At 40.2% G+C, this 72,089-nt stretch overlaps 1 protein-coding gene and 2 long non-coding RNA genes across 3 annotated transcripts; 2 read left to right on the forward strand and 1 right to left on the reverse strand.

Moving 5' to 3' along the window:
• Positions 1-29,896: 29,896 nt before the first annotated feature.
• Positions 29,897-40,322, reverse strand: LOC120437365. Its single transcript, XR_005611056.1, has 3 exons — positions 37,887-40,322; positions 35,803-36,993; positions 29,897-30,083 (listed from the first exon to the last, which is right to left on the reverse strand). It is a non-coding gene; the product is annotated as an uncharacterized LOC120437365 (long non-coding RNA).
• An 18,803-nt stretch (positions 40,323-59,125) lies between these two features.
• On the forward strand, positions 59,126-62,462 carry LOC120437373. The gene is made up of 4 exons (XR_005611065.1): positions 59,126-59,160; positions 61,398-61,507; positions 61,929-61,994; positions 62,406-62,462. It is a non-coding gene; the product is annotated as an uncharacterized LOC120437373 (long non-coding RNA).
• Positions 62,463-65,126: 2,664 nt separating this feature from the next.
• On the forward strand, positions 65,127-69,633 carry LOC120437357 (serine protease FAM111A-like). Its single transcript, XM_039607904.1, has 3 exons — positions 65,127-65,283; positions 66,436-66,510; positions 67,630-69,633. Exon 3 carries the CDS (start codon positions 68,096-68,098, stop codon positions 69,203-69,205), a length of 1,110 nt encoding a protein of 369 aa, XP_039463838.1. The 5' UTR covers positions 65,127-65,283; positions 66,436-66,510; positions 67,630-68,095; the 3' UTR covers positions 69,206-69,633.
• Positions 69,634-72,089: the final 2,456 nt, after the last annotated feature.

A 72,089-nucleotide genomic window follows, 5' to 3' on the forward strand; every position in this document is an offset into this window, starting at 1 on the left:
ACCTGCCAGCGTTTATTGATTTTGTTACAGCCAACTTCTGTATTTTATCATTTGAGATGTGAGCAGAACAGTATTCATTATAACGTTGATTTGTTTAAGTCTGGAAAATGATCCTAGTCAGGGTTACTGTGGGAATCAGTGTGTGGGAGAACCCTGAGGTCTGTGTCTGTGTGGGGGAAAGACTCACAGTAACTTCTAATCTGAGCACCAGTAGATTTTTAATAGCAGCTCATTCAGCTGACCTGCTGATGTCTGTTTATTTACACAATTGAATTCAACAAGATGAAAGCAGATGTTTCACAAGCTTTCTTGCCTGATGTTCAACCCTACACTGACAGCATAGTGTACAGTGCCTTCTAGTTCTTAGGTTTTGGTTCTGTGTTTGTCCTCTGTGTATATTGCTGTGTGAGTTCTTGTGCCGTGTTTCCCCTAGTGTTTGTGCTGTTATGTTTATGCCTCTGTTCGTTGCCACATCATTAACGTTCTTGCCCTCAGACTTGCCTGTCTGTTTTGGTTCTAGTTCAGTTTCTAGCCCTCCTATTACAGACTAATACAGACTTATCTGACTTATGCCTGCAATAAAGCAGTGGTCCTTGAGTTTAAGTTCTGCCTCCACGAGTCTGCGTGTTAGGTCCTTTTGCTCAAAGCCATGAAAGCCATGGCACTTTCATTTCTCTCCCTGTCAAATACAGCAGCTGGACCTTTAGCTACAACACACTGTGAGACAAACTGTTTGTGTTTGCTGATCTTTGGCGTTCTTGGAGCGTTTGTTAAAGTCTTACATTTGAGTGGTTAGTTGCCTGGATCCAGCCACTCTTACTAGATTGTATCATGTCATCTCAACAAGAACAAATTAAGTTGCTGAATTTATGCAGATGCTACATGATTTAATTACATTCACCATAGAAACATGGAATTATTTAGTTCAAATTACAAGTTTGGATCTTATGCATGTAACAACCATTTCATTCATTTCAAATTTCATTATTGTGAGTCGACTCACGAAATTCACAAGATCACATTAGATGTTAAACCACAGAAAAATCAGTGGGGTTACAAAGGGCGAACAACCACACCACGTGTATGCTGTTACTATTTCTTATGGTTTAACTTGTCAAGGACAACAACATAAAGCATCATCAAGCATACACTGAAAAAAATGGACTGGCCAACTCTTGGATTTACGTAAGCATCTTGCGTGTATTTAACATAAGTGCCTCATGCTTTAAAGTTAAGTGTAACTATATGGTGTAGAAACTACATGATATGCAGAGGCGAGATTAAATTGTTCATATCAGGTTCGAGTGAAGTAAGTCAATAACTTTCAGTCTAAATGCGCTTTGGATCGTGGTTTAAGGAAGGCATCCATCTCAGTCAAATCGAGCAGCCGCCTCTACTTTTTCTGGTATACCAAAAGAAGTAAATTGGGTGGTTGTTACATTAAAAAAGTCTAACTTGTAATTTAAACACAATAATTTCATGTTTCTATGAACGTAATTAAATCATGAAGGATCTGTATGACATTCAACAACTTAATTTGTTCTTGTTGAGATGACATGATACAATCTAGTAAGAGTGGTTAGTTGCTGAACTCATGAAATTCACAAGATACATGCGAGATGTCAAACTGCAGGAAAATCACTGAAGTTATAAGAGGCAGACAACTACACACACACAACGTGTATCAAGGTCAAGGTCAAGGTAACTTTATTTATACCCAAAGGCAAGGTAAATTTAAATAAATAAATAATAAAATGCTGTCGCTATTTATTGTGGTTTAACCTGTCAAGGACAAAAACGTACAAAAAAATTCTGCATCAAGCCTTGAAATCATAGCTTTCCTACTTTTGCTAAGTCTGGATTGGTGGCATGGTGGTTAGTGCTGCTGCTTCACAGTAAGAAGATCCTGGGTTCAAATCCACAGTCTGGCTAGTTTGCACTGGTTTCTCTCTGGGTATTCTAGTTTCTTCCCACAGTTAAAAGTCATGCAGTTGTTAGGTTAGGTTAATTGGTGATTCTAAATTACCTGTCAATGTAAGTGCAAATGGTTGTTTGTGATAGACTTGTGAGTTGTCCAGGGTGTACCCTGCCTTGTAACCTATCACTTCAGGGTTATTTCCCAGCCCCCCTGCTACCAGGATAAAGATAGGAGGATGGTAGTTGTTGTAGATACATTCAATTTTATGTTAACCAGACTCTAGACTTTGTTGAACGTTATGTAATATGAAGACAACATGTAGTATTTAAGTGACCAAGTAGTATTGGGGTAAAAGTTATTGAATAGTGTTGAAATAAAATGACGAAATTTTGAAGGATTAAAATATTCCAATAATTCCAACATGGCCTTTTTTTCAGTGCACTGAAAAAAAGGCCATGTTGGATTTACTTGATTCAATAGTGGACATCGGTTGCACACAAATGATTTGCTTTGGCAAAAACTTAAACAATTGAGTTCAATCAACACAACTTGTTCATATTCAATAAACCTGTGCATTTTGTGTTCATAAAACACAATTGAAACTTGTTTAGATGAAGTAAGTTGAGCTCTTGGAATATTTTAATCCTTCAAAATTTCGTCATTTTATTTCAACACTATTCAATAACTTTTACCCCAATACTACTTGGTCACTTAAATACTACATGTTGTCTTCATATTACATAACGTTCAACAAAGTCTAGAGTCTGGTTAACATAAAAATTGAATGTATCTACAACAACTACCATCCTCCTATCTTTATCCTGGTAGCAGGGGGGCTGGGAAATAACCCTGAAGTGATAGGTTACAAGGCAGGGTACACCCTGGACAACTCACAAGTCTATCACAAGCAACCATTTGCACTTACATTGACAGGTAATTTAGAATCACCAATTAACCTAACCTAACAACTGCATGACTTTTAACTGTGGGAAGAAACTAGAATACCCAGAGAGAAACCAGTGCAAACTAGCCAGACTGTGGATTTGAACCCAGGATCTTCTTACTGTGAAGCAGCAGCACTAACCACCATGCCACCAATCCAGACTTAGCAAAAGTAGGAAAGCTATGATTTCAAGGCTTGATGCAGAATTTTTTTTGTAACGTTTTTTGTCCTTGACAGGTTAAACCACAATAAATAGTTTATAGCATTTTATTATTTATTTATTTAAATTTACCTTGCCTTTGGGTATAAATAAAGTTACCTTGACCTTGACCTTGATACACGTTGTGTGTGTGTAGTTGTCTGCCTCTTATAACTTCAGTGATTTTCCTGCAGTTTGACATCTCGTGCGATCTTGTGAATTTCATGAGTTCAGCAACTAACCACTCTTACTAGATTGTATCATGTCATCTCAACAAGAACAAATTAAGTTGTTGAATGTCATACAGATCCTTCATGATTTAATTACGTTCATAGAAACATGAAATTATTGTGTTTAAATTACAAGTTAGACTTTTTTAATGTAACAACCACCCAATTTACTTCTTTTGGTATACCAGAAAAAGTAGAGGCGGCTGCTCGATTTGACTGAGATGGATGCCTTCCTTAAACCACGATCCAAAGCGTACGAGACTGAAAGTTATTGACTTACTTCACTCGAACCTGATATGAACAATTTAATCTCGCCTCTCTGCATATCATGTAGTTTCTACACCATATAGTTACACTTAACTTTAAAGCATGAGGCACTTATGTTAAATACACGCAAGATGCTTACGTAAATCCAAGAGTTGGCCAGTCCATTTTTTTCAGTGTATGCTTGATGATGCTTTATGTTGTTGTCCTTGACAAGTTAAACCATAAGAAATAGTAACAGCATACACGTGGTGTGGTTGTCTGCCTCTTGTAACCCCACTGATTTTTCTGTGGTTTAACATCTAATGTGATCTTGTGAATTTCGTGAGTCGACTCACAATAATGAAATTTGAAATGAATGAAATGGTTGTTACATGCATAAGATCCAAACTTGTAATTTGAACTAAATAATTCCATGTTTCTATGGTGAATGTAATTAAATCATGTAGCATCTGCATAAATTCAGCAACTTAATTTGTTCTTGTTGAGATGACATGATACAATCTAGTAAGAGTGGCTGGATCCAGGCAACTAACCACTCAAATGTAAGACTTTAACAAACGTTCCAAGAACGCTCAAAGATCAGCAAACACAAACAGTTTGTCTCACAGTGTGTTGTAGCTAAAGGTCCAGCTGCTGTATTTGACAGGGAGAGAAATGAAAGTGCCATGGCTTTCATGGCTTTGAGCAAAAGGACCTAACACGCAGACTCGTGGAGGCAGAACTTAAACTCAAGGACCACTGCTTTATTGCAGGCATAAGTCAGATAAGTCTGTATTAGTCTGTAATAGGAGGGCTAGAAACTGAACTAGAACCAAAACAGACAGGCAAGTCTGAGGGCAAGAACGTTAATGATGCGGCAACGAACAGAGGCATAAACATAACAGCACAAACACTAGGGGAAACACGGCACAAGAACTCACACAGCAATATACACAGAGGACAAACACAGAACCAAAACCTAAGAACTAGAAGGCACTGTACACTATGCTGTCAGTGTAGGGTTGAACATCAGGCAAGAAAGCTTGTGAAACATCTGCTTTCATCTTGTTGAATTCAATTGTGTAAATAAACAGACATCAGCAGGTCAGCTGAATGAGCTGCTATTAAAAATCTACTGGTGCTCAGATTAGAAGTTACTGTGAGTCTTTTCCCCACACAGACACAGACCTCAGGGTTCTCCCACACACTGATTCCCACTGTAACCCTGACTAGGATCATTTTCCAGACTTAAACAAATCAACGTTATAATGAATACTGTTCTGCTCACATCTCAAATGATAAAATACAGAAGTTGGCTGTAACAAAATCAATAAACACTGGTAGGTGTCAATGCTACCCCTTCGCTTCCTGGCAGTGGACTCGTTAGTTGTCACAAAACTCTAGATAAACAAGTTAAACAAGACAGAACTATCATGAACTATATGATATCCTTCTTGAGTTAATACACCTATGGCATTGGTTTAATAAATCCTTTAAGACTTCCTTCTTGAGCTATCATGTTCATAAAGTTTCTGCAACAACTATATCCCAAGACTTTCAGGCTGAGGGGTTAAAACTAAAAATAAATAGCTGATTTAACTTTAAAATCAGGCTCTGAAGTGAGTTTGTCTGATTGTGTTAAAGTCTAACATCTCAGGTCTTCTCTCCTTGTGTTTCTTCTTTACATCCTGTGCGTGTGTCTCTGGTGGGAGGAACTAAGACATAAGGAGGGTAGACAAGGAAGAAATTGAGAATGGACAGACTGAAAAAAACCAAAACTCCACAGTGGAAATAAAAAAAAAAAACACAAACCAGTGCAGGCAAGTAAGAAGTAAGATGATCTGCCTGTTAAAGTGTAAACTTGGCATCCCATTCATGTTGCTCTGGATCATAAACTGTTAAATGTAAATGAATGAATTTAACTTAGATGTCTCTTAGATTTTTCTCAGATGTTTCTACAGTTTGTGGGGGGGAGGGGCAGAATAAAAGTAATGTATTTAAATTTTTTTTAATGAAAAGCTGTGTGTGAGGGCAAGTGTTTGGGGCTGGCACTAAACCAATTCAAAGAGTTATTCTTCAACCTTTAACAAGCGCAAAATTGGACAAAAGTAATTCTATTTGTGTTTAAAACATTAGTTTAAGATCAGTGAGTTCACAGAGTTCATTTAACCAAGTTTTCCTTTGACGATCAACATGAACGCTCAACACAACAGCACATTAAAAACTACCTCTGCTTCCTCTGATTGGCTGTTGTTGACTTCAGCTTTTGCTATCACTGAACATGATGTCATCATCTCCACCTTCTCTCCTGTCAGATCAAAGGAACCAGAATGAACAGAAAAGTAATTTAGTGTGTGGACTGTGAGTGGCGAACTTTTAAACAGCGGTTTATGCTATACTTGCAAGCTGTCGGCCCAGATAGTAAGCCTGATACACGGAAGATTGCACTGCTTACCGTAGCAGGTCCACAAGCGGTGGAAGTATATAACACGTTTGTGTTCGCAACTGCAGAAGACAAAGAAAAGTTTGACGAAGTAGTGAGAAAGTTTGATGAACACTGTTCGCCCAAAAAGAATGAAACATTTGAGAGGTACGTCTTTCGGTCACGTATACAACAACCTTCAGACAGTTTTGATACGTTTCTGACCGACCTCAAGTTAAAGGCAAGAACATGCAATTTTGGACAGCTGCAAGAATCTATGATAAGAGATCAGATCGTATTTGGAATAAAAGATACAAAGATAAGAGAGAGGCTTCTGAGAGAGGCGGATCTCACTCTAGCAAGTGCTGTGAAAGTAAGTCATGCCAGCGAGCTCGCAATACAACATGCAAAAACCTTCAGTGGGTCGCCGAGGGAAACAGACACGGAAAGCACAGCTGTAGCTGCAGTTAATACACGGCAGGCAGGGCGCACGTACAAAAAAGAACAGAAAGAATCAAAAGACACGTTCTTGTGCAAAAGATGTGGCACAAAACATGGAAGGAAACAATGCCCAGCTTATGGTAAAATATGCAAAAAATGCAATGGACAAAACCATTTTGCCAAGCAATGTTTTTCAAAGAATAAACAAAAAGAAAGAGTAGGGGAGACCGGGGATAGTTGTAACGTGGGTCAGTTGTAACACTTCCAATTTCTCCAATCAGGGCTAAGTTTCAAATGATGTGATTCATCCTGTGCATGCCCAATTCACTTCTGCTATCACATGTGAAAAATCAGCACATTTTGTCAAACACAGACAATTTAACATGAAAAAAAGTCATTTGTATGCCAAAAAGTAAGTTTTTCTACTTTATTTCAATTTCTAATAGCATTATCGGCTTTGCAGTTAAACTCATCAAACTTAAATTATGTTATTTGTATGTCTATGGGGATATATTCTGTGTAGGTCTTTAGTGCTAATGTTTTAGCCGTTGGCTGTAATCTTAGCTAGTTCATGGCTATAGGAGTCTGGGTCAGTTGTAACAGCAACAGTCTGGGTTAGTTGTAACAATAATGCAGATGTTACAACTTACCACACTATTACTTTAACTTATATTAAACAAGTTGGGGCAACGACATCAGCAGAGAGAGGTTCACTGGTCGCCTTTGTATATGCGGTTAATGCCATTGGCAACACAATTCCTACACTGTTTGTGTTCCCACACATACATTATGCAGACCACTGTGTCAGAGATGGACCAGTAGGAAGTATTGGTAGTGGAAATAAATCAGGATGGGTGCAAGAAACAGATTTCCTCATCTTTCTGAAGCACTTTGCAAACCACACCAAGGTAAGCCATGATAAAAAGTAATGGAATTGCGATGCTGGTGCACAACTACATTTTTTCAGCTTCATTGTTATGTTCAAAAGTTGGTGCAAGAGTTGTAGGTTATAATGCCCACTGAGCCAATGAGGCCAAACTCAAGGAAGACCAACCAAAATTAATGAAATATTCAGTTGCAGAAAATTCCATAATTTGTCTTTTTTGGGGGGTTGGAATATGTTCAAAAGCTAGATTTCTGCATTCTGTCACACAAACACACACAGCTACATAAATGGCTCTAAGTGCATTCCTGTGTTGAATAAAAAAGATTACATGTTAATGTTTTGTCAGTACCCTTATTTCATTGTGTTACATTTCACCCCAGGATATGTTACAACTAACCCAGACTATGGGGTTAATTGTAACATTTCACTCTTTGTGTTTGAGACCATACCATGCAATGGGTAATTGTGCTGCAGAGAAAATAGCTGCACTATTTAATAGCAGAGACATGTAAATACTTTGCATTAAATTTTGAATCCACTACCTTAAAAGAGCTCCAAGCTACAGACAGAAATGTCAAAAATGTTACAACTATTCCCGGTCTCCTCTACATACAGTAGAAGAAACTGCTCTCAGTGACACATTTTTTTGTGGGGATGGTAATGCAGCAAGATACACCCATGGACCAACCTGCAGTCAGTACAGTGAAGCAGGACAAATGGACAGAGACGTTACCAGTGAATGGAGCCCTGGTAACTTTCAAACTGGACACAGGAGCCAAGGCTAATCTGGTGAATGAGCTGGATGTGAAAGCAATGAAAACGAAACCACACATATTCCAAAATAACAGTTTACTCCAAGCATATAATGGAGAACCAATCAGAACCAAAGCTAAATGCAGGCTCAGGGTTCAAGTAAAAGGAAAATATCACAGTCTGATGTTTATCATTGTGCTGGAGGGACATGAATCTCTGTTGGGAGATAAAGCATGTGAGAGACTCGGCCTAGTCAGACGGGTATACAGCATAAACAGCTCTGAACCCAAAAGTGTGAAAGAAATAGTGGATCTGTACTAGGGCTGGGTATCGTCACTGATTTCTAGAATCGATTCGTTTCCGATTCACAAGGTCCCGAATCGATTCGATCCACGATTCGATTCGATTTGATTCAATTAGATTAGATTAGATTCGATTCAATTAAATTCAATTTGAATCTGGGAAATTTTGACAGTCAGAAATATTATAATTCAGATCAGTACATTTACATATTTTTATATCTATAAAAAGGAAGCTGACACACGCAAGACTTTATCAAAGGTGTGAGCGTCACATCAGATGCCTTTGTGTCAAAGTAGCTGAAGATAAAACACAGAAAAACATGAAGGTGGTTTTCCTGGCCTGGGATTTTATAAAAATATTCTGTAGTACATCAAAAACTGAAAGAAAACCATTAATGAACATATGAACGTTACCTCTGATGTTACAGTGGTTTTATTAGAGACACGGCTGAGTGTTTTGCATTTTGCATAATTTTAAAAAGTTTAAATTTGTTCAGTATTGAACGGCAGAAATTAGGTTTTCTTTTGGAAGTATGTAAAAAAAAAAACAGCAGCGGCCGACAGCGCTGTAAACAACATTAGACTTGTGCGTAACAAGCAAGTTTAATAATGCAGAAAACGGATTTTTAGACGGGAAACTGTTCTTGAAGTACAGAGAGAGAGAGAGAGAGAGAGAGAGAGAGAGAGCTGTGCATGAAGTGTGATTTTTATCGTGGTGGAAGCAAAACAGTAAAAGTCAGAGTGATTTCATGACGATGTTTATGTGAAGCGTAGTTTGGATCTTCTTTTGCTGCTGGTTCGGTCAATATTGTTTGGAGAGAGATCAAACTAACAGCTTTAGAATCAGCGCAAAAAGGGCGTGAACACATAGCGCGGACCCGCTGAAACATCAGAATCAGCGAGCTGTTGGCTTTCAGCCCCTACCGTGTCCGTGCAGTTGTGCCAAAAAGTGATTGTCTGCCAGAAAGTGATTGCCGTCCGTGGGAGCGCGCGTAGCCGCTTAAAGCGGCAGCGCCCGTTGGGTGAGAAAGGCGACATTCTGATCCGCGGGCCGTGTGTTTACGTCCTTGTACAGAATCCGTGTACCTGCTCTCATTTACTGTCTTAGCTGTTTGGTGGTTGTTGAAATTGACTGACCACAAGCCGTTGATAGCCATAATCAAGAAAAACTTAAGTGAAATGTCTCCACGCATTCAAAGATTGATGATGAAGCTACAGCGCTATGATTTCAACTTGATCTACACACCAGGTAAACACATTGTGTTAGTAGATGCGCTCTCTAGGGCCACAACCCCAAACAAAGAGCAAAGCTCCACAGAGATGGATGTAAATATACATGTAAACCTGGTAGCAGAGTCACTTCCTATGTCAGACAGAAAATCACATCAGATCAAGGCTGAAACACAAAAGGACTTTAGTCTGCAAAGAGTTATAACACTGTTGAATGGGAAATGGCCAAGAGGTGAATGCAAAACATACTACAACATAAGAGCAGAACTAAGTGTTGTGAATGGACTTCTGCTAAAACAAAACAGAGCAGTAATTCCACACTCAGTTAGAGGAGACATCCTGAAAAGACTGCATGAGGGACATCTAGGCATAGAGAAATGCAAACGGAGAGCCAGAACAGCAGTCTATTGGCCAGGTATGAATGCAGACATTGAGAAAATGGTTTCAACTTGTGATACGTGTATCAAACACCAGGCCAAACAACCTCTGACCATAACAGACATACCGGAGGAGCCATGGTAGAAAGTCGGACATTTTCCACCTTGGAGAAAAAAAAACTACCTGCTGGTTATTGATTACTTGTCAAACTATCCAGAGATGGCATTATTGTCCAACATGTCAGCTACTTGTGTCATAACGCACATGAAATCAATATTTGCTAGACATGGGATACCACAGATTGTTCATAGTGACAATGGACCTTGCTATAGTTGTAGAGAATTCCAACTATTTGCTCAGGAATATGACTTTAAACATGTGACCTCAAGCCCCCTGCATCCACAGTCCAATGGGAAAGCAGAGAAAGGTGTGCACATTGTGGAACAATTACTAAAGAAAGCACAACATAGTAATGCAGATCCTTATTTGGCACTACTGAGCTACAGAGCATCACCACTGGAGCATGGCAAGTCACCAGCAGAAATATTAATGGGAAGAAAACTACGGACCACTCTTCCTTACACAGCAACCAGGAAACACAAACAAGTGAGAGACAAAATGAAACAGTTGCAGAAGAGACAAAAGGTCAACTTTGACAAGTCCTCAAAAAGTCTAAAACCACTCGCACCCAATGAAGCAGTCAGAGTGGGAGATGCAATCACCTGGACAAAGAGAGCAACTGTACTGGAGGAGGTAAACCCAAGAAAATCGGAGGAGTTTACTGTACACTCAAAAGACAATGGGACCATCGGAAGGACAGTGTGATGACAACAACACACCACCTGAACCAACAACACCTGTGAAGGACAGTGTGGAGCAAAGAGACCAGTCACCCATTGTCAGAAGATCAGCACGCTCTATCAAGCCACCTGATAGACTAAACCTTTAGGTATATATATAAACATATATATAAAAAAAGGAACTTTATTGTGTGTTCAGTAGTTTACACTGTCACAAATGTTTGTGATGTAATTCAAGCTATGCAATGTTAGGTATGTTTCCACAGTGTTGTTCAGTAGTTAACATCTAAAGAAAAGGGGATGTGTTGATAGGAGTTATGTCGGTTAGTTTAGCTTCACCACTAGGGGGCTGTCTAAACCAAATTGTGATTTATACTGTGTTGTAGAAGCAGCGGCAGGTTATGTTTACATGCATGGATGTGAGCCACGTTAAAATAAAGAAGCTTGCTCACAACTACCGATGTTTTATTAAAAAACACAATAACCAGTAGAACCACAACACAGACTGATTTAAGAAATAACACAATTAGAACAAGAGAGAAGAGTGATGGAGGGACACAGATAGAACCAGGAGGAGAGGTGGATGACATCGTGATATATATTTGTGCGTCATCTGCAGTGTTGGGACTAACGCGTTATTAAGTAACGCGTTACAGTAACTACGTTATTATTGTGGTAACGAGCACGGTAACTAGTTATTATGCCAAAACCAGGAACGCGTTACTCGTTACTGGGATTGAGATAGGCTCGTTACTCGTTACTTCGTGTGGTGGATATCGCGGAGCTTCCACAGATTCAGTAACATTAGCAAGTGGTGGAGGCCAGCAGGTGGATGAAGGAAAAGGGAGGCAAGAGGAGAGACCCGAAGCGGCCGCCGGTCCGCGTGTCAGGTGAACTGAACTTCAGGTAAGAAGTTATGACCTGCAGTCTATCTGGGTCAGATATAAACCAAGTTTAGGTGGAGTTTATTTTCGTTATACTGACTTTTTCGTACTGCGTACTAGCTAGCATGACAGAGTTTCAATACAGCTGGGTGGGTGCTATGTTACTGATGTTGAACTTTATTTTGTTCATACGGTTAATTATTAGAGTTGCCAACCGTCCCGTAAAAAACAGAATCGTCTCATATTCAGAGAAAATATTACGCGTTTCGTATTGAAGTGAAAAGGAACACAGTTTGTCCCGGACTTCAGCTACAATGAAAAAGACACAAAGGAGCTGCACAGCTGCCTCTTCTTCTCTCATTCTAGCCCCCTCCCTCTCCTGTTTCTACTTTAATTATGAAACTGATCAACGATCAGCTGATCGGCTTTTCTCTCTTTGCGCCAGAAAGAGGAAACCAGCGGATGTCGCGCTAAACAGCAGCACGTTTAAGCTTGATCAGCTGTTGTTAGAATTTATTTAATATTAATTTCTAGTATCAGCTGATGTTTGCTGGAGCCACAGCTGTAAATGCTGCTGGTCATGGTATCGGTTTGGTTATCTGGTGAGAGGGAAACATGAAGATGAAACCAGGAGATGTCCTTACTGAATCATCAGAGCTGAACAGGTGATGGAGAAACAGGTTTACCTTTTAGGTGACATGAATGAGTTGAAGGGAAGTTATAAACTGTTTCTGAGAGACAAATAACACCAGCATCCTTTTCTATGTAGCTGACAGCTGGTAACTGTGCAGGGGCGGATCTAGCAAAGTGTTGCCAGGGGTCCATGTGGGGCATTAACAGAGAAAGGGGGGCACAAGGAAATACTTTTCTTTATTATTCTCATTTAAAATGTCTCGCTTTTAAAAATTAATTATCTGAGTCTTACAACAAACGATTGATAGATTGATACATATATACCATCAGAACAGTGTACATCACTGTCACAACAGTGTTTATTTTCATTCAAAGGCTTTATGATTTTTCCTATAATGGTGGGCCGGTGTCTAGTCAAAATGCCCGGGACAATTTTTTTTGTCCCAGTCCAGCTCTGTATGCAGCTCATCTGCAGTCTGGTGTTACCTACATCTTCCTATTCAGAAGGCAGAATTTCCGAGTTCTGAGTACAATCGAAAGCACCACGACTGCAGTTTTTGTGTTGGATGTAAAAAGCAGGCTAGAATCATGCGGCGGTCAACGACGGTCCAGGCGTGGGATTTCTCTCGTGGAAATGTGCACATTATTTTTTTCCTTTCTATTGGTAGGTGGCACAGTGCACTTGTGGCAAGTAAGCAAGCTAGAAGACTGGCAATCTTGCTGGGTATCCAGTTACGGAAGCAACACAATGATATGAACACAGTAAGAATTCTGAGTAAAACCAAAGTTACTTTCCCTAGTAACTAGTTACTCTGAAAGTAACGAGTAACTTGAAGTAACTGAGTTACTTTTCATAGAAGTAACTAGTAATGTAACTAAGTTACTAATTTAAAGTAACTTACCCAACACTGGTCATCTGCATAGCTATGATAGTTTATTTTGTTGTTCTTTGTAATCTGTGCCAGTGGGAGCATGTAAGGGGTCCCAAGATGGAACCTTGGGGAACTCCGCATGTGATACTTGTCTGCTCAGATGTGAAGTTACCTATTGATACAAAGTATTTCCTGTTTTCTTATTATGTTTTGTTTGAGTGATATGTTGTGGTCGACTGTATCAAATGCTGCACTGAGATCCAGTAAAACTAAGATGAGATTGCGGGCACTCTAGTATAAACAGGTGTGAGTCACAGAGTGAAGAGACAGTTTCAGGAATTTTACATATGAGAAAATCCTCAGACTGTACATGAAGGCAGCTCACTGATTTAAATTTAATCTAGTGTTGAGGTTTGATTTGATTAAGATTCATTAGAAACCCCAAATAGAAAAGCTGTGAACAGAAAAAGTACCTGTTTAGGATTAAAACTAATTCAACATTAGTCTTGGTGAAGTAAAATCTTACCAATTTGATTGACTTTACACAAATTGATACTCAACTCTTCAGACAAACAATTTCTTCGGAGTCATTTCAGCCACTGAATGATGTTCCTGCTGTTTTTAATCTGTGGTTGAGGTTAAGTTGTGTGTCTGTTCTTTCTTATCTGCTCTGAATAGAGGTGTGTATCAGTTAGAAACACAACTCACATTTTCCATCAGCAGTACTTCTGAAACCCACAGAACCACACGACAGGAACAACACGTGACAGCAAAGTTTATTGATGCTGCAGAGAAGGCAGGACACTGCTGTGCAGATGACATTTATATTTTAGTTATACTATATACACTCATACAAACACTGAGAGTGTATATTATAATGAGAAGACACTACAGAATATATGCAAATCAACATTGTGTGGCTGTGTGGACCAGTTAGAGACCAGCAGCTGGACGTCAGTGGTTGGACTGGTGGACTAGTTCAGTGAGGAGTAGACGACGTCTGGCTCTGGTTTAAAGTCTGAACACAAACACACACAGTTCAACATACGAAGAATAAACAGCTCTGCAAACAAATCTGCTATATTTATGTAAAGTAAATGAACACAACAGGAGAATCTTAGTGAAAGTATCAGAGCATCACAGTTAAAGTCTGAATAAGAATGAAATCAAATCTTTATGTTAAGGAGAAGTTTATGTATCTGACATCTTCCAGACATAAACTCAGTTTCATGCTTTGCTGTTTCCTGAATCAATAATTGATCAGAAGAGCCACGTCAGCTGTCCCACTGCTCCCTGAAAACATCAAACAGCGAACAGTTTGATGTTGTTCAGAACAACATTCAAATTAAAAGTGTTTAGTTTGGTAGTTTGTATCACAGAGAGTGTCAGCAGAATGAATTACAGTGACTTGGTAATAGAAAGAAACTTGTTGTTGAGTGTTTAGACAGTGAGACGGAGACATAAAATATAAGTATTTAGTTAGTGTTCAGGATGTGTGTTAAAAGAACAGTTATTGTTCTCATGTAGCACAAAGATGATGTGATCATCATCTTTTTTCTCACCCACTAGTTATATTTGGTCACTGCTTATTAACACTAGAAGAGGAAAAAAAAACTAATTTTACCACAAGGTACAAAACAGCCCCACACTTTGAAACACACGATCATCAGCACTGTGATGAGAGATCCCAGTTTAGCTTCAGTCCAGGTCTGAGGGCATGAATGTTAATGATTCGGCAAAGCACAGAGGCAAGCACAGACAATAAATACAGAAGGTCAACAGGGCAAAGAGGGAAAAGCAGGGAGACACAGCTGAGGATAATTACACATGATGAGAAAGGAGGACGCAAAACTGAGCACACTGATTATTAAGACTAGTGCACAGAGGAGCTGAGGGGGCAGATAAACATAACGGCACAAACATGAGGGTAAACACAGCACAAGAACTCACACAACAATGTACACACATGGAACCAAAACCTAAGAACTAGAACAGGAATACTTAAGACAGAAACCAAAACCAAGAGACTCACAATGAGACATGAAATCAAGGAATAATAATACAAACAGAAAACACTGGGTCACTGAGCCTGGACCATGACACAAAGAGCTCACTTCACTTGGAAAAAAAGAAAGAATGAAAGAAAGAGAGGGAGAGAAAGAAAAATAGAGGGGAGAAGAGATGGTGAGAAAGGGGGGAAGAAAGAAAGAAAAACTAACAAAACACCTGGATCATCTGTATGGAGAAAAAAAACAGAAGAGAAAACAAACAAACAAAAACAGCAACATAATAAATACAGCACCATCACAATAAACTAGCTAGCAGTAGATAACAGTAGATACTAAATATTAAATGTTATTGTGCAGCACGCAAGAGGTAGCAGCCAAGAAAGGTGTAGTTTGTGTGTGTGAACACCCGTGTGTATACCTGTGTGGATCAGCACGCTTGTATTCCAAAGGTTTCTCCATGTAACGGTCTGCTAGGGAGTGTGGGGAGCCATAGCCCCGTCCCCCAGGGCATGAAGCAGGCATGGAGGAGATCCAGGCCCCAGACATCCAGAGGCTCCAGAGTACGAGGACCCAAGGAGGACCACCAAAGGGGGGGAACCGTGCCACCCTCCTGGGAAGAGCTGAGTAGAGCCCTAAACGAGATGTCACCCAGCAGCCACAGAGCAGAGGCCAGAGGGGGTTGCAGTGGCGTGCCCGCGGGCTCTGCCGGCAGCCGGCTGTGCCAGAGAGGACCGAGCTTCAGGCCCAGAGGCCTGAGGGCACCCCAACCCCCGGAAGGGGCCCAGCCGGGCCACAGGCGCCAGGCCCCGCCAATCGGCCACTAGGAGTGAGCCGGTACATACATGAGCGCCCAGCCCCAGTCGACAAGAACCCCCAGCACACCAACGTCTGAGGGGATCAGCCACCGGCAGGGAGCGTGGTGAGGGGAGATAGGCCTCCGTACTTTGGAGGGCCTGAGATGTTCCCAGAGAGGTCGAGTCTAAGACCCAACCTGACATATAGACACAGACAAACAGGCGCACGCAGACTCAAACGTGCATTCCCACCCCCATATACACAACCAAATACTCAGCACTTACCCAACGTGTAGACAGACACAAATAGACACTGCACAGACAATCACACTCCCCAAACATACTCTGTATCCCAGGTCCAGGTACCCCCGCCCCCACATGGGCAAGCCGCACCTAGACCTAGGAAGTGTAACCCTTCTCTCTGGGGTGGAGGCAAGCGGACCGCCTCCTTATCTGCAGTAGCAGGGAGGCCCCGCATCCCAGATCCCAATCTGACGGCCAGCACCTCCTCCCAGCCCCCCAGCCCTGACGGCTAACAGAACCGGGGTGAGTGAAGACCCCAAACCTCCCTCCGCCCGCTCATATGTAGTGTTGCTGTGTGCTGTTCTAAAGTGCATTTAAAACACAGGAGGGCATGGTGCTTCCTGCCAGAGAGCAGCACGGCTCCTCCCGAAAACCCTCAGTGTCTATATGCATTAAAATTGAGGGTAGGGCACCAGCGCCAGAGGTGGGTTGGAATACACCGACCATCCTCTGGATGCTGTAAAACGTGCCCATCCCCAAGGCCCTATATGTATGTGTTATGTGAGAGTGTGAGTAATGTGGATGTCTAGGTTGCAGAATAAAATTGAGGCACAGGTGGCCATCCCTCTGCATTTCTATATCACCTTCCTACTAAGCTACACACATACAAAAATATACTGGAAGCTGCTCAGAGACAGCTTTGAATGCACAACAGCTCCTGCGTCTCTGCCTCATCTGACTCTTTGCAAAATTTACAGTGACTCTAGACCAGAGAGCAACTGGAAGGTTGGTTCACATATTTTCAGATTAGGTCCTCTCATGTTCAGTGCTGCATCCCAGTAATTTGCCAGTGAATTTGTCTTTCACAGATATATAGCCATGAGTAATATTTCTTATGTACGAAAGGCATGTAAAGAGATTTTATGTGTTTAAGTTTCTTATTTCCTATTCCCTTTCCACAGGAACATTTACTCAAATCAAAGGCAATTTTAATGACCGCTTTCTAATTCCAGTGCTGATTCACACACATTATATTGAGTCTGTTTTTTGATCAGGTGGAGAGCTGAGAACCAAAACATCAGCTTTCGCCTTCAGTAAGGAGATGGAAGAGCTTTTTCTCTTGCCTTGCCATCGCAACCAAATTCATTTCCAAAGCAGATTAGGGGGGCTTTGCCTGTGACACTGATATCTGTATTTGTAATTGTTAAGTTATGCAAATGTGTAATTTTCACATGTTCAGACTTGTGAAAATCTAAAACAAAGAGTGAAGGAGAATCTTAAAAATCCTTCATCAGATCTGTGGCAGCACACAGACACAGCACATGCTCAGATCTGGGCTCAGAGATGCTCATTTTGTGCCCATGTGGTCTGTGTTTAACACGCTTTAAGGATCAAGAAGTCACGGCTTACTGCTGGTTTTCCAGACAAGAAAGAATAAATTTGTGTGTTGTACTCTTTCTTTGTGTAGTGTTCCCAGTGTTTAGAGGTCAGTGTCTGTCAAAAGTGGTTCGAGAAGCAACAGTGATGAATCAGCAACAGGGTCATCAAGGCCAGGGCCGTTGCTAGCCATTTGGGTGCCCTAAGCACAAATGCTTTATGGTGCCCCCGCCACCAAAAAAAAAAAAAAAAAACATTAATACTTTTGAATTTCTCAGTGGAATTTGTTTAATTAAATAACAACAAACATGACAGTTAAACAAATAAATAAGGTTAAAGGAGGTTAAAAATACTGTTACAAATAAATACTCAGGCCTCTTTGGAAAATTAAAATCAGAGCTGACATTAAAAGGACCTCTCTCCGCACAATTTCAACACGATCAGCATCTACAATGTGAGCTGGCCAAAGAGCAGGATCGGTTGAAGGGGCACACATGTCTCCACAGTGTCACTTTCTGATAGTCTCTCAGTGACAGGACTCTCAGTGGTACTTGTGTATGGAACTGTACCTGAACTGGTGGTTGATGGTTCTTGTTCTTCTTGGCTAGGGATTGTTGCAGGGTCTACAATGGCTGGTGGTTGATGTCCAGGGATGGCACTACTACTGGATGGTTCATCCTGTCCTTGAGATCCTCCTTGAACATATTTAAGCATTGACCCTGCATACAAGAGAAAATATTCAGGGATTTTACAGAAATACAATTTTGAATCTACAGTAGGCCTACGAAAAATTGCATTATAAGACTAATAAATTAAGTAAGTCACTGGTACATTTAAAATTACTAACTATATTTTACATGTATAGATTTTCATAATGGCAAATGGCAATATAAACATGCTGTACATAATTTGATATAAATGCGCAAGTAGGAAATCTATATTACTGGAAGATATAGGTTTCATATTACACTGTAATATGAAACCTATATCTTATTTATGCCGCATAAATAAGATATGCGTCTTTATAGATATCCTGAAATGCAGCAACATACAAAGTAATCTTGTCTAATCTGATAATAATACTTGACTGCATCACTGACCTATCCCAAAGTTAAGGTTAATCAGTAGCATGCATGACGTTAGCCAGCTAGCAACCTGAGGAGGGAAATGCTAGTCTCACGATTGCTAACGTTATCTGAAAACCGTCAATTGAGTGACCATGATGAGTTGCTTTTAGTAGTCCATTCTATATTCATATCCACAACGTAAACAAACTACCCAACATCAATCATTTGCAACATTTGTTAACACAGTATGAACACTGCTAACAGGAGCTATCACAGAGTTGACGGACATGAGCGTGCAAGCAAGGGCTACAATAATGAACTTTTTTATTGTTATTATTTAAACATTGCCTTACCGGCAAGCGACGCCTGAGTTTCATCACGCTTCCTCTTCTTCTTTCTTTTCTCCGCTCCCGACTCCTGTTGCCGTTTCGAGGCCATGTTCAAACAGGTGTTTACCAATACCGAATTGAGGCATTATAGAACAGACCACTGGGAGTGGGGGGGCACCAGGAGGAGACTGGAGACAGGGCACAAAGCAGATTCACCCCTTTTCTCGGGAAAATTGTTTTATGTTGCTTTTGTATTGTTTAACCATATTAATGCATATGATATTTATAGTATTAATATGGTTTACTTTTTTTTTTTTTACGACCCTGATTTTTTTGGTGCCCTACCGGCCATTTGGTGCCCTACGCAGTGTGCGTTATGTGCGTTTGCGGAGCTACGGCGCTGGTTAAGACTAAAACACCATAAAACACAAATAACCAATCAATGACACACACATTGCCGCTTTTTGCATGCACCACGGTGAGCTTGAGGGGAGACGACACTGAAGATTTACCTTTTTAAAGTCTTTTGACAAGCTGGGGTTTAATTGTGAGTTGCCGTTCCTTTTAACGCTGCGTGTCACATGTTGATTTGTTTTATCAGGTTCACCGCACGCTTATCCTCTCTCTCGCATCCCGTGATACAGTTTTATAGTTTTAACCGTATTTAATAATGTAAAGCTTTTAATTGTTTTAGGTACTACTGGTACATGTTTAATTTTATTTTGTATTAACATGAAACCCTTTTTAACTGACTGTGTGCCTACAGCTCTGTACTATTGAAATAGGTACCTCCTGCGGGTCACAAACGCCTTTTAGATTTCTTAATTCACACACTGATTTTCATAATGAAAACTACTTTTGAGGAATCATTGCAGTATTTTGACTGTGTGCCGTGTAGTGTTGTCTAACAAACTGTAACTAAAGGCCTGATTTTCTCTAAAAATGCTTCTTGAAAGATCATATCCCACAAACTTAGTTTAGAGAGACCACACTGTCTACACTGTATATAGTGAAGTCTGCAGGTGTTTGAACATTGAAATTTGTTTTGTACCTAAATTATTCTGCAGATCATCAGAATGAAAAGTTATTGGCCATGATTGCATAGCCCCTTTTAAAAAAAAAGATTCCACGACATTATTGTACGTCAGGTGGTGGTCAGGGCTATCCAGACTGACAAGTGGGACATTCAAGGTCACCTCTCCGGTGGGGAGGGAGCCTGAGATTGTCTAAATTGGAGTCTGTTCTATAGCAAATGCAGAAAAAAAGGTTTTAAGACAGCAAATAAGTTGGTGCTCTAAAAAATAAGATTGTTTGCTTGCAGGACAGCAGCAGGAGATGAGTCCTCTGTCACAGATGGTTGGTCAGTGAAGATGGTCACCTGCAGGTTCAAGCTCATTGCATCTCCAACCCACATCCACTGCCACTGTACTTAAGGGAAGTTATTGTTGGGTTTATCTAAGTACAAACCCTGCTGGAACAATTAGACAATCAACTGCAGCAGCAAAACAAAACAGAGCTCTTTGTGTGATCACGCTCGAGGGAGGCCAACTGAGGTCAAGCGCTGTTCCTTCCACTCGAACCACATCAGACTCTCGGCCGGACTCCCCTTAGTGCTCCTTTTATTGCAATTACATGAATATGTGTAACACACCCCAAGCAAGAGGGCGGTTGACAGATTATGTCTGGTTCTGAAAAAAACAGATAAATCATGAGATGGACGACAGGTAGTGTGTTTCCTCTCTCGCTTCTGCCAGATCTTTATTTAAACATATTCATGTGTTCACAACAGGTTGCAAAAACTTCTTAACATCTCTGTCTCACATTCCCAAAGCCCCAAATCAGAAAAAACTAAAATAGTATAAACAAAAATCTAAACAGTCATCTCTGTTGTTTGTTACTAAGAGCTATAAATTACACTTTTTTTCACACACAGTTTGATAAAGCAAACATTCCAGTACTGTACCATGTACTAATGGCGTATCTGTATAGTGGAAATCTCCACATCAACATTGCAGAGTGATCAGAATTATTACAGGTTATTACACTAACTTTAGACAATAACAGTGACAACACATCAAACTGTCTCTGCGAACACATTAACTCAAATATACAGGAGCCGTGGTGTACTTTTCTTACAAGAGGGTGCCTTAAGTTTAGAAAACAACAAAGCCGACGGCTACTCCAGCCTGCAGCGAGCTAAGCTAGCTCCGACTCTCGATCTTAACACATTTCGGTGAGCAAAACAAACAAATACAGATCTCAGCAAAACAAACTGCTGGTCGGGTTTTACCCATATTTGGCATGTAAATTATGTGGACCACATGTGTGGCCTTATTACTTACTAACCTGAAAAAAACAGATAAATCATGAGATGGACGACAGGTAGTGTGTTTCCTCTCTCGCTTCTGCCAGATCTGAAGACGAGCAGTAGCGTCACACTAAACCATCTCACTAGGGCGGAAGTGCCCCCTTGTGGCGTAACTAGGGTTCACACCACATGTTGGATCTCCAACAAAAATCACAAGATTAAGGCCCTTCCTTAACAAAACTACACCTAAAAGCTTATACAATATACAAAAATTAAATCACATAATGTGACCACACATTACAGTGTGTCACATATGCATAATCTCATTAACATGTGACAGTTTCAAACGGGCATGTGTGTGTAAACAGAGTATATGCCTGTATGTGTGAGTCAAAATATGACCCTGTGAAACCTGCTCAGACAGGCCTAAACATATTTTACTATGTTGTCTGCAAAGAAATGCAACTCCCAATATGCCCGGTGCCAGGAGCCTCCCTTGCAGCAGCCCAACTAAGACAAAAGACTGTTGTAACTAGACAGATATAGAGTGTGTGTTCCGCCATACCATGTATGACAAAACAAGATGCGACCTTCCGTGAACTTTGAACTTCCCATGAATGTGTATGAGCTATGTCAGAACAACAGAAGGGAGTGAACGTCCTCCCCTCATGGTGCACCCAGACCCTTAGCAGACCTAAATAAGGATGAGACATTTTATCAACATACAAACGATTATATATCTCTAAGCATAAATGATTATATGTTTCCAAATACAAATGACAATCCTAAATTATGACTCTGACAGTTATGTTCTGTTAAAGACTTTCTTCTGCACTTACATTTGGATCACCTAAATCCATGACAGTCATTTGACCAGTAATGCCACGACTGGAAACAAGCAATCCCTGAAATATTACAATATACCAAGCTTCTGTGTTTGAATACAAAACAAATGTGTTGTTTGATCTGGAGACTGCACTTGTGGCTGAACCGTAAATACATTTTATTTTGATTTTATAAGTAATGTAACTTGCAAAACAAAGTTGTGGAAAGCCTTAACTTAGTTTCAGGATAATTAAATCTGAGTTGTTTGTTTCGTTGTAAGATTCTAACAATGATGGCAATATAACTGTTAGTTGTTCAGCAGAACAGTGTCCAGTATGTTGGCTGGTAGACTTTTTACTTAAAAGTTGGGCTGATTTTAACAACACTACAAGCTTTCTTAGTTTTTGAGGCATAATTTAAGTTCTGGTAACTAATGAGGTTGTACAGTGTAGTGACCATTTTGAAGCAAATGGTGAGCCGCAGGTCATTTTGACATTTGATGATCTTCTAGCCTCTTCTAGTGATCATTTTGAATCAGTTGACAATGCTGATAATGTGATTGAAGTTGACACTGTGCAGAGGAGTGGTGGGGTTAGGACTAAGGATAAACCTGATTATAATTCCAGAGAACTGCAGCAGCGTGTTGATTTTAGAACGATTGCTGTAGATAATCTAGACCATATTCCTGCCAGGGTAAGAGGGAGTTTGGGTAATTTAATTGATGAAGCCTTAGATAATGGATTGCATTTATATAGCGCTTTTCTAGGTACCCAAAGCGCTTTACAATTCCACTATTCATTCACTCTCACATTCACACACTGATGCAGGCAAACCACAGTTGTAGCCACAGCTGCCCTGGGGCAGACTGACAGAAGCGAGGCTGCCATATCGCGCCATCGGCCCCTCTGGCCAACACCAGTAGGCGGTAGGTGAAGTGTCTTACCCAAGGACACAACGACCAGGACAGAGAGCAGGGATTGAACCTCATCTGTAACCTCCCGTTTACAGATGAGCTTTTCAACTCACCTGAACCACGGTCGCCACAGTCGCCCCGTGGTTCAGGTGGGTGAAGATGATGCTTTACCCAATACTTTGTTGAATGTTGTGTTGAGAGGACCGTCTCTAGCCAGTGATGTACAGAATGTGTTACAAGCAGATGATGATTATAATACAGATTTATTTCTGGAGGACATCATGTAAGTGCTTCAGAGTAATGATGCATCAATATCTTGGGATGAGTTGAAATTTATTGTCACAGTTGCTCATAACAGGAGTGGAGGAGGCATTTGTTTGAGACTGGGCAACATGTTGTATGATGACATTTTGTCAAGAAAAGGGAAACATCTATATAATCTCCAAAGTAACGATAGTAACTTGTGCTTTTGTGCCTTGCACACTCTGTCAATGGTAGCTTGTCTGAGGATTATAAACTACTCTATGCAAAACAGCTACACAGCAATGCAGGACTCGAACTGACCTTATGTCCCATTGTTAATCAGTGGTGCTGGTTTCAGTCATTATGTAAGTGTGCTGTTTATTATGTCGCCAAACCTTCATCAGCTGAGACTGAAAAATTCACTAGGATGAGTGAAAAAATGTTTCTCCCACTGAAAACACTACGTCCAGATGAGCAGAATCATTGTTTTGAGATTTTACCAGAAAGGCTTTAGGACCCATCACAGAGGCGTCGCTGTCAGCAGATGTGGAGTGTGGATCTTTAGACGTTGTTGGTAAGCAATATGGAAACTGAAAAATAGAACTTGTATCATCCTATGAGAATATAGCACGAGTGTGGCTCATACTGTGTGTACTTATGGAAGGAGTGCTAAAATATAAGATTTAGATAAGGCTGGTTGGCATTCAGGACCACGCTCACAGTAAAAGAAAGACGAGGAACAAAGCAAATGTTTTGATGTTGTGGATCATGAAACTTTTACTGAAAGATTTGAAATGAACTGTGTGTTGTATTTTTTGTATTTAGTTTTTGTCAGTACTGACTAACAAGAAACTAACCATGCTGTGTGGCAGGTGTATCATTCAGCTTAAGGTGTGAAATGTCCTGTAAAAACTGTGAACTGTAAATATACACTGGTACAGTTATGCAGCCTAAACTGTAGGATGATCTCTGTGTGATATTGTCATTTCCCCCCCCCACTTTTCTCTCTTCTTGCACCTTTCCATTGTACTTATTTCAGTCAGGTCAATGGTCTCGGGTTTACAGTCGTGTTTTCAGTTATTTTGTTTGGCATGGTGCAATACGACAGCCGGGCAAAGTACAATCCCTGAGTGGAGGCTTAATACCTCATTGAAGTTTGCCCCTGTGTTCATGAAATGATGACAGGATGCTCTGAGTTTCTCCTGTTTCCAGATGTTTAGTGCATGTAATACTTGCCTGTGTGTGACTGTGTTCATGCTATTGTGTGTTTGTGACTAAAAAGGTTAAAGGAGTCCTGTTGGTACCATTACTCTTTAATTTCATATGAGGGTCATTTTAATTACAATTTAATTACAAAGTGCTAATGGTGCTTCTTCTTTTCTTCATGTCACCTTCTCTCTTTCACCACCACAGAGAACTCTGCTGTGTCCTCCAATGTTTTCAGCTTAAATAACTGAAGCTATTAATCTTTAATGAGTCCTCCCACTATAGTTTGTATATTCCAGCTGCACCACAGTGTTTAGAAGCAGTGACTAAATGTCATCTTACATGTCTCGTAGGTTTCTTAATTCACACGCTGATTTTCATAGATTTAATCTAAGTAAAGATGATGAAAACGATGAAACAAAGATAAAGTAAAGCAGCTGCTGGAAACATTTCTGCTCATTTATTAGTTCACACTTTGACAGAAATATTTGTTAAGAAATGTAAATTATTTTTTGCAAATTATTCATAGCGCTTTAACAGTCTTGTGTTCACATATATATACAATACAAAACAATTTTACTATATAACATGTTTAAAACCAGGGGGTACACCAAATTGCTTCACAGTAAGGAATAAACAGTAAAATTATTACACTGAACAGTAAGTCATTAAAAGAATGTAAAATAGAGAAACAAACAAAGGCATTTGTAAGTAGGGATTGGGAGAATTCATGATAATCCAGAGAAATGAGTAAAGATACGCCAGCTAGTGATTGGTGAGAATTAGCAAATATACTACAAATGTCATTAAATATGAATGTTATTCTGTCTTCAAGCTGAGAACAAAGACAAATCAATAAAAGCTTCTGAAATCAGATTTTTTTAATGGTCTGTGTGATTAATTACCATTTGCTGTGGGTGTTATAACAGACAAGAAAATACTTATTGCTGTGATCATTTCATGATGATGTCATGATCACAGGACATCAGGAGGCAAGCATTTAACCGATATGGCAGAAGTAAAAGTGAACATTCAGAAATCACTTGAAAAGTTATTCACAAATACATATTTTATTCATACTTTCATTAATGTTGGGTTGCAGGAGCAGCAGACTGAGCACAGACACTCATACGTCCCTCTCCTCAGCCTCCTACTCCAGCTCCTTTAGGGAAACACTGAGGCGTTCCCAAGTCTGCCAAGAAACATACGTCTTTGTCATTCGTTAGATTGCACATAATTAACTCTATTCCTCACATCTTAGTCCCTCCCACTACAGATGACAGCAGAGGAGGTGAAGACGAGGCATGAGACAAGATTTAACAGGTCTATTATGGAGGGTGTGGTCCCTGGCTCAGCTGCAAGGGAGAGGTGGTGCAGTGAGCTCAAGGGGGGCGGTGCTGGAGAGGCAGGTGGGGCCACAGCTGGTAGCGTTTGAACTGATGACAATCTCTTTTACCTTTATAGTGAAGCGAGAGACTGGCATGAGAATGGAGAGCTGAGATCAGTGCCGAACAGACTGTGGGTCATTATATGTGCGTGTAATTATAAAAACTGATATCCAATAGCACAAACATTGCGTGTGTGGAAGTCCATCTTACAAGGACATTAACAGACATCATGGAAACCTTGTTTTAAAGTGGTGTCAGTGTAAAAAAGAATAATGTGATGTCAAACCTATTTGTTTGAGTCACAGGCACAGAAAGAGTGAGAAGTCTGATCAGCTTAAATAACTGAAGCGATCGATCTTTAAAGAGTCCTCCTCCTATTGTCGTTTGTATATCCAGCTGTGCCACAGTGTTTAGAAACTCTGTTCACCACATCAGACTGACTTCACTTTGATTTAAATCCTTTCTGTCTGGTTTGCTCTCTCTGAATAATGATTTTGTGCATTTTGAGGCTTAAACTGGTTTTTAGAAGCTGTGATTCTGTCCTCTTAGATGCCTTATAGATGTCTTAGTTGACAGACAGCTACTTTTGAGGAATCAGCGCAGTCCTTCGACTGTGTGTGGTTTATTGTCGTCTCACAAATTGTAGCTGAAGGCCTGATTTTCTTTAAAATACTTTTAAAAAGTTAATATTCAAGGATGTTTTATAGAGAAAGAGAAACTCAAAAAAGCAAAGTGCTTTCACAAAGACTTGAAAATAGTCAAAGATGGAGGCACACACCAGGATTTTGGTGGCTCTCAGTCTACTGAGAATGGTATCCTAACTGTCCCATTTTTGTAGGTTTGTAGTCTTTCACCTCCTTTGGCAGATGTTTTCTTCTGTTTGCATAACCAACAGGTCCCTTTGACCTGTGCGACTCCCACATCTCCTCCCTATTAGCCATGAGTCACTGCCAATAGGGCGCAGATGGATGCAGATACCAGAACTGAGGTTTTAGATTTTCTTCAAAGCATATTTGTACATCTTTACATTTTCTTCAATACAATTGTTATTCATTTATTATAATGTAATCATTTTTGTTCACATCACATTTTAAATGATCTTAAGTTGTGTTCTGTGTAGTTTATACATGTGGTTTTATAACTACAGCATATTTATGGTAGGTTTGAAAAAAAACTTGTGCATTAAAACAACATAATAGGAAACCACCAGGAATCTCAAATATTTACTAGTAATGGTTATTGGAAGTATGACTAATGTTCTCTGAGTTCCTTCCATTTTTATAATGTTGCTGACTAACATAGAAGCTAACCATGATGAGCAATCACATTGCTGACCTCTTCTTTTCTCTCTTTGTGACCAGCTGTGCAGCCTGTTCCTTCACTCATAGTTTGGGTTTGACCTGCTGTCATAAGGTCATCACCCAGGAAATAAAGACAATCAGACGTTACTTTGAACAAAAAACACATTATGAGTGCAGGCAGCACAATTTCCTGTGAGCAAGCTGCAATTTAAAGGGAAGTCAAAGATTTTCCATGTGTAACGGCGACTCCCTCTCTTTGTGGCCTTTGCAGTGGAATTATGTCTTCACAGATGATTTATTACCACATCATCTGAAACCATAGAGGTGGTGAATGACTCTTAGCTGTTATTTGATAACAACAAGGGGGGGAACTTAATATCTCAGGATAAGATAAATACCATGTCCTAATATTTTAGTATTTATATGATAAAATGTATTGTGTCTCTGCTTTTAGGATAACAAACAGGTATGATTCAGTGATTTTGAATCACTGAGAGACAAAATATAAAAATGTGATTACTGCAATTACCTCCATCATCTTTTCCTTTAGCTGCCTCAAATCTCTCGTCTCCTGCTTGAACGGACTCAAACTCCATCATCTTGACCTAGGGCCACTCTAACCACTGTGCTCATGCAGCTGCAGACTGCCACCAACTGTAGTCCAGGACAGTGGATGTGAGGCAGCACACTCTAGAATTATTCCATATATATATATACATATATATATATGGAATATAAATACTGAATAAAACAGAGTAACGTGGGAGGGAACACAGACGTAGCGATGCTGAACACGAGGAGACTGAGGACTTAAATACACACATGAGGTGATCAGGAGAAGTGCAGACACATGAGGACACAGCTGACTCCAATGAAACATAATGACAACACAGGGGAGAGTAACACTCGACACACTAACATGAGACACGGACCTTCAAAGTAAAACAGGAAATATGACAGGCACAGACTAGACACTAAAGTAAACCTAAGAACAAAACTCTTAACCAGAATAACAATGAAACTTAGGAGTATAATATTCTAAACAGGACAACGAAAGAATCAGAAAAAACACCAAAATACAAGAAACTGAAAATGCCTGATCAAAATGACCAGAACTGTGACACCACGATATGGTTACTGGTTAACGACTTCACCCATCGAAACACCGCGATGGCTGTAATGATGACACTTGATAATGAAAGTCAAAACCAGTGGATGACATCATGGTCATGGCTTCCTCTATCTTCCTCTCTTTATGACCCTTCCACCTGCTTTTTAAACAAACATTTTCCCCTGAGTTCAAATGATTTATTAATAAAGTTTGGAAATGGAACATCATGTATTTTGTATGTGATCAGTGGAGTATTAAAGATGACTAAAAAACAGTAATCTTAAGCATCTAATACAGGTGGTTTTTGTGGTGACCATTCATTAAAAGCTGTTAAAAACAAAAGTCATAGAGGAAAGTACTTTCAGATTTGACCACAGAACTGGGTCACCCATTAATTGCAGACAGCTGTTGAAAGGAAACCCCCATAAAGTTACATGTAGGAGGTGCAAACCACCAATAAAATCAACACCCGCAGGTTAACATGAACGAAACTGATCACGTCACAGAGAGTCCCTGTGCTCTTGGTCTGTGGAAGGGCTTTCCACAGACCAGGGAATCTCTCTCTCTCTCTCTCTCTCAGGTGAATTAAAATGCTTGAACATATCACATGGTTAAGTGTCAATATTTACATGAGGGATTAAAAATATGAATGAAAAATGAATGTGTTGTGCTGGAAAAACAGCTGATTGAATTTATTGCATAGATACTAATTTTCATAATTAATGTGCAGGCTGGACTCAAACACAGGGCTCAGGAAGGCCAGTTTAAGTTATTTTACTTACAGTGAACTAATCATCTTGAGTTTATCAGTTAGTGAAGATCTGAGCTCAAACGCTAACAGGAGCGGGTCAGATAGCTCCTCCACAGATTCTATTTCAGATTACTGCCTCTCAGGGAAAACAAAACAGGACTTCTGCACAGAGGAGAAAACAAGGAAGCTACAGGCAACGTTTCATAGATGTGAGGTGACAACTTAAAAATCATGTGTTTAAAAATATTACTAAACATTTAAATACATCATCCAGCAGCTGGGACTTATTTGACCAGAGGTGGAAAGAGTACTCAAAATTTGTACTCAAGTACAAGTACTGTTACACTGGTTAAATAGTACTCAATTACAAGTAAAAGTACTGGTGTAAAAAAAAATACTTGAGTAAAAGTACAAAGTACTCTTCTTAAAAACTACTCAGAGTATTAATTACTTTTTAACAGACTGATGTTTTATTCTGTCGTCAATACCAGGCATTCAACTCGATTCACCAGTATAAATATTTATGTTCAAAGCACATTTTTCAGATGAACAAGGTATAGAAAGGTAACTTGTTTTGTAAATAAATGTAGATATAAAAGAAGGAATTTTGTTTGTTAAAACAATGACAAAAATGTTTCTGAACATGCGTAGAACCATTTAAACTTTTCCCCATACACTGAACAACAGGCAGGTAAGTGTCTTAAACTCTTAGCATTTCTGTCACACTTTACTTTCTGAACCTTTTGTTCAGTTTCAGCAAGAGCTGGTTTTCTAAATTAACAGAGGCTATCCGACTTCGTTTGGCTGTGAAGAGTAAACCAGCACAGCTAAAAAGTCGTTCACACGCAGCAGAAGCAGGTAGAGTTGTGTTCAGTTTAAGAGAGGGTTTTGATGGCTGAGAAGGAGTGCAGCAGCTCCATGGTGTCTGTGGCACAAGCAAGATAACCATCAAGCTCAGCTGCACTTTGCAGCCTTCTGGAGATTGGTCTGGAGAAGAATTCATCTTCATCAGATGACTCTCTTTGCTGATCCTCACTCTCATGCTCCGTCGTTTCAAGATGTTGTTTAATGTATGCCAAGGCTGTAATTGCAAGTAGATAACACAATTTTGTTATTTACAGGGATCATACGCCTTTTTCAGGGTCAAATTCAAGCACTTTTTAAGCACTTTCAAGGTCCCTTTTCAAGCTTTTCCAGCACACATATACAAATACACATATAAATGTGTGTACTGTCTGAGTGGCAGATAGTGCCCCACAGGTCTCAGTGTGAGCGTGAAGACATTTACAATGTTTAAGTAGTTTAATGCATAGGTGCTGACGATAAACACATTTTGAATGAAAGCCGGGGAACTTTGGTAGCACAGAAACACGTGGCTATTCTTTGTGACCATATGGCTCGGTCCCTCATATTACCATTATTTCACCCAAAGGCACCAAGTTAATAGTTAAAAAAGCTGCAGCAATACACACAAATATAAACAGTACTTGGTGACAACTTTGCTTTTAGCCTTTAACCCTCTGGTGTCCAGGGTATAATTGGCCGTTTTTGACTACTTTTGATTTGGCCTCTATATTTCACCTTTAAAAACTGTTTATCTAAATTAGAACAACAATTAAGAGATTTAGAAAAAAACAACATACAGATATGAGTGCCAACTTGGCTGAAAGCATTAAAGATGTAAGAAAACAACTAAGCGATCTGTCTATGGAGGAAATAGAAAAGAAACTGAGATTCACAAAACAAACATTTTATGAGTCTGGTTCCAAAGCAACCAAAATACTGGCTAAACGATTAAAATCAATACAAATAAGTAATGCAGTTAATAAGATTAGAGATCCAAATACTAAGGAACTACTATATGAACCAACACAGATAAAAAATGCCTTTCAACAATACTATAAAACATTGTGTAATCAACCCGACCAGAAAAATGGACAAGAAATTGAAGAGTACTTGGCTCAGTTAGACCTTCCTTCTATTGGGATAACTCAAAATGAATTTTTAACTAAACCAATCACTAAGGAAGAACTGGATAGGGCAATAAGGAGATTGAAATCTAACAAAAGTCCAGGGAGTGATGGGTATCCCAATGAGTGGTATAAGACTTTTAAAGAGGACTTGGCTACTATTTTGATAGATTCTTTTAACTGAACACTAAAACACGCTAAAACTCCACCCTCTTGGAAAGAGGCCATTATATCAGTCTTACCAAAAGAAGGTGCGGAATTACAGGGATTATTTTACATAACCATTATCTTATCATTGCATTAATTATCATTTCATCAAAGTGTTTATTGAAGCTGTTGACATCATGTTATAATTTGTATTATAGGGGTTATCATAGTCAAATATTAACATGTTTATTACAGGTGCAGTTATAACTACTTTAAAATGATTGAGTTAAATATATATGTATCATAACTGATATGCTGAGTATATTGTTACAGTAAAATAGTAGCTGAGCAAAGGCCTGAATGTATTCAGCTTCTTGTGGTATTTGAGTTTGCCGAGTTACAGGTGACGGAAGGATGTCCAGTCCATGGTGACCTCAAAGGCCTTAGATCATCACCATATTCGGAAGAGTATGCCACAAGGAGGAACCTCTGTTTAATTCTTAAAATACATGAATGTTCTGTACATGCAAATTATGTGCTTGTAAACGCAAGAAGGGGCGTTACAATACCCTGATGTTATAAAAGCAATCTAGAGTGTATTTTGGGTAGAGATGTACAACTGTTTTGCAGTTTGCACCTCTCCACGCGGCGTGCACTCATTAAAATCAATTGTTTGACCGACCTCTTCTGGACTATCATTGTTTTACTCTCATCCTCAATTTCGAACCCGTAACAAAGGTAAAAACAAGGAAAACTGTGAGTCTTATCGCCCAATCTCCATCTTAAATGTGGATTATAAATTATTTACATCCATAATCACAAGACGCTTAGACTGTTTCTCCCGGATTTGGTGGATGAAGACCAGACAGGATTCATTAAGGGGCGACAGACACAAGATAATATACGACGCACATTGCATATAATTAACGAAGTTAATAAAGAGAAAATCCCAACAGCTTTAGTGAGCTTAGATGCTGAAAAGGCCTTTGATAGAGTTTCTTGGACGTTTCTTTTTGCTGTTTTGAAAAGAATGGGCTTTAACAGTATCTTCATCGAGTATATACAATCCTTGTACCACAGGCCATTGGCTAGAGTTAAAATAAATGGGGACCTGACAGACAGTTTTGAGCTCTTCAGAGGAACCAGGCAGGGTTGCTGCCTGAGTCCAGCCCTTTTTGCTCTGTATATCGAGCCTTTGGCCCAGTATATACGGCAAAGTGCAGACCTAAAAGGGGTTTCAGTTTCTAAAATTGAACAATAGGTCTCTTCGCTGATGATATAATTATATACCTACAGGATCCTGATACGACTTCGATTGATTAAAGCATTAAAATATTTTGGCAAAAATTCAGGGTATAAACTAAATATCTTAAAGACTCAAGTACTCTGTCTGAATTATTTCCCCAAAGATTCAATTCAATATAAATTAAAATGGGACTCAAATAAGATCAAATATTTAGGTGTCTATCTAACTAGTGAAATAAGTACACTATACGAGGCAAATTATGTAAAGATTAGTAATACAATTCAAAAAGATTTGATTAAATGGGCTCCACTTGTCATGGATCTTAGTTCAAGAATAGAGGCAATAAAAATGAATGTGCTTCCTCGACTACTGTATCTATTCACTTCATTGCCATATACCAGATGCACAATTTGTTAGATGGGATAAATTAGTTAGTAGACTTATTTGGAAAGGGGCAAAGCCAAGAATAAGATTTAAAATACTCCAATTAAGAAAAGAAAAAGGAGGACTTGCCCTCCCGAATTTCAAGGAATATTTCTATGCAGCCCAGCTGAGATATATTGTTTACTGGTGTTCCCCGGATTATATCTCAAAATGGAAGCATATTGAGATAAATTACTGCTCATCATGTCATCCACAAGCAAGATTGGGAGAGGAAACTATACAGTCTATGAACGCAAATTTTATTACTGAATTCACTATTAAACTCTGGTGGATTATAGTGAAGAAATATAGAATTATAGAAGACTGTAAATTGTTGATTTGGCCTGCATTTTCTCGAAAAGTGGACAATGGGACAGTACATTTTTAAGATGAGTCGATAAACGAATTACAGCAATGTGCACATTAATAGACGGGAAAACATTCAAATCCTTCCAGAATCTACAGAGACAATTTGGACTGGATAAATCAGATTTATTTAGGTACTTTCAATTAAGACATTTTTACAATACAGAAATTAGTAAGAAGCTCTTGAGAGAAGGAAGCCAGATAATAGAAATAATAACAGGTGCATATAAAAATCCTCCATCAAGAATTTTATCGAAATTATATAATGGTCTGCAAAATTTGAATAGGAATGAAACATTATATATCAAACAAAAGTGGGAATCTGAATTACATCTTGAATTGTCAGAGGATGACTGGCGATCCGTATGTCTCACACAGCATAATTCCACCAGCTCTAGACGATGGAGAGAATATGGCTGGAAAAATGTGATTAGGTTCTTTATTACTCCTTATATTAAAAGCAAGCAGCTGAAAACATCCCAACGTTGCTGGAGATTATGTGGAGACTGGGACGCCAATCATTCTCATGTGTTTTGGAACTGTAAACATATCAAACCTTACTGGGAAAGCATTGCAGTAACAATGAAGAGAGTGCTGGGGTACGAAGTGCCGTGTGAGGCACAAGTAATGTATTTTGGAATATGGGGAAATGTAAGAAAGGAGGACCAATACTTGTTCAAAATTATGTTGTTGTCAAGCAAAAAGGTAATAACAAAAAACTGGCTGAAAAGTGACCCTTTAAAATTGGAAGAATGGACTGATGTAATCGAGGAAATATATATAATGGAGAAAATGACCTACACTCTGAGACTGAAATCTGACAAACATCGAAAACAGTGGGCAAAATGGATAGCCTATAAGACTCATTCAGTTCCATAAGGCAGGGACCTTTCCTCGTTTTTTGTTTTGTTTTGTTTTATGTTTGTTTGTTTGTTTGTTTTTTTCTCTTCCTTTTCATATTTTTGTCTGCGTGAACTATAAATTTGGAAAAGTACAAAATAAAAAGTTAAAAAAACAAACAAACTGTTTATCTTGCCAATCTGTTATTTACTCATTTTGACATAATGTGTCAGCACAATTTATCTAAATTCAGACAAAATTTAAAATACGAGTAGAAAGTGACATTTTTGACTGTAAAAACCACAAGCATGTTTAACGAATCATTTTCATAACTTGAAATGCGAATAGAAACTGTACATTTTTAAAAAATATCCACAAGTTTTGCAAACAACAAAGTTATATGGTATGGTAAATCCTGCAGGTCTGACAGTAGGTGTGTCACTCCTGTTTTCCATGTGGGGACAGCGTTTACACTGCAATCTGCCTTTGGTGGCTTTTTTGCAGGAACTGTGACATTCACTTGTAGAACTGACACACAAAACAAAACAACGACTACACTACACACTAACTACACAAGACAACACACTAACTTGAGACTCCAAACACAGTAAACGTCACAAATCTCTCACGTATCAAAACTCTCTCTCTCTTTGGCTAATTCGCTCTCTCTCGCCGGTCACTCTAAAACTTCCCTCTCTTCCCAAACAACCAAATGCCACATGTTGCCATATCATTTTTTGATTGGTCGACATGGTACATTTTTCCACCAGTAGGGAAGGAGTGATTTTTCCTTTTCTTTTTTCACTCACAAGCAAAGCGTGTTTGCTAGCGCTCTCACTAGAAAACACCGTTTTTACCGTTTCTTCCAGGAGTAAACGCCACTATTGTATTCCGAAAAAAACCCAAACAACACAAATTAAAAACTGGTATTTAGGTTGAAGTCCGCACGTTCGACCCAAATTGAAATGGAGACTCAGGGTCCGTCGACCCCAGAGGGTTAATCAGAAAGCCTTAAGTTGGCTAGTTATGTATCAGGCTAATGTTTAAAGCTTTCACTTGAGCAAATTAACTCATATTACTGCTAAGTAATGTTAGCTAAGTTCACAGCATATTCCAAAATAGAGCTGCCATACTGCATCACACTTAGTGCATTTCAATCATTTCTCCAGCGAGTTTGATAGCTAGCAAAATAATAATCATAGTTTTAAAAAATAGCATGTAACGCACACGCACTGGAAAATTATTTACTAGCACTCACCTTTTTCATGCGACTAGAGAGCGCAAACTCCGCCATTGTTGTTTTCCATCAAACACTCATTAAAACAGCAACCTACAGGTATGTTAGCACACTCATCACCGACTGGCAGAGGGAGGGGCGGGGTCACAAGTTGAAATAGACACATGGCAGCCCAGGCGGGGAAATTTTGCTTTTACATTTTGCGACTCATTTTATTTCTCTATCCGATAAGAAAACTATTCAGTCAGATAGTTATTTGTGGTGAATGAAATACAGTTACACTTTCAAGCACTTTTAAGCACCACATCTAAAATTCAAGCACTTTCCAAACCTTGAAAAGACAACATTAAAATTCAAGCATTTTCAAGGATTTCAAGCACCCTTACGGACCCTTTATTTAAATTTCAGTGATTATTCCTGAACACAAATTTAAAATCGGCAAATTCTCCAAAAGGATTGTTTAGTATTCAGGACAGACCATCAATAACTTACAACGTATTAGGGGAAATACTCACTTAAGCATGTGTTCAAATGTAAAAATACACAAAAATGGGATCACATGAGTCCTTACCAGCCTCTATTACATCTGCTCTGTCAGTCCAGGAAGTCTTGAACTTGGGTAAGAGGACTGCAGCTGCAGCCAACTCTGGATCCTCTATCATCAGTCCAAAACGCTTTTGAAGGCCATTTTGCGTATTATCCTTTCGATGGCAAGGTAGGTTGAATTCCACCGTGTTGCATTGGGACGAATGATCTGTAGCTCACACTTGTTGTTAGAATGAATTGTTAAATGTTTGTCATTTTTATGCTTACCATCCATTTCTACATTGTTTAACTGTAGGATGAAAGGAATTCCACTGTCCCCCTCCCTAGATTCTCGAGGTTCTGGGTGGGGGGCTGTAGTCTTTTATTACAGGCAACATCCATGTGAAGGTCTTTTTGATGTAAGCTTCCTGCCCAGCAGGAGGTCACACACACACACACACACACACACACACACACACACATATGCATACAGTGCCTTGTCTTTGTAACCAAGGGGGTTTATGAGGGGAGGTACTATTGTTTTGTGTGAACTGTCTCTCAATAAAAGGCAGCGAGAGGAGGCCATCGTCGGGGTCATTCGTGATGAGCTAAGATACCAATGAGGCCTCCCTTGCGCAAGTAATCAATCGCTGTTGCCTTGTTTTTCTTTCATGGGAATAAGTCCTGGATACAGCGGGGTCTGAGTTTAGACACAACACTTGTCCTCTACCACTTCATTAGCCAAATGAGACCGGCCAGTTTTGTTCCAAATGGCCTGGCATTTTGCAAAGGTTGCACGGGAGAGCCTCTTGTAGGTGTCATTCATGCTGTAACTTTTCTGATGAGCTGACCAACAATCAGTAGTGGTAGCAACAAATTTGACTTTATCCAATGCTGCAACCAAAGTCATCTTCATGTGATCAGCAGCTTCACAGATTCTGGCACGGACAGTGGGTCTGGAGATGACTTTGGCTTGAGGTTGTAATGTGGTAACCAATTCTTTGAAAGATGGCTGTTCTACCACTGCAAATGGCTGTAGACCCTCACATATGAAATTGATATCAAGCTTGTCAACAGTTGCTTGTGGAACATGTTTGTTTGCAGCTCTCAACATCAGGTCTGGTAACTTGGCTTGTGTATTTGCTGAGAGCTTGTTTGGTGTGGCTGTGGTCTTTCGCTGACGAGATGTTGATGCCACAGTGATATTGTACTGCTCAATCTTCGATGGATGTTTCCTCTGTAGAGATAAATATTATCATACGTCAGGTTCATACATTACTTCATAACATCACTGTGATTAACACTAAAGGAAAATACATTTTTAAAACATCATTCAACTAGACTTGAGCTAATTTTTGATTGTTTAGCATAGTATAAAAGAGTGGTGAATTTGGTCAAATTTTGCAGATATATTGCTGTATTTATTCACAAGTGTAAACCAATTTTGAACGATCATTGCAAAAAACATGTATTTCTGTATACATTCTAAGTTCTGTAATCTCTATACTATCTGTAAAAAGAGTATCGACCAATGTATCAGTATCTAAATATTTAACTCCTTTTTATCAGTATCACCCTAAAGTTTTCAGTATCAGTCAGGTCCTAAAAATACTAAGAGAGCAAAATATGTGTATATAGCAAATCTAATTTAAGAAAAGGGATCACATATAATATAAATATATCATGTTGGGAAACATATAACCCTACTGATTACGAGCCATGTCACCATGATAGACCTATATCAGGCCAATGATACTGATCAACTGATCCATCAATCGGGCTCTGGTACATGTCAGCTGAGAGCTGGAAGATTAATTTGAGATGCAGCTCAGCACTGTGTGCCAGTTTTTTGTTTTTTTTTTATATAGGCCAGCTGATTGTAGGCCTGTGAGTTTTAAATGACTACAAATTTAATTTATTGCAAGGACGGTGGTTGTCCAAATAATAAGCTAAAACATTCCTACGAATTGTAGCTCAGTTATGCATGCACACACACACACACACTTTAGCTAGCTCCGTCTTATTTTAATATCAGGCTAACCAATGGCAGTGACAATATCTTAGCCAAACTAATAACCTTAACACACATGAAAAATAAGAAAGCAATATTGTACACGTAAATCCTCTTACCTCAATGTGTTTTTTTAGATTAAACGCCGAAGTCTTGTAAGCTGAAATGACTGTAGAGGTCAAACAAAGTTTGCACTGCATCTGGACGCTGACTCCTTTTCTTACGGTGGCTGGGAAGTGCAAGTTGCAACAGATTAAAAAACCACAACAAATTAAAAACCCGCAACAAATTTAAAAAACCCGCAACAAATTAAAAAACCTCACAACAAATTACAAAAACCCACAACAAATTAAAAAACCCACAACAAATTAAAAAATCCCACAACAAATTAAAAATCCTTGACGGAAAGGGATTGTCTGAAATACCAGAAGTGACACAACGATTAGCCTAATAGGGCTTTTGGAGCGTGATGTTACGAGAGGGGGCGTGGCCTGGATTTTTGGTTGAGGCGCCATGTTTCTGGGCCAAACAAAGCGCTAGCAAAAGAGGAGCAAAAGTACACGGATAACACCAGCTATGGTTCGTACTTGCTGTGCGGTTGGTTGTAAAGTTAGATCGCACGACCGGCAAGGGAATAAGGTTGAAAATGGTTTATCTTTTCATTCTTTCCCCACCTGGAAGCAACATGAGGCAGCTCATGTATCGGATGTCATGTGTCACTCTCTGGTTTTATGTTTCAAATTCGTTTAAGACATCCAGAGTACTCTGATGACATTGACAAGGACATCTCCAGTTTACATGGGAAACTATTATTTCATGTTTTTGAGATTATTTATTTACATCACTTTTCAGAAAACGTACATACAGGTCTTATTCAAAACTGCATATCTGTTTTTTTAATGCATGTTGAAAGGGCAAAAATATTCCTGAGATACTGTTAACATTATTAATTTTGAAGGCTATTATACAGTGGTATTAATTTAAACTGAACACAAAAGGATTTTGATCAAAGTTAATGTCTCCACTTGTTTAAAAAAAGAATTCTGTCATTTATTTGCTTTTATTATTTATTTATATGCCCTCCACGGACCATCTCTGCACTGCATGGGTGATTAGTGGCTCCGTGCACACTAAGGGCTGCACACAGGGACAAGGTTACAACTAGGTTACGATCAGATCTTCCCTGGGCAGGGAGAGGTGATGAACTGTATGCCACTTTTTCATTGGCATACATTAAGTACAATGTTTTATTGCCTACGGTGGGGCAGGTCACATACTGGGTGAAGGTGGGCAGTGTGGAGTCCAGCGAGACATGATTAAAGTCCCCTGATACTAGAAGAAGAGCTCTCGGAGATTGCGTTTGCAGTCTGCGGACCACAGAGAGTCACAGGCTGCCTCCACGGATGCTAACGGCTAATGTCTCAATGTCTGTGTTGCAGAGTTGTTCTTTCACAGCGATGTGCCCAGGGATACCACAACTGTCTTTAACAAACACTGCCACCCCCCCTCCTTTCCTCTCACCGCTGTCTCTCGTCTTGTCCGCCCGCAGCAGCTGGAAGCCGGGCAGCCTACTCACAGAGGGAGTACCGGGCAGTGTTGGGGTACTGCCACTGTGACCGGGTTAGTGTCATTAGCTCCTCGATCATATCAGGGAGCGATCTCACATTTACAGTGATTACAGGAAGGAGAGATGGTGTGTAAGGTGTCCTTCTCGGGAGACATCACCCATGTCTCTTCCCTCACTGGGGACGTAGGGTCTGTCTGCCGGTAGCGCAGCTGCAGGGCGCAGCGCTAACAGCTGATCCCTAACGTAAACAAAAGAGCCATGCGCCGAGTGTCCAAATACGGGTGAAAAAAGTGGAGACAAAAGAAGAGAAAAGTCAACATAACTAGCACGAAGTGGTAACGCATGATGGCAGAATCTGATTGCTAAGACATAAGTTAAAGGTTAAGAGAAGTAAAGAGGAAAATAAGAAAGCTGCCATAACAGGTAACACAGTTAAGGTTTCAGAAAAAGTATTCTGTCGTTTGTTTGCTTGATCATGCCTTAAACACATCAAAATGCATAGTGGGATTATAATACAAGTCAATACTGTGACAAGCACTGGTACTGAATAGGCAATCGCTTAGCAGCAAGGTGAATCGGTGATGCATTAGTGTGGTCTGCACTTCCTCTTCTTTGATTGGGTGAAATGAGTTGAAAGTAATTGGATAAGGGGACCATGGGGAGTGCCCTGCATAATTTCAATAAAACGCCATTTTAAACGCCGTTACAGCTGGCACAGAACGCCGTAAAAAACGCAGTTTTTATGCTTCTTTGAACCGCGTTTTCTGCCGAATGGCGGAAAAAACGGCGTTTCCGTCTGTCTTTGAACGCCGCTTTTTACGTCACTTGGATGGTGCGTTCAGGGCATGGCGTTTGTCGGAACAGAACACCGTTTTTTTCGGCGTTTGGAATGATTAAACGGCATTTTTTTACGCCATTTATTAACCAAACGGGTTAGAAAAGTGGCGATTTTTGGCACTGATGGCTTGCCATACTAATGGCTTGCCATAAGCGTTAGCCATGTTAGCACGTTACCTTCAACAGGTGGTCAGACTGCGAAAACAGGCACTCAGTCAGATTTTGGGCTGTCTGTTTCGCTGCAGGGTCCCTTCATTCTTCACATATCCGTGTCGAGCCGAGTGTAAATCCTGAGGCTGAACGGCCTTTGTACAAGCACGCACGCTTCTTAGCAGAGCGAAGCTATGAGCTAGAAAAATCCAGGCAGACAGCCTGTATCTGTCCAACCAATCAGAGAGCTCCTTACATCCCACGGTGTGGCTAATTTGAATAGCCGCGAGGAAGTTGTTAATCAAAGAGCTAATCCAGCAACTAATACAGAAATTAATCCCTGAGCAAACAGGAAAGGGAAATGGATTTTGAAATGCAGTTTATTAAAGTGCAAATGGAAAAAGGATTTTGAAATGCAGTTTATTAAAGTGCAATTGGAAAAAAGGATTTTGAAATGCAGTTTAATAAATTGGAATTCAAAAATAAATTTACAAATGCAGAATTTATTCTGCAATTCATTATTTAAGCACAGAATTTTTTATTTCGATGCGCGTGGCTCTTGTGGTCCTCCATACTCATATGCATCAGAGGGAATTCCACCACACGTCACTAGCCCCCACAGCAAGCGGCCGTGCATTCACTAAAGCAAAATAAAATAAACCTATAAATCAAGCAACATAAAACACAAAACAACTCAGTAAATGATATACAGAGAAATAGCAACAAACACACACACACTTCTAAGGACCTCGACATCTCTCTCACATTGCGTTTTTTAAACATGTTTCCATTTGTCACTCCAGTCTTTACTCTGAAATACAGGAAGAGAAATCATGGCTGAAACAATTTCTCATGAAACCAGGGGTGTGGTCCAACAGTCAGGAACCTTCCTCACCAAAACTAACTGAGAGAAGTGACCCAGAAGTATCTGTGTAGCAGCCACAATGAATCAAGATCATGAACTTTATTAACTGATCAAAGTCTATTCTTTCATCTTCTGTATTATTCAGTTTGCATTGGTAATGCCCATTATTGTAATGCTTTTTTTAAGATGAGCAAAACTTTATTTTACTTTGGGTTAGCTGGGATAAGTGATGGATGGAGGGAATTTTACTTCAGTCACAGAAATCCTAAACAGGAAGGAGGAGCAGAGTTACAGTGGATCACTATCCAGCAGGGAAACAAGATTTATTTCAATTTCTTGGCTATGAGTGAGATTTACTAAGTGGGCAAATTAGGGTGATGACACCGTTCCAGAGTGATCTATTAATAGTGCACCAATTTACATTCAGAGATGCATGCAGCCAGTTCATTTCAGTATTAACCAGCTTTCTACCAACAGCAGGACAAAAACAGCAGATTCAATCATGGAGACACAATGTTTTAATTAGTTTAGCAGATTCAGTAAGTGCAGGTCTTCAGTTTACGTTTCTTTGTGAAAACAGCACAGCAAAGGAGGCTCTGTGACGTTTTCGTATAAGGGACATATCTTCTGACCAACCTGCTGGGACTGTGTGAGGTCCTGAGGCTAAGAGTAAGGATTTATCCACAGGAGAGCTGCGTTCTTACAAACCATCCCACTGTGTAAACCTGACATCTGTGGAACAGCTGAGCTGTATGATGCGTACAAGGACACAAAACATTATTTACCATCAGATTCTGAACCCTCCATGTGTTAATCAAGAAACTGCTGCTGTGCTACATCCATAACTAATGAATAAATTAGGAGCTAAAGCTAAAAGGACAGTTTATTTGTACCAGCTTCATGTGAACACATTCAAGAACATCACAGATGAAAGAAACATTAAAAACTTGCACACTACATAAAGCAAGAAAAATAGTTTTTCTTTCAGGTGGTTTCAGAAAAAACAAAAACATCAAACACCTCCAAGACTCTCTTTGAAAGAACTAAAAACTTTTATTTTCATGGTCCAATCATGAGTGAACTCCCCGATGAAGCCTTGTGTGCTAAAACATGTCAGAGTTTTAAAGGTTAAACATGAGTTTCAAAAAAGTTTTGCTGGAGAACGATGAACTATTTGACTGAGTTTCAATTATTTACAGACGAGCAAAACCAGGACAGAGAAAAAAGGAAAAAACTGACTCAGTAAAGCAACAGAAAATAAGATCCCATGTGCATCTGTATTATGTAGAAGTTCAGCCCAGCAACCAGTTCAGTTCAACACAAGTTTAAATGATTCTATCTGAACTCTGTGGAGCCTGATCTCAAGCTTTTTGAGTCTGACTCTGAAACCAGAGGATCTTTCTGTCTCTTCAGATTCACTGTGATCCAGTGATGGGAGTGATTTCAGCCCTGAGTGATCACGCTGATGTTTGCACAGAGCAGACAATGAGGTGAATGTTTGGACACATTGGTAACAGTGAAACAGTTTATTAGTAACGTGGGATCGTTTGTGTTCAGAGTATGAACTGAGATTCCTGAAGCTCTTGTCACACTGGTCACAGCTGTAGTTTCCTTCCATGTGTGTACGTTCATGCTTGTTACGATTACCTGAACGTGAGAAGCTTTTGTCACAGTGTCTGCACTTGTATGGTTTCTCTCCTGTGTGGACTCGTTTGTGTGTTTTAAGGTCACCTGTAGTGGTGAAGGATGACCCACACTGATCACAGAGGTGCTTTTTAACCCCACTGTGAATCAGTTCATGTTTCTTTAAGTCATATGATGTGGTGAAGCTTCTCCCACATTCTTTGCAGTATTTCAGTTTGTCTCCACTGTGTCTACGTTGATGTGTTTTTAGGGTGGCTTGCGAACTGACAGTTTTTCCACAGAGGTCACAATGAAACTCTTTCCCACCACCACAGTGATGACAGGGTTGAGAACTGGATCCTTCTGTGTCGCTCTGCTTCTAAACAAAGACACAAAGACAGTGTAAGTCAGTCCTTCAACACTTTTATCCTGAACGTCGCCTGAAATAAAGAGCATCTCTGCAGACGTCCAATTACATTTTACTGTTTCAGTTAACACACTCAGTTTACTGGGCTGCAATAACTATAATACTACCACCACAACACTACAGTAATACTAAAATCATAACTGAAATGAAAATCTGAATAATCACTCAGAGCTGCTTTTCCATGCAGTAGAATTGCTAACATGCTAACACAGTTTAATGAGCAGAGTTGTTTCAAACAGTCAGGCTAAAATGACAAGATAACAATACAAATACATACCTCACAGTAACTGCACTTGTAGAGTCTCTTTCTGGTGTGGATCTGTTGGTGTCGTCTCAGGTAATGTGGAGATTTAAAAGTCTTCTCACACAGGTCACATTTATAAGGTCGTCCCTCAGTGTGGTTAAACATGTGTCGTTGTAACTCTGCGTGAGTTATAAACTGTTTGCCACACTGTTCACAGCTGTACACATCATGTCTGGTGTGAATGCGTAGGTGTGTATTTCGGTTTCCTCTCTGGCTGAAAGTTTTTCCACAGATGTCACAGCTGTACGCTTTAACTCCACTGTGGATAAGTTGGTGTGTTTTTAGGTAACCCTTCCTGGAAAAAGACTTTCCACACAAGTCACAGCTGAACGGTCTCTCTCCAGTGTGGATGACCTGATGCTGTTTTAGTGAAGCATTCTCAGTAAACTCCTTCCCACACTCATCACAGCTGTATGCCTTAATTCCAGAGTGGGTAACTAGATGTCTCTGTAAGTTGCTACTGTGAGTAAAAGTTCTGCCACACTGATCACAGGTGTACGCTTTAACTTCACTGTGGATAAGTTGGTGTTGTTTTAGGGAACCCTTGATGGAAAAAGACTTTCCACACAAGTCACAGCTGAACGGTCTCTCTCCAGTGTGGATGACCTGATGCTGTTTTAGGTTAGCCTTCACAGCAAAATCCTTCCCACACTCATCACAGCTGTACACATCATGTCTGGTGTGAATGCGTAGGTGTATATTTCGGCTTCCTCTCTGGCTGAAAGTTTTTCCACAGATGTCACAGCTGTATGCCTTAATTCCAGAGTGAGTAACTAGATGACTCTGTAAGTGGCTACTGCGATTAAAAGCTCTGCCACACTGATCACAGGTGTACGCTTTAACTCCACTGTGGATAAGTTGGTGTTTTTTTAGGTGACCCTTCCTGGAAAAAGACTTTCCACACAAGTCACAGCTGAACGGTCTCTCTCCAGTGTGGATGACCTGATGCTGTTTTAGTTTAGTCTTACCAGTAAAATCCTTCCCACACTCGTCACAGGTGTACGTTTTCTCTCTCTTTCTTCTGTGAGGTTTGTCGGCCTCCTGAGAGCGCTGACTTCTCGCTCCATGTTGGTCCTGCAGTGACAGAGATACAAACAGAGGCAGTGAGTGAAATGCAGTCGTGGAACAACCTCAACCTTCAAACTCCCTCCATTAACACTAGTTTTAAACCTGAAGGTGGAGTGTGGCACCAAACACCTTAAAGGTCTCTTATCCCCACCTGCTGGTAGTTCTACCACATTACATCCAACCTGGTGTTAAAAATAATTCATGACTGTTTAAACACTAAAATCATGCCCATCCCTCCTGATTGTACACACACACACACACACACACACACTTTTATATTATTTTATAATTTATATCATATTGTTGTTTCCTATTACATATTTCTATAATTTTTTATAGATTTATATATAATCTTTTACTGATAATAAATCCTATGTTTGGTTATTTGTTTATTCAAAAGTAACCCCATTAGTTTCCACAACAGAGGTTGCTCGTCTTCCTTCAAATACAAGCAATCGTGGGCGATCGTGGCTCAAGAGTTGGGAGTCCGCCTTGTAATCGGAAGGTTGCCGGTTCGAGCCCCGGCTCCGACAGTCTCGGTCGTTGTATCCTTGGGCAAGACACTTCACCCGTTGCCTACTGGTGGTGGTCAGAGGGCCCGGTGGCGCCAGTGTCCGGCAGCCTCGCCTCTGTCAGTGCGCCCCAGGGTGGCTGTGGCTACAACGTAGCTTGCCATCACCAGTGTGTGAATGTGTGTATGAATGGATATGTAAAGCGCTTTGGGGTCCTTAGGGACCAGAAAGGCGCTATATAAATACAGGCCATTTACCATTTTTACATAAAATATTACACAATAAAGTGGATTCAAAATATCCACATAATTTTACATCCACAGTGGGGTTTCACAATTAAAATATAAGCAATCAATAACAATAATAATAATAATAATATCAATAACATTGAGACACATTACACAAATTTCAAAAACAAATCATCTCTTACAATATTTACAACAACTAAAAGCTCTATAAATCGGCTTTTAAGTGTTCATTGAAGTTTTGAATAGTTGCTAATTCTCTAATTTTATAAGGCAATTTATTCCACTTAAAAGTTGCTCTAAGTATAACAGTTTTACACAAAGTTACTTTTAACTCGAGGATTTACTAAATTGCAGTTTGTTGAAAACTGTGTAATATGATTATGTATTTCATCTGGATACTGCAGCTGAGCAGAAAAAAAATGTGTTGTGTTTAACAGTATTGCTTTCTTTATAACTACAAGTATTAAATCCCAGTTCTTTGTATTCCCTACGGAGAGAAAGACATGGCTCAAAGTGGTCAAAGCTCAAAAGATGATCTCTATTTTTCATTCCCAGGAATGGAGACCTGAACACACGAACACATAAGCTCAGGTCTGAAGCACAAACAGGAAGCCTAGTTATGTATATACTTCCTCTAGACGTCACACACACTTTAAGTTTCGATCAAAGACTCTGCTTAGTTTCACTTTCTGGCTGCAGCTCCTATTTTCTGCAAAAGCATGTAGTTTCCTGTCAGTACTTTTGGCACAGACTGTACTCAGAGTTGGGCCTCTCTTATACATAAACAATATAATCAGCAAATAACAATAAGAATATATATTTAAATCCCAACAGACCCCCTTTTCGTCTTTTTTAAAAGACGACATAAACCCTAATTTATCCCATTAAGTTTTACTTTCATGTGACAGTAATAGCTAAAATTTAAGAAACATCTAGCTCTTAGACAGCACCTTACGTTTTGCGCTGGGCTGTGAATGGTCCTCCTTAATTATTACCCCTTTTTAAGTAGAATCCCAGTTTAAACCCACTTCTGACTTCCCTCACTGCTCACGGTAAAATCCAAACAGATATAATTAGCTTTTCCTAATAACAGGTCCTACATTACTTTTCATCACTCTTTGAAACAGCCTCTATAGAGTTAAAATTTACTCCTGGCTTTTCACCCTCACGGGTAACATATATCTGGCCTTAACACTATTCTTGGGCAATTTACATAACATAGAAATCCTGCAAACTATAACTAAAGTCCTTCTCATTACTCTTCATCACTTTTATGCTCACATTTAACCTGTGTCTAACAAGCTTTTAGTCTCCTAAACCACACATTCTCTGGAACTGAGGTTCTCTGTGCTCTGTGCTTCTTTTCGGGGTCTCCCTTTCTCTGGTTGGTTCCTGGATTCTCGCCAACCCCTCCGTGGTTTTGCTCTGGTTCTGGAATCGCCTGTAAAAGATAGATAACAAAACACCTTTCCCTGCTACGCCTCCATAACCTATTATGTTCATCAATTGTTCGCTTAATTCAATTCCACAACACAGTGTGATGGGGGAAATCAGCTGTGTTTTGCTGCCCATTTTATTTCGAATCTGGTGCGAACCGGCGAGACAGTTCCTGAATCAGTCACATGGTACGGACTGCCCGCTAGGCCTCGAACGTCACTGCATACGTAATCAAAGGAAGCCTCGATACGCGCTTCACAAAAACTCCCGAGATTACCCGACACAGGTATCGAAGCTTCGACACACAGGACACATCACTACCGTTGAGGCTGCGTACTTTAAAGCTGCAGAACCTGAATTGGGACACAGCCATGATTAGGGATGGGTATCGTTTAGGTTTTATCCGATACCGGTGCCAAACCGGTACTTTTGAAACGGTGCCGGTGCTTAAACGGTGCTCAAACCGGTGCTTAAAGAATGGAGAACACAAAATTGGTCCAAAAACCTCTCATGTTTAGCTGTTTTTTTTTGTAAAAAGATAACAATGTTAGCCTTTTCTGCAGCTATAGGGCATATATGGTATCACTCTTGGCTGGAAGCAGTGCTTAAACAATGGAAAAAACACAAACTTTGTCCAAAAACCTCTCATGTTTAACTGTTTCCCACTTTTTCTTTGGTCATTTTAGCCTTTTTGGCCAGGGTGAAGGGAGTATCTGCCATCAAACAAGAAGACAGCCGCATGCAACTACGACGGTGTTTGCTAGTTCACCTTACATGCATTAATGTAATAATGTGGTTAGCCTACTCAACGTTAATTACACACGAACAACATGAAGCTACTCACGCAGAGGAGAACGGCTGCTGCTGCCATCATCATCCTCATCATTTCTGCTACGCTGACAGGGCTAGGGGCCAGGACTCTGCTCTTTTGGGGGGATGTTGCTAACTCCAGGTCCGCTAACAGGCACCACACCCACAGTAGATGTGCACGGTGTGAGGTCTCGCAGCAAGCTATCAAACACGGCAAATTTCTCGGCTTTAAAAAAAACGCTATGCGTCGCCAGGTGTTTCATCAGATTTGAGGTGTTACCTCCTTTGACAGTATCACAGTATCAGCTTAAAGCACTTGTTGCAGGCAGCTGAGTTTGCATCTTTTGCTGTGAAGTACAGCCAGACTTTTGACCGCTTCGCCTTGGGTATTTTTAATCTGTAGCTCTGCTCTGAAAGAACGTACGTACCTGGCCCCGCCTACTATCCTCGGAAACGTAAAATGATTGGCTAGAATTGGCTCAGGAAAAAAAAAAAAGCACCGAAATAAAGCACCGAAATGTGCGCTGCTTTTCGGTCTGGTTACTACCGTTTATGTCAGAACCGGTGCCATCATGGCACCGGACACCGGTACCCATCCCTAGCTATGATGATCTCCAGCTTTGTGCTCGTCAACATTCTCACCTGAGTTAAGAAGACGATTACTGAAATGGTCTCAGCAGGTCCTTTAATGACAGCAATGAAATGCAGTGAAAAGGCTTTTTTGGGATTAAGTTCATTTTCATGGCAAAGAAGGACGATGCAATTCATCTGATGAAAAACTTAAGCAGCAACTTTTCCAATTTCCAATATTTATGCAATTCTCAAAACTTTTGGCCATGACTGTATGACCTCTTTTTAAGTTTTGTGGATATTATACATGGTTATGCTCAGGATATGTCGGCCAGTTTCCACTGGAAATGCCTTTTAGTTAAACTGTCAGCAAGGAATTTGCATTTGCACTGTTAAATTTTTATATAACTTTAATGCACATAAAAAACAGCTGCTTTTTTAAGTGAAAATACATTAATGGTTTTTTTAATAAAGTTGTGGAGTTGTAAAGTATTTTGTCTAGTGTCAATTATATCGTCAGTTATATTGTTATCGCAAATTTTCAAATGTATATCATGATAAATATTTTTGGTCATATCGCCCTGCTCTGTCTGTCACCTTCTGTGTTGAGCTCATTGTTTTCTCTGTAGTGGCTGAGCTGAGTCCAAATAGCTGAAAATGTTCCTCTGCTGCTCCGTCAGACTCTTCTCCTCCTGCTGATCAGCTGGGACACAAAACAGATCTTTGTTAGGCTCCACACTGCAGTCAAAGTGTCTCATATGTTCATCTGACAAGTAAAAGAACACATTTTTGCTTCCCGAGGTGGGCAACTTATTGGAAACAAACACAGAAGGTTTGAGCACTGATACCTGGCATGCTGGCATTGCATCTTTCATTGCTGGCAATGAAAGATGCAATGCCAGCAATGAGGATTGTCAAGACTGAAACCAATCATTAAGCAGTAGTGGACTGACATCCATTTGAGACTGCTCCAGCTGCTCTGTGACAGTCAGTAGATCTGCTACAAATTGCAGATCATATGCAAGTTTTGGAAATGACATTATAAATATTCCTAACTTAGACATGGCAGACATGTTGATGTATTACCTATATTGGCTGAAAATGTTCATTTCCAGAGAAATGACACAGGCAGACTATCCTTACAGGATGTGATGTTACATGTTATTATGTGATGTTATTGAAATCATCATGAACAACGGGAGTTATTTAAAGTCTCACACACAACCCGTTTTTAAAGTTTAAAAAAAAAGAGAAAAGAAGAGGAGTGTAGCGACTTCCACAGTCGCTAGAGGCCGGGGACTGAGCCTGCCTATTTGTCTGACACGCTGTCAACTTTACGCAATAATGCGAGAGGTGGAATTGCTTGATTGTTTAATAAAGTGCTTGAAAAGTTTACAGAGCAATGTGATCGGCTCGCGATTCAAACTCTTAAAACATCACAGGCTCTAATGCAACAAGGGGAAACTCGTTGTGCTGCGGTCAACAAAAACTACGGCTACCCAGCCCTGCTCTCTGTCAAAATCAAACCAGTGAAAGACAGACTGACAACGCCCTGTTAATGTCGCCGCTAGCACCCACGTGACTCCTGTTACACATCACCATAGCAACCAAACAAATGAAAACCCAGTGATCATTAAAATTCAATACATTTAATTATGGCTCCTACAAGGAGAAACGAGCAAAAGACACAGGTAAGCAGATGTGTCATTGGATAATGGCAGGTCATGTATCCTAAAACATTAAGAATCAGAATACTTTCTTAATCCCTGTGGGTTACAGTTCCTCCAAGAAAAAATGGTAAAAAATAGTAACAGTAACAGACTAAACTCCAAACAATATATACAATAATATAATATTAATTATATTATACGACCAAGATGGCGGCGCGTGAACAACGCGAGGCTCAGTGTCTCTCCAGAATCTGCTATTTAGCGGTTTTTTATCTACTTTTAACCGGATTATTCATCCAGAATTGCTGTGCGTTGCTGACCTACAGCAGACAAGAGATTCTGGACATCTGGACTCATAACTCCAACAGTTTTATCGCCGATCTCCGACTCATCCCAGAGATCTCCAGAACACCGGAGGCTGCCCACTCTCCCCGGCCGGGCGGAAGTGCACGCAGACGGCGCCGAGAACGTAAACAAAGGCGAGGTAGGCGCGGAGGGCTACGGGCTAAGCTAAAGCTAACACCACATCGGCTGCCTTTACCCAGTATTTTCCTCGCCAATGTCCGTTCTCTGGCAAACAAAATGGATGAGATACGACTCTCCATCACTAACAACAGACGGATTATGGACTCAAATGTCATGTTTTTCACCGAAACATGGTTGAACAACAGCTGCCCGGACAATGCTATCGAGTTAGCAGGACGCCACACACACCGAGCCGACAGGCTAGCAGATAACTCCGGCAAGACCAGAGGTGGAGGTTTGTGCATTTATATTAACAATGCTTGGTGCATGAACTCCACTACTACTGAGAGTCACTGCTCACCTAATGCGGAGTTTTTAATGGTCAAATGCAGACCTTATTATCTCCCCAGAGAGCTCACTTCGATCATACTGACTGCAGTATATATCCCCCCCGACGCTAATGCTAGGTTGGCCATGAAAGAACTTTCTGCAGCCATTAACAAACACTCTGTCCTCTCACACCTGGACAACAACAACACCTACGCCAGAATGCTGTTTATAGACTTCAGTTCAGCATTCAATACAATCCACCCCTCACAACTCATCAGGAAACTGACAGACCTGGGCATCAGTTCCCTCATCTGCAAATGGTTACTGGACTTCCTGACCAAACGCCCTCAACATGTCCGACTGGATAACCGCTGCTCATCAACAATTACAATGAACACCGGTGTACCACAAGGCTGTGTGATGAGCCCTTTCCTCTACTCCCTCTTCACCCACGACTGCAGACCTGCTGATGGTTCCAACACCATCATTAAGTTTGCAGATGACACCACGGTGATTGGCCTCATCAGTGACAACGATGAGGCCGCCACAGGAGGAGGTGGATCGTCTGGCTGAGTGGTGCGACACAAACAACCTGCTGCTTAACACCGAGAAGACCAAGGAGCTCATCGTGGACTACAGGAGGAATGCTGACCCACATCCACCCATCCACATTAAGGGGACGGCTGTGGAGCATGTGAGCAGCTTCAAGTTCCTGGGAGTCCACATCTCCGAGGATCTCACCTGGACGACCAACTGCTCCAAGCTGGTCAAGAAGGCTCACCAGCGCCTCTTCTTCTTGAGGACTCTGAGGAAGAACCACCTGTCCTCAGACATCCTGGTGAACTTCTATCGTTGCACCATCGAGAGCATCCTGACCAACTGTATAACAGTCTGGTACGGAACTGCTCTGCCTCGGACGGAAGGCGTTGCAGAGGGTCGTGAAAACTGCCCAGCGCATCGCCGGAGCACCACTTCCTGCCATAAAGGACATCTACAGGAAGCGGTGTCTGAAAAGGGCTGGGAAAATCATCAAAGACCCCAGTCACCCATCACATGGACTCTTCACCCTCCTGCCCTCTGGGAGGCGCTACAGGAGCCTCCGGACTAAGACCACCAGGTACCGGAACAGCTTCTTCCCCACAGCTGTCAGACTCCTGAACTCTGCCTCCTGACATCTGACCCACGTTAAACTCATGGACTGAACATACACACACCCACAATGGACAACCGTACCCTCAAACACACAATAATAACATGGACTGAACCACCACTCACAACCACTAGCACTTTATACAGCCTCTGTAGAAATTATCCACACCCTCACTTATCTTAACTGCACTACTGTATAGCTCTGTGTAAATAATCATTCTGTACATACAATAATTTTTAATCCTACAACTGTTTACAACTTGCATAGTTCCCATTTCTGTATAACTGTATATCTCAGATTTCTGTAAAGTTATTTATTTCATATTCTGTATAGTTTTTCATATTTATATCCTGTTCATAGCCTGTACATAGCTTGTACTCACTACAGCCTGTACATACCTATAGTTATAGAATATTCACAACATACTTCATACCGTGTACATTATAACATACCATAATAGACCCATTTCTGTAATATACTTACATATCTATATTATTGCTAATATATATTGTAATATATCTATATCACTAAAGCACTTCTGGATGGATGCAAACTGCATTTCGTTGCCCTGTACCTGTGACATGTGCAATGACAATAAAGTTGAATTCTATTCTATTCTATTCTAATTAGTCAGTGTCAATTGTTGATTTGTCCTGTTCTCATTGTATGACGAATTATGATGTCTGTTTAGTAGACGTTTGCATACTATGCATACTCTCTCTCTCTTCATATGTGTGTGTGTGTTTCTTTTTATAACCATTCACTGAAACACCTAGAGATGGTTGAGTGGAAAAATTCCAGTAGATCAGCATTTTTGCACCATGCATCATGCTTAAATCATCTTTTGTCCCCATTCTGAAGCTCAGTGTGAACTTTAGCTCTTTTTCATGACCATGTTGACATTTTAAATGCAGGAGTGGTTGCCGTTTGATGGGCTGATAAAATATTTGCATTAAGAAGTAGCTGAACAGGTTTTGGGAAGTGAGAACAACTAAGTTCATGCTATTTATTCCAAATACTAACACGTTGATGTTTGAAAATGTGTTTTTTGCATGCAATTGATTTTCCAAGTGAATTTTATCCAAGTGACTTCTTCAGTCTCCACTGAAAACTTTAAGTCCACATGAACAGAGTCAATTTTTTGGGATTTTCTTACCTGGATGATTGAACATCTATCAAGACTGTGTAATGTAAAGTTTTTCCTTATTTTCACATTTGGTGTGACCTTTACCTTGATCCAATTCTCACCTGAGTTAAATCAGCTCAAGCTGTTATTGGTATCTACCCTCACACAATCTGACCATCATATCATGATGAATTATGATGTTTGTTTAGTAGACGTTTGCATACTATGCATGCATACTATGCATACATACTCTCTCTCTCTTCATATGTGTGTGAGTGGGGGGCACCCGAGGGGGTGTTCGCCCAGGGCGCCAAAGAGGCTAGGACCGCCACACACACACACACACACACACACACACACACACACACACACAGTGAAACGTTTGAGAACCACTGCTACAGAACAATGGGGATTTCCGTTATATGGTAACACCTGCACCTCACGTGACGCCCACAATTGTAAAAAACTGATGCTTGAGAGCGCGCGTGTGATGCAAGTATGTGTAGAGTGTTGCGCGCGTGATCAGTGGTGAGAAAAACAACTCACGAAACTTGACCTTTCTATACTCGTGGCTCACTTGCACTTTAATCTATTCGTTTGCACACTTACACACACCCAGCTGTGGTTTCCTGTTTTGCTACACTCTGGAGAGGCTCGCTTTTAACGGTCTTCTCTCACAGAGAGCAGCAGAAAACTTCGAAAAACTCAAGACTGACTGAACTCAGTTCAAAGTTACCTTGGCACTTACCTTTAGATGCGAGAGGTAGTGATGGTCCGCTTGAAGCTGACGCTCCGGTGCGTGTGTCAAAAGATCAACGCACTGCTTCTTCTTCTTACATTTATATTGGCGGTTGGCAAACAATTGAAAGGTGCATTACCGCCACCAACTGGTATGGAGTATGGTCTGGAACGACGCTCAAAAGAAAAAAGAAAAAAAAATTTCCTCAAATCCTTCCAAACAGGTTCCCCTCTTTTAAAAACCGAAATAAGGCCTGATAACTTTTACTTCCCGATTCCTTTCGCAACAAATCAAAAAGATCCAGTTCGATTTTTAGGTTACTGAGATTTTGAATCAATTGTCTCCTCTCAACCTGATACCTCTGACACTGCAACATGACATGTTCTATAATTTCCTCTACCCCACAGTAATCACATTTTCCGGTACTATGTTTCCCTATCATCAATAAAGTATTATTCAAGCCAGTATGTCCAAATCTCAGTCTGGATACAATCACCTCCTCCCTCCTAATTCGTCCTGCATTTCTCATTCCTCCCACCCTCCTTTGAATCTTATACAACCATCGTCCCTTCCTTTCCTCCTCCCACTGCTTTTGCCATCTTGCTGTCATATCTTGCCTTACCATACTCCTTATCTCTGATTGGCCAAAACTAACAGCCCTTGCAACTCTATCTGCCTTTCCATTCGCCCATACGCCACAGTGCGCTGGCACCCACAAAAACACGACTGCAAGTCCCATCATGCGTATCCGGAAAAGTGACTGCTGAATTTCCGCCAAAACATCTGCTCTACTGTCTGAGTGACAATGCTGTAGACTGATCAATGATGAACTTGAATCTGAACAAATGACAGCATGTAATGGTCTCATGTCCTCCACCCACTGAACAGCTAATAATATTGCAATCATTTCCCCAGTGTATACAGAAAGCCCATCACTAATCCTTTTACCCATTTCCACCGAAAACTCTGGGACCACAACTGCAACACCGGTTTGACCGGTTGTGTTCTTTGAGGCGTCTGTATATATTTGAACATAACTATAATATTGGTCAATGTAAACCTGTACCACATGAGCGTTCAAAGTAAATGCCTTATCCTCATTCTTCTTGTTCAACAATGTTAAGTCTACTGTAGCATCAGGAAGTAGCCATGGAGGCACTGCTGGTAACGGCACTCTGTGACTAATGTTTAACTGATCCAGATTAAATTCTGTTGCTTGTCTCCCCACAATCCATCCAAAGCTCTTCGTTTCCCTCCTTTCTTTCTCCCAGCAAGGTTTAAGTACTTCATGCGTTGGGTGATCCTGCCCGTGGCCCTGTAAATTAGCCCAGTAATTAAGCATGAGCTGCTCCCTTCTCAGTCCCAATGGCATCTCTCCCATCTCCACCTGTAAAGCTGCTGTTGGAGTTGTTTTAAATGCACCTGTGCAAACTCGTAGTGCCTGATACTGAATATGGTCTAACTTTGCCAGAGTTGTGTCTGCTGCTGAGTTATATGCTACACACCCATAATCCAACAGTGATCTGACCAACCCAGTGTATATGGCCCTCAAAGACTTTCAATCCGCTCCCCAGTCCCTCCCGACCAAACACCTCATTATATTCAACACTTTTTTACGTTTGTCCACCACCTTCTGAATATGTGCAGCCCATGTTAACCTCTCATCAAACCACAATCCAAGAAACTTAAATTTACTCACCCTTTCTAATTCTTGATCATACAACTTAAGCTTGACGTCCTTACCAACTCTCTTCCTTGTAAAAAACATCACCTTGGTTTTATCAACTGAAAATTTAAAACCCCACTTATAAGACCACTCTTCTACTCTGCTAATTGTTCCCTGCAGTTTCTTCACAATATACTCTATATTTTTCCCTCTCTTCCATATGGCTCCATCATCAGCAAAAAGTGAACATGCCACCCCTGCCTCTATATCATTAAACACATCATCTATCATCAAAGAAAATAACAAAGGGCTCACTATGCTCCCTTGAGGTGTACCATTTTCTACCAAAAACCTTTCAGAAAAAACCTTCCCAATCCTCACTTGAATATGTCGCCCCTGTAAAAAATCCATTATCCACCCGTACATCCTCCCCCTAATACCCTATTTACAGAGTTTAATTAGTAGGCCATCTCTCCACATCATATCATAGGCCTTCTCTATATCAAAAAACACTGCAACTACACTCTCACTGTTTGTTTGTGCTTTTCGAACTTCATGTTCCAAACATAAAACGGGATCCATAGTATTCCTCCCTCTTCTAAACCCACTTTGATATTTAGAGATAAATCCTCTAGTTTCCAAATAGTACCCAATCTTTCAGTTATCATACGCTCCATCACTTTACAAACATGCGATGTTTAGGCTATAGGTCTAAAATTTCCTGGATTTGTTACATCCTTTCCAGGTTTCCGTATGGGTACCACCACAGCTTCCTTCCAGCTAACACACTGCTTCAGAAGCACTGTGTCGAGGCTTGATTCGTTTGGCCAGAGTCACGTGATTAGTGACATCCGAAGCTTCGTTTAGAACGTACTTTTTTTTAAATTGAACTTTATTGAAACACAATGAGTATACAACATACAAACAGATGAAGTTTTAACAGAACATGAACATACAAAATCAGGGGTAAAAAAATTATCTTATGAGTATGTGCAAAAATCAACATATATATATTATTCTGAGAGGCTTTTTGTTGGTTGAGTCTGAAATTGATTGTATGTACAATTCCATATCCTTATAAAAAAGGCAGAAATATGGTGTTTTATTAATAAACTTACATTTATGGATAAAAAATTAGCTAAAAGTATTAACAAATTTATTATAAAAAAAACATTTATCATTCTTCCTGGAGAACTTAAAGAAACAGAATAAAACATTTAAAAAAATAACACCCCTGCTTGTGTCATCATTTTGATTGATGGCCCTAGCCTTGACCTTTTGACCCCACCGGAAGTACTGCGGAAGTGTGTAATATGATCCATAAGCGCGACGAATTGCATCCGGTGAGGGGAGGGGGGAACTCCGGAAGTGTGTATTGGATTCCATATGCGTGACTAATCACACCTGTTGTGAAAAAAAATGTTTTCTTTCTTAGAGGGAGGGGGGTCTGCGGAGGAGGAGAATAAAACAGAGAGGCCGGCACTTTTCTATGCGCAGACAAGATGGAGCCTTTCATTCTGCACCCCTGCGTTCCTCTGTACTTGGACGGGGAAGAGATCTGGGGATCAGAGAGGAAGGGGTATGGTTCCTGGGGGTGAAGCATCAGATTTCTGTTGAGTCAGTGCTCAGAGAGACAGAGTGGCAGTTAGTTTTCCACAGACAACCTCATAGTTTGAATTCTGTTTAAATATTATGACAATTTTCTCAGTAAAGAACTATTTCTTTTTTCAATAGCGGCTTTATTTTGCTTTCTTATATTACAGACGCAATAAAATAAAAAAACCTTTAAGATTATCCGACTAGTAACGGATTGCATTTATATAGCGCTTGGTGGAGGCAAGCTACACCATTGCTTGTATGTGTTAAAAAAATATATATATCCCTTAGTGAAAAGAGCACCTCGCACATATTCAGAAATCTGTCTTACTTAAACAATTAAAACACCCTCGGATGAGGTATTTTGGTTTTGTGCAACCACTCCTTCTCAGACCAAAGTAAAGAGCTTTTCTTCATTTTTTTGAGCTACTTTTTACAACAGGTTTTCTCATAAGCAGAAAACTCTGGATAGACAGAAAAACAGAAACCTTAAAAGAAAATGGTCTTGTTTTACACACATCGCGGGTCAAGAAGGAGTTGTGGAAAAGTAGAGGGATATTTTGCTGCTGTTTTTTATAATCATCATTACCGTTCCATTAATCATTAATATTGATATTGCATTTAGATGTTTAAACATATTGGCACCCAATTAAGCTTTTATTACAGGTGCAGTTATAACCACTTTAAACTGTTGAGTTGAATTTATAATCTTAAATATTTATATGTAGACTGCATTGTAAAAGAAAGGCCTAACGCGGAGTATACTCTGTGCCAAAATAAGACCGGAAGTTACATGTTTTTGTAGGGCATGTTTTGCAGGAAGTGAAACCGAAACCAGAGTCTGAGTGCGTGAGTGAGTTATTCTGAGGAGCAGTTTGGATGATGCTATTATCTTTTATACTTTTATATCTTTTGATTAAGCTTTTAGTAGAGGTTCTTGATTAAAACATTTATTCAGTGGATTACATATACATAGTTTCGGTTCGGTTATTGCATATATGAGAGCGGCTTCTGTCTCTCAGTCTGGTGAGAGGTCAGGAGCTGGTCGGCGAGGTGAAATAGGGTGCGATTGTGGTTAGCACACAGACACACACGTAGACACCCCCCCACACACACACACACACACACACTCAGAGAGAATCATTTATAGGTGAAAGTTTAATCATGTTTTGCTTGCAACTGCTGCTGATGTTCCAAGACGATAAGCAAGTGTCCGGCTGCGACAGGATGCACCTGGCTTCGAGGCGAAGACAATGTTCTTTTCAAACTATGTTAAAAGTCATTGTGGTTTTGATTTGACGTATGTATGTCTTGTATCTGGTTGATGTAGAGAGGGCGTCACTAAAAATACCTCGATGCATAAAACTAATGCTGTGTCATTGTTGGGCAGAGATCTGGGGCCCGTTCTTCGTACCTCGCTTACTACATCCAAGATCAAATGACACATCCAAGATCAAATCATCGCGCTAACTTTGAGCTCGCTAATCCGGTTCTCCGAACACACCTTTTGTTGACGATTAGTATAGCTGGATGAAGTAATCTGAGATCACTGGGTGGCTTAAAAAAGGCTACGCATCGATAGTAGAAACATTGATCGGCAACCCTGTGATTGGTCGGCGAAGATGTCGAAGGAGCGCGCTCAGTATTTGACGGCAGCAGAGCAAGAACTCTTGATTGAGGGATATCAGGAGTTTCAGAGTTTAATCAAAACGCAGGGGAACACTGCAAAGGCTGCAAAAGCAAGGAGAGAGGGCTGGCAGAAAGTTGCTGACAAATTAAACTCGTAAGTGATCCATGATATTACATTATATCATGTGATATTATTTTATTCCACATTATATTATATTACATCATATCCTCTTTCACATTAGAGCCACAACAGGACCCACTAGAACATGGGATAAAGTAAAAGTGAAATATAAAAATATTCCACAGAATGGTACACTGATAAAAGCTATTTTGGAGAGAGGTATATATAATCTATGCAAATCATATAAAATTTACTCTATTATTGCACTCAGCCAAGGAATTATAAAGTAATGGGTTAATTATACCCTTTTCTTAAGAGTAACAACATTACATTAAAAATGCAGTAAAATATACCCCAAACCGTGAGTCTTATGTTCCTAATTGCGCATGCGCCAGACCGCGCTTTTGACTGTGCGGGACAGCAAGCAAATTCTATGTCCTTTCTTCAGCTTCCATCGAACCCGATCGAACCACAGAAGTGAAGGTAAGCTATTTACATAGGGTGAATAATATATAATAGCGCGCGTGCAAATGGTAATTTTTGAAGTAATGAGCTATTACACTTTACTTGTATTGCTTAGGTCTGTGTAATGCACCATTACTTGAAATGAAACTTTGAATCTGTTGCTGTCTGTTAACCGTCTAGACAACTGTAGGTAAGTTGCAATGAAATGTGTTCGTGGTGCGCTTTTTATCAGTCAGCATGCATGACCAGTCCCGGACTGGTAATCGGAACACTGAAGCCGTGTCCAAATTCATGGGCTGAATCCTCCTGAGGGCCCGGCCTTCGCGGGCTATGTGGGCCGGGTCCTCAGAAGGTCGGGTAGGCCGGATGTAAACCTACATTTAACCTGAGTAGCGAAAGACAGCGGTGATCTGAAAATGATGTGCCAGGAGTTGTTCCGTTCTCGGCGGCTCTAGTGACCCTCGAGCTCTCGGCTATAGCTATCGAGCTGGTGGGTAACAGACATCTCCGAAAACGTCGAAGCACTTGTGCAAATATGCGATATTTTGATAAACCGAGCAGATATTTGAAGTTTACACACCCACATTCTCGCCTGAAAATATGTTAAAAGTTTATTATGTGACCCAGAAAGAATAATAAGAGTAATTTTAAAACTTAGTAGCGGCCGCCATTGCCGGAAACTGGAGTTTGGCTGGGCAGCGCTATGAATTCTGGGATATGATGGGCCACGAAGGACACACCGACCCATCCTTCAAATTCGGGGAAAAGGAGGACGCATTGGTCAGCCTTCGAGCGTCGCTGTGACGTAATCGGTCTACAACACGTCCCCGGAGGATGCAGCCCATGAATTTGGACACACCCAATAATTACAATCGCGGTCTTTGCAAACTACTTTCCTTCCTTGATGGAAAAGAAAATGGACGTCAGACGATTTTTTTATTAGTAATATTATTATTATTATTATTGTTATTTTGAGAAATGAGAGCGGCAATCCTGTTGTGGTGGCTCTGCTTCTGGGTCAACACATAAAGCAGGTAAACAAACTTAAATCCTGTATGTCTTTGAAATTCTATGAACACTGGGCAGATCATTCCCAACAGCCGTGTTTTAAAACTCTTAAAAACAGCTGTTGCATCCGTCTGCGTCTCCCCATTCATCTTCACTGTAGCTCATCATCCCGGAGAGCTCACTGAAAGCTTTCTCCCAGCTGTAACTGGCGGCTTTGTTTTAGCAGCACCAGAACTTTCTGAAAAAGCTCTGAAGCATGCTTGCTTGTATTTTAAAAATGTGCGCGGCAGTAGTCGCTTGTTCTGGCATGCAGATACCGCTTCGCTCAGCTGTTCGCACTGGGGAAACACTGGGACACAGCAGCATCATGAACTCCAGCTATAGGGAGATTTTTCAGCAGCAAAACAAATAAAGCCAACGTGAAACGATCAGTAAAAACAAAGACTGCTCTGAGAGTTTGAATTATTAACTGTATTTATTGATGTGTGGTTAAAGAGTATCTTACGTAGGGGCAGGTCCCGCCTTCCTCACCTCTGATTGGATAGAAAGTCTCTCCTACTTACTGATGATTAAGATACTGGCTCAAGTAATGTCAAGTATGTCTAAGAGAGGGAGGGCGTGTGAACATACCCACTGTTGCTGCACCTAAGTTGTTTTTTTTTTTTTTTTTGAATTGTGGGATCAAATAAAATATTTTTGAATTGATTTTATATTATATTGGGTAGTGTTAGAACGTCAGTGCTTAATAATTGTTTTCATAATCATACGTCCCCAATTATTCAGCGGGCCACATATAGAAACCTGGTTCTTTTAAACACCTGGGGTCCAAATTAATTTTGAATATTATATAACTGGGCTATAATTTGGAGAAATACAGCATGTTCTGTGAAGCATATTACATCTATGAATATGATCTATGAAGCTAATTCCATGAAGCATGGATATTAATCTATGCAATTGCAATGCCTTTATTTTAGTGAGGTAAGTACACAATCTGTAATTTCTGCATAACAGACCCTTGTTAAGTATAACAGACAGACAGACTTCTCAGATAAGAGGAGCAAAGAAAAACTGAAGAAGAATATTCACCTTACGTTTAATTTCTACCTTCATTAAAGAGACTCAGGTTGATAAATAACTTGTAACCAGGTACATGTCTGAAAATTTCTTTTGTGTAATGTATTTTCTTATTTTTGTTGCATGAAAAATCTGTGTATGTGGACACTCACTATTTGCTCTCTTTTCAGGTCCTCACGTGTGTCCTTTACAAGCAGAGGCTCACTGATAGACGACTCTGTTACCAGTTCTAGGGCTGACACACCCACCCACGTCCCCACCCCCGGTGTATCCTTTACAGGTATGCAAGTTTCTAAAGAAATAAATCACATTGACCTTCAAAATGTGGTTAATCTTAACCAAAGTCCTCAGTTATGTGAAAATGAATTGGAAATGCAAGTTGTGCAACTTCACAACCACAAAAAGATTAGACCTGCTGAAACACGTCAGGCTAATACATGGGCATTTTGGTCGAGTCCACTCCATACCCTGCCTTCATGCAGATTGCCCTTGCACTGTCAAGCCATGGGGTGCATTAAGGACACATTTGTCAAGGCATCATTCACAGTCATCCCAGCCAGGCAACATCCTTTCGCTCACATGCATTGTCTGTAATTCATGCTCTTTTGACAATGAGAGGCAGTTTTTGAACATCTTGGTGGCCATCTAAAAAGTTTGAAACTGTGCCATGTGTTTTTGAGGATTGTGATTATCTTTTGCAGCTTATGCGTGCCAAAGGAGGAGCTGCTGGTTCCAAGATGAGACCTCTGCTGGACACTTTGAATGACGTATGTTATTTGACTTTTTTCACAAATATGTAATTATGGAAGGCTGCAGTGGGTAGCAAGAAGGTCCTGGGTTCAAATCCTGGCCCAGGGTCTTTATGCATGGAGTTTGCATGTTCCCCCTGTGCATGTGTGGGTTCCCCCGGTACTCCGGCTTCCTCCCACAGTCAGAAAACATGACTGTTAGGTTAATTGGTCTCTCTAAATTGTCCTTAGGTTTGAGTGTGTGCGTGCATGGTTGTTTATCCTGTCTGTCTCTATGTTGCCTTGTGATTGACTGTCCAGGGTGTACCCACCCTCTCACCTGTTGAAAGCTGAGAGAGGCATCAGCCATGTTTTTGTTTTAAGTAATTCAGTCTTAATGTATGTAAATCACTCCACTTAGTCTTTTCACTAAATTGTATCTCCCTACAGACACAGAGCATTGAGAAGAAAAGGGATGTTGTTATCTGCTGCCTCATTAGCTACCTCGGGAAAGACAAGAAGATCTTTTTCATGACTGCCAGGTATGTCATATTGATAACAGATTACTTATTAACTTAAGGGATCCTAATGTTCTTCTCTCCTGTCCTCTCCTATCCCCTGTTCTCCCTTCTCCATTCATCTTCTTTCCACTCCCCTCTTTAGATCAACTGAAATATATTGAAAAGCATCTTAAATAAAATAAAACGTGTGTATGCTTTTTGTTTCTTTCTTTTTAACACGTAGGAATGTGAGGATTACACAGACAATATGATGAAGGTGATCGTGATCCACAACATCATGGCTGAGGAGGATCCATCAGATGTGTCCATTGTGATTGAGGGAAACCAAGTGGTGGAGGGATGTGGAAGCCGAACAAAGGCATGTGTACTGCTGATGGGACTGATATATGCCCTCAACCTCGAATATCCAAAGGAGCTGAAGAACAGATTTGACACTTTTCAAAAACTGTTTTTGGAACTTGGAGGGGCGAAACTACTGAACAAGGTCCACGGCCTCAAAAATGAGCTTATGCAATGCACACATTTCCCTCTTGTTCCCAGATGTTTGATAACGTTCATGCACAGAAACAACCTTGTAGAGTTTCTGTGCTCTTGGCTTTAAAATGGACTAAGTCGCCTTTGAAAGTGTTGTCTGCATTAGCTGTTGTGTTGCACTTTATTCTGTGTTTTATGGAATAAAAACATTGAGATAATGAACCATTTGAATATCTTTTTGGGGGTACATTTTACCTTATATGAATAGGTAATGTTTATCAACTGATAATAATTAAATTTTATTAGTAATTATCAGGTATTACCAACTAGCAAACAAGAGATAATTTTACCTAATTTCAATGAGTAAGTAGCTGTTGAATGTATACATAAATATGGGGTAAATTTTACCCAATTTAATTAAGTATTTCATAGCTTTTTATTGAAGGTATTTTATACACAATATATTGAACTAAATCAACCACAAAAAAGGCTATGCAAATTGTTACCTCAGATTTATTGGGTAAATTCTATAGATGAGTTTTTACAGTGTAATATTTATCACTTATATTGCTTTTAGTCTATGACAAGAGACCCTGAAATAATCTGTTTGTTTGTTTATAACAGCAACCAAGAAAAGGGCAGAGCAAATAAAGACAGGTGGTGGTCCTGCACCCCTCGTCACACCCTTTTTTTGTACTGTGACATTTATTGACATTGTGGGTTTTTTGTGTGTAGTTTGACATAACACTCCATCACTTTTACCTGTTCCCATGCAAGGGGTGACTGAAGCATGCACAGTAAGTCGGGAGTAAGTAGATAGAGAGAGAGAGAGAGAGAGAGAGAGAGAGAGAGAGAGAGATAGAGAGAGAGAAAATAATACCCTCACGGGAGAATCGATATCTCTCTATGAGCACACCGTCGCGCCGAGCTAAAGGATCCCGTCTATCCCGCAATATACGCTAAATTCTGTAAACTCTCCTTATCAATCTTGCACCTTCCGCAATGGGTTGCTCGCGTACAAACGGACAGGACATGGCTGCGACAGACTTCCCAAATCCACCTTCGCTTTTTTAGCCGTGGTCTGTCATCTTGATTGCACGTAGTAATTTACTATTACTACTCTAAAATATGAATTACATCTGACATGATCTACTACATGTAATAGAATGATTAATAGTACATTTCCCTTTTTTTCGGAAATGACCTGTATGTATCTGTATGAAATCAATAAAAGCATCAAATGCTGCATTATCTTTAGTTACATTGATAATATTTATTTATGGTAAAACAGTGGCGAAATATCGCTCTTGCTTTCATATAACTGCAGCGGACATACCTGAGTGGCCGCGATCTAATCCTGTTTACATAAAGTAAACCTGCTCCCGAGCAGGTTTACGCTTACGGATCTGTTGCTATGACAGCAAGTCCCAGATGAGCTTCGGAGAACCGAACGATCCAAGATCACGCGAAATCGTCAACATTCAAATCCGGCTAACTTACTTAGCGAGGTACGAAGAACGGGCCCCTGATGCTGTCTGCGAACAGGGTTAGATCTCTCCACGCGTGTATTCATTAAAATCGTCTAATTCCACCCGGCCGGATCAGTGTGTTATTTTGGAATTCCTCCTGTATCTCTCTCCTTAATTTTTGAACCTTAACAGAGTCAACAAACCGCTCTAGTTATTATCAGTATTTCTTAATGCTTATAACCTACAGTGCGCCCACATCGTATGTGTAAAGTAAGCCTTAGTGGAAAAAAAGCGTCGCGCACATATTCAGAACTCTATCCCAATTTTTTTTTTATTAAAACACCTATATGAGGTATTTTGGTTTTGTGCAGCCACTCATTCCCCGATCGAAGTAATGAGTTTTTCTTCATTATTTTGAGCTACTTTTACAACGGGTTTTCTCAATAGACAGAAAAACAGAAACGCTCAAAGAAAACGGCCTTATTGTACGCACACCAACAAGGAGTCAGACGACCGCCGATCAGTTTTTTAAGTCCCCAGTCTAACAAGATGCCATTCATTTAAGAGACTAATAATTTTTTGATTTTAAATTGTGCTAACTTCAACACAGTAATGTTAAAACTAAAACATAGAACTCATTTTTGTTGGACACAAGAACAACTCGAGCATCTTTTTTTTTTTTTTTTTTTTTTTTTCGGGAGCCAAACTAGGGCTTACAAGTTCGCCGTGCCCCTGGGGACCAGTGCGAGGTTGTGCGGCATGGAGGGTGCAGACACTCCCACAGCGCAGATTTTGCTATCAGCACAGAGAGTTTCTGGTGTGGCTTATGCAAAAGAGACAATACAGCGTGTTTCTCTGCTCCCGGTAAGCCTGCCCTTTATAAATATCTCTTTGATTATTCAAACAGTGTTTAAAATGTGACTCGTTTGTTATCCAAAAACATTTTATCTATGTTACTGATTTAAAATATACATACTGTCACGGGGTGCCGAGGCAGGCCGTGCGTGAATATAAATGGACCCAAAATGCAGACTGCTTCAGTTGTGAGCGAGCTTTATTAACAAAAGGGAAAACCAACAAGAACGAGAGGGAGGGAAACCAAACCCTAAGAATAAACTAAACTGGGAAAAGCTACACAAAAACTAACCTGAACCCTTGAGGTGAGAAACGTAGATGCAGGGAGAATACACCAGGACATCACGGGGAGCAACACAGACGAACCAGCAATCACTAAGACAAAAGACACGACTAAAATACACTCAGAGAACACAGGGAGATTACACACAGGTGGGGGACACAGCTGGGAGAGATTAACCTGACGAGACAAGGGAGGCAAACTGAAAACACTCACATCAGACGCAGACCTTCACAATAAAACAGGAAACACATACACACAAAGACACAGACTAGCAAACGCGGACTTAACACAGGAGTAGACGGCAGAACAGAACAACACTAAACAGGAGGAAGAACAGAACCAAAATGACACTAGTAGAAAACACAAAACACTGGGTCAAAAGGACCCAGGATCATGATACATACATATATTTCAAGTTTTTTAGCTTAAACAGACTCTTGAGCAAATCCGTAATGGCATAACCAGTGTGCAGCCTAATGTACATCTTTTAAGTGTATGTTAATCAGTACATGAAGCGTACCTCTGAAAAGAGTCCATCATTTGTGAATTTACTGATTTGTTGTTGTTGTTTTTTACAAACTGTGGATGATGAAATCCTCTGTATTGTAGAAAATGTCTTTAAACTATCGCTGTTCCTACTTACTGAGTTCCCGAGCTACTTCTTTACTATGTGAATAAACAATTCGAATGAGAAAGGATTTAAAGACACATTGAAGCAAAAGCAAAACATTTGTAATGAAATTTATGTGTTCGTTCTTCTGAAATCCGGCAGAGAGTGAAAATCCAAGAGCTGCTGCAAACCTCTGCATTAATGATCTTTCTGTTTCTCTCCTTCTGCGCGTGTGTGTGTGTGTGTGTGTGTGTGTGTGTGCTCACAGAGGGGAGGTCACGGCAGGAGTTCCCTGAGTTGACACGTATGAACCATAAAGTCAGTTTGGACCGAAAAGCAGTCGGTAAACTACATTCAGTCTTGACAAAATTACTTTTTATCCAAAGCATGCACAAGAATCCAAATCTCTGTATCACAATGATTTCAATAAAACCTTATTATTTTATGGGGACAAATTACCGTAGATCATTAGTAGGGAACAAAAAAGAAGGATCACATCAGCAATGGGAGACAGAAGTCTTGACACGTGCTTATAACTTAAAACACAAAAAACCCCAGCTACAGCCGGTAAGATTTATGGTATAAACCAGACTTTCACAGTCTGCATCTTTACAGGGTTTTTTTTCTGCTTCTGTTCACTCCTAGTGTGATTTAAAAAACAACAACCCACAGAGCCCACTAACTATTAGCCGCTTTCCCCCCTAAACAGTCGGTTGACTGAGAGAAATGCAATCCATTATTGTGAATGCTGAAGGAGATGTGCTCCATAGTAAAACTTATATTTCCTTAACTTACATCCTATGTTCTGTTTAATCCCTTTGATGGAAAATTGGTTAAACTGTTGCTCAACTTATGTCTGAATGACGGCAGATAATTCTGATGAAAAGGAAACTGACCCCGTAAGCACTTTGCAGCTGAGTCGAGGGCTCGTGGAAATAAGGTCAGGAGGTGTCCGGCGTGAGTGCGCGTGCGGTCTGTCCATTTGGGACGTCTGACAGACACACTAGTGCAACTCAGAGTGTGAGCAGCAACTCCTGTATACTAAACATAAGAAAAGTCATTTGTAGTGCTTCTTTCTTTTTAACCGAGATTCCAGGGCTCATGCTTATATGGTTTTCTTTTATTCAAAAACAGGTTAGTTTAGCGATCGTGTAACTGTGTCCTTGACCTTTTTACCGGCTTGAGGAGTTGGTTCCCTGGTGCAGATATTTGCAAACGCCGAGTTTCCAAATGGAAACAAAAGGATATTTTCCACGTTATTTCTTAAACGTGCATAAATGAGATCGGATGATGTCCGATAAAAGTAATAAATGATAAATGTAAATCAGTTTTTTTTAACTGTGCAGACCCACTTCAGTGAAAGCGATAAAAAAACAATCATGACTTTAAAGAGATTATGAACAAAATGCAATACTTTGGTTTTTGCTACATTAACAACTTTTCCAACTCTGATTTCCTGCAGGACCCACACGGACATCAGTCCAGACTGAAATCCGGTTCAGACAGCACACGCAACATGTTCAAGCTTGCACGGAGGCCTTTCAGTCAATATAAGAAGATGGTTAAGGCGAGAGATTGCTATTCTGTCTTTTACATCGGTACAAAGGGAGGACTAAATGCCAAAAAAGAGAAAAGTTTTTTAAAAAAATGACGCTTTAAAACAGTTCAAGTATCTTTGTGTTTACGGGGAGAAGGGAATAACTGCGGCCAAGGCTCTGAAAAGAGACGGTCGCTTCGCCGATGACCTGGGCTACTTTGAGCTGGTTAACATCAACGACGAACGTAAGACCGAGTGCACAGACATAATCGAATGTCTGGACAATAAGAAATTCCAGATATGTTTTCCACAGGGAGCAGATACGGATGTAGCCATCCCAGGGCAGCAGAAACCTCCACACGCATCAAATAATGCAAAGCGCAGCGGTGGAATGACATCGGTCTTAGATGTAGCACGACAGAACGGATTGAGTCTAAAAACGGCGATCAAAGAAACGGACAGCAGCATTGACCGTAAGGAGGTTTACGGTCTACTTTGTCAGCAGTACCCGCGTCTGAAACGATGGATGGAGAGTAGATTCCCTAAAAATTCTTTTCAGGAAGCACTGAAGTACAGGAAGGAGAGCTTTGGAAAGAGCCGACAGTCTTTTACTGAAATTCGCAGTGTTATGTTGCTGCTCGAACTGAGCGAGTCAGTTTGTCTCATATCCGGTTCCTTCGTAAAGCAAGGCACAGGCTTTGTGCTATTTGACGACTTTGTCTTGACCGACGCCCGCTTATGCGACTACTGGGTTAAATCAAACACACCTAACTGGCGTGAATTTGTAAACGTTACCGTGGTCTTTAACTTTGAAGACCAAGAGTCAGACAGGAACAACCTCGGCGCTAAGGTGTTCATCGGCAACGATAAGTTAGATTATGTCATACTTAAGCTGGAAACAGAGAAAGTCCCGCCGGGGCTCCTTAAGAGATTTGGGCCTGTACCTTCAGACGGCGAGGCCTGTGTCGTCGGACACCCAGGAGGAGGAGTGAAAAAAACGAGTCCTACGTGCGTCATTGAGAAAGAGAGGCGAGAGCATGCTGAGAATAATGAAAATTTAGAAGACTGCAAGGAATTTTGCAGTCTTTGTGAAATCAATCAGCAGATCAAAAACGACCCGTATGAAAATATCTACGTCACCTACAACGCTCTCATGTACCACGGCTCTTCCGGCTCCTCGGTTTTCGATGCCGAGGGACGAGTGTTTGGTCTGCACAGCGGCGGGTTTTTCTACGGGTTTCCGAACCTTAGCGAGAATGTGATTGAGTACGCCTTTCCTCTGCTCACTATATTTGAAAACTTTGTGGATAATCTGAAGAAAGATGGGTATGGGGAGGTGTTGGAAAGAGTTGTGGAGGAAGCGAAGGGAAATCCTCACCTAGAAAACATTATAGCCTCTGTTGTGGGGTCAAAGCAAGGCAAACCTGATGCGTTGTTGCAGGAAGTTGAGAGTAAAACAGATTCTGAGGAGATCGGTGATGGCTGTGTAGAGACAGAATGATCGCAGTAGTTTGTCTGCCTATTTTGTACAGATGAACTCTTATTTTACAAATTCTTAGTTTTCACTCGTTATCATTACGACAAAGGGTATGGGGCTCTTGACAACCATTTTCACAGTTTCTGGAAAAAGCGAGGACAATTTGTGTTTCCTTTTTTATTTTATCGTAGTTTTGTTTTTAGTTTTGACAGACTAGATACATTTAACTTTGTCATAAACTTGTTTCTTTTATAAGCCTTTAAGATTAGTTGAGTGGTCGCATGATTTTTCATTGCTCAACTAGTGTAATGAAATCAGTTTTTCTACTTTTTTTGTGTGAGTGACCTCACTGTAGATGCTTAAGACGTTGTAATTCTTAACACTTGTTACGTATGTATTCAAGTGAGGCTTGGGATTTATTAAAGGCTGTTTGGATACGGCTTCTGTTTTGAGGCTGCGAGTTTTTTATTTGTTTCACATCCCCCCAAAAACACCATTTTTAAAGTTATGTTCTTGCATTGTATTTTTATTTTCTGAAGTAATATATCCAGTCTCGTTTCTTCAGGCCACACCCTCTAATACTCATGCTGTCTCTGTGTATCTACCTCTTCACTGAGATCACAACCTTGGCCCCACTGTCAGTTTTGGCCGGCGGTCATGGGTTCTGTAGAAATGTTTAGCTTATTTTAGAGTTTAGACATGTAGGAATGTTTAGTTTGTTTTAGAGTTTAGAAATGTGTTAAGATAGAATGTAGAATTATGGTAGAGACACTGACACTGCCCTGGATATAAATAAAGGCCTGACTGTGTCATGAACTTAGGAGTAGATCTTAGGAGACCCTCCCAGTTTGAACTGTGAAAGTAAGACAAAGAGGAGTTAATGCTGAGTGGAAATTCCCAGAGGATACCTGTGTGGGGTCTCAACATTTAACTTGGTAACTGTGGTCTGGAAGGAGATGGTTTTATGGTCCCTAGGAAGAGACACACACCCACAGTGTTTTAACTGATATACTCACACATCCACATGCACACTCACTCACGTGCACTCACATAGACACGTGGGTACGCGCACACACAGGCACTCACGTGCTCGTGCACATAGACACAGAGACAGAGTTTCCAGCACACTGTGGGGGATTTATGATGGGGTCGCCTCTATAAAGCTGCCTGGAACTAACAAAGGGGTGAAGATTGTTTCAGAGGGACACCGGCCTCGTCTTCCCTTCTAGAAGTGCATGCTTAAATGAAGAAGAATAAAGATGAATAAAGATTTTGTAAAATGACTACTGAGTTCCGTGCCATCTCTGGATCCTCGACGAATAAAGAACTGGGGCGAAACTGATTTCGTAACAGTTCCTTCCAATAATATGACGCGAGACTGGCACTTTATTAAAGAAGGCACGATTAACAGCACAAACACTAAAAACAAAATGGCTTCCTTTTATACTCTACCTACTCGGGTGAGCATCCGGACTAGCCCGAGTATGGGTGTTAACTAATCAAAATGAAAACATTAACATTAGAGCACATAACAAACATATACATATTTCCAGGACCTCTTACTGTAGTATTATAGACGGCAAAACCATGTAAATGCTGCAGTCAAGCACTTGTGGTTTGCAACTGCACTCAAAGTTCCTGCTAAACAAAATTGTGGTGATAAAAATGAAAATAATAGCCATGTAGGCACGTCGTTTTCCAGAAGCAAAATTTGTAATTAAGGTTTCCATTGCCAATCTTATCTGCTGTATCCTGCTTAAACTCTCTGAAAAGAAGAACTAAGAGGGGATTGAACATTTCCTGTTTTCCTTTTACCTTCTGTCATGTTCAGCTCCACCAAATATTTATGAGCCTGAGGAAGCCGGACAAGACACGTCAAGAAGTTCTTTCAAACTCAGAACTGGCAAAACTCAGAAGTTGTGTCTGAGCAGGGATGTCATTCGTTAAAGCAAATGAATTACTTTCACCTACTAAAGTTTTCTACTCTAATTTTGATGGATTATTTCAAATTAAATTTTTAATAAAATATTTTGCATTAAATGCAAAAAAAATACACACAGTTGACTCAGTTTAATGAAGGGATCTTGGAACACAAAGTTGGTTTTCTTAGCTTTATTTGTTTGTTAAGGCATCTTAAAACAGGAAAGGTCTGGAGTACAGACTTCATCTTTAAAAAGTTACTAAAAATATTTTTTAAATGTTATTGGTGTGCTGTATTTAGTGAGAAAACTTTAAAAAAAAAAAAATTATTTTTCTTTCAGTGCTCTTTTACACTGAATGAAAGTCTAAGATTTTTGTTTGCATATGTTCACATTTCTATGATAAATGGTTTCAGGCTGCTCTCTTTCCCGGTATGTCATTTAGTGCAGCTCTGCCAAAACTGCCGTCATGGCTCATTTACATTTAAGGTTTCCTTTGCAGACCTTGACCTGAGGGGATCCAAACTTGTTGTTTGTCAGTGAACAATGTGACTGTTGTTAAGAAATTTGTTTTTAACCTAAACAACTTTTTCTAAATTTAACCAAAACCTGGTGCCAAATCCTTCCAGAGATAAAATAAAAATAAAAAATGAAATATAGAACAAAAAGTTTGCATGTGCATGTAAACCACGGTCTCTTTGTTGTTAAGCCTAACACATATGAACAATGTGTGCATATAGTTATTTTTTCATCATTTGTGTGACCATCATTCTAACTCCTTTAACGTTGTGTGAGAAGCAGAAACAATAAAAAGTCACACTTGTAGCTTCATAATAAACAAAACATTAGTAAATGGAACTCTTTCACTTTCTTTTTTATTGAACCAGCACGGCAACTACAGCATTCTGCAGCGACATGCCATCCCATCCAATTTGTGTTTAGTTGGACCATCTTTTTTTTTTTTTCAACAGGACAATGACCTCAAACAC

Source organism: Oreochromis aureus, linkage group 3 (genome assembly GCF_013358895.1).
Source record: "Oreochromis aureus strain Israel breed Guangdong linkage group 3, ZZ_aureus, whole genome shotgun sequence".
Classification (NCBI taxonomy): domain Eukaryota; kingdom Metazoa; phylum Chordata; class Actinopteri; order Cichliformes; family Cichlidae; genus Oreochromis; species Oreochromis aureus.

Bases quoted from the DNA above. Each gene is read 5' to 3' on its own strand.
- LOC120437357 (XM_039607904.1), top strand. From the start codon at position 68,096: ATGACATCGGTCTTAGATGTAGCACGACAGAACGGATTGAGTCTAAAA.